The 68237-nt window shown below is 57.9% G+C and overlaps 3 protein-coding genes across 6 annotated transcripts; 2 read left to right on the top strand and 1 right to left on the bottom strand.

Moving 5' to 3' along the window:
- Positions 1–2499: 2499 nt before the first annotated feature.
- Positions 2500–28835, top strand: CACNA1H (calcium voltage-gated channel subunit alpha1 H). 2 transcript variants are annotated; one of them, XM_032606680.1, is made up of 32 exons: positions 2500–2608; positions 2714–2847; positions 3295–3392; positions 5530–5689; positions 6048–6366; positions 6495–6587; positions 7748–8525; positions 9687–10129; positions 12026–12177; positions 12943–13128; positions 13844–13961; positions 14257–14412; positions 14598–14688; positions 14846–15054; positions 16648–17058; positions 17547–17647; positions 17810–17933; positions 18012–18080; positions 18203–18387; positions 18656–18782; positions 18981–19106; positions 19335–19424; positions 19641–19833; positions 21613–21764; positions 22583–22692; positions 22893–23026; positions 23224–23294; positions 24788–24866; positions 25591–25712; positions 25804–26236; positions 26351–26508; positions 27112–28835. In XM_032606680.1, exons 1-32 carry the CDS (start codon positions 2516–2518, stop codon positions 28072–28074), a joined length of 6678 nt encoding a protein of 2225 aa, XP_032462571.1. In that variant the 5' UTR covers positions 2500–2515; the 3' UTR covers positions 28075–28835. The 2 variants fall into 2 exon arrangements, with proteins under 2 accessions (XP_032462571.1, XP_032462573.1); XM_032606682.1 differs by lacking the exons at positions 23224–23294; positions 25804–26236; positions 26351–26508; positions 27112–28835 and having other exon boundaries at positions 19641–19860; positions 25591–25713.
- Positions 28836–30834: 1999 nt separating this feature from the next.
- On the bottom strand, positions 30835–32165 carry LOC116740299 (tryptase-like). Its single transcript, XM_032605797.1, has 5 exons — positions 32121–32165; positions 31766–31953; positions 31389–31654; positions 31073–31236; positions 30835–30999 (listed from the first exon to the last, which is right to left on the bottom strand). Exons 1-5 carry the CDS (start codon positions 32163–32165, stop codon positions 30835–30837), a joined length of 828 nt encoding a protein of 275 aa, XP_032461688.1.
- Positions 32166–50887: 18722 nt separating this feature from the next.
- Positions 50888–52332, top strand: LOC116740244 (tryptase-like). 3 transcript variants are annotated; one of them, XM_032605670.1, is made up of 5 exons: positions 50888–50948; positions 51116–51287; positions 51399–51664; positions 51817–51980; positions 52053–52332. In XM_032605670.1, exons 1-5 carry the CDS (start codon positions 50888–50890, stop codon positions 52215–52217), a joined length of 828 nt encoding a protein of 275 aa, XP_032461561.1. In that variant the 3' UTR covers positions 52218–52332. The 3 variants fall into 3 exon arrangements, with proteins under 3 accessions (XP_032461561.1, XP_032461563.1, XP_032461562.1); XM_032605672.1 differs by having other exon boundaries at positions 51122–51287; XM_032605671.1 differs by having other exon boundaries at positions 50888–50932; positions 51100–51287.
- Positions 52333–68237: the final 15905 nt, after the last annotated feature.

Genomic DNA, 68237 nt, shown 5'->3' on the forward strand with positions numbered 1-68237 from the left:
CCATGCGCAGCTCCCAGGGGCTGCAGCCAGCGGGTCAGGACACGGGGAGAGCTGCGGTGCCCTAGGACTGGCTTCAGTGTGTGGCCTCAGCATCCCGTGACACAGCCTGGGACCCACGCCCGGTCCCCCCGGGCGAGCCACCAGAGCTCCCAGTCTGTGCAGGGCGGGCTGGACTGTGGCTGCCCCGTGGGCTGGCGCACAGTAGGTGCACTATGGGTGTTTGGAGCAGCTTTCAGCTGCAGCTCTCTCCTCCCCCCACCCCACCCACGGGGACCTTGCAGCACCCACAGGCCCCGACTGTGCACCGAGCTACCCTGCCAGCCCTTCTCGGCCAGCTCCCGTTGCGCTGTCACGGGCCTGCGGGGTTGGGCCCTCAGCGCTGTCTTAGCAGGACGCTGATTTCTGTTTTTCTGCAGCCAAATCACAGCAAAGGCACTTGTTACTGCTGAACCCATTAAGTGTAATTATGGTGCTCTCAGTGGGAACGGGTAATTATATTGGTGGCCCAGTGCCACACTGTGCAGTGTGCCAAGGGCCAGGGGCTTCAGAGCGGCAACTGTTGGCCCTGCCCTTGCGGGGAGGCAGAGGGAGAGGGGTCTGGGCGGGGCAGGCTGCCGGGCCCCACAAAGGAAGGACACACATGGCCTGGCCTTCCTCCTGCCCTGATCCTGGGGCCTGTACACCTGAATAAGCATGCAGGCCCTGAACCTCCCCAGGCCTTGTCCTTCCCTGACACAGTCACAGCACAGCCTCTGCCAGTTTGTGAGGTGCCCTTGGCATCAGAGCCCCTCACAGGTGGGGCCGCATGGACCCCTGGCCCAGTGTTCACATGTGGTGGAGCATGGAGTGGGCACTCATGGCGCTGGGACTGACCTTCATTTTGGGGAGCAGGGCCCTGCTGCTTTGGTCACCTTGTTGATCCATGAGATACGCATCCACCTACCCAGCTGGAGGAGCACAGGGGAAACGGAGGGGCACCAAGGCTCCAGGTCACACAGCCAGTATGTGCTGCAGCCAAGGAATCTGAGGGTGGATGCCCTGTCCCTGTCATCCTGCCTCAGTCCCCTCAGCGCCGGGCAGGCTGGTGGCTGCAGGGCAGGGTGGGGACTGCAGGACGGGGTGGTCCCCAAGTGGGTAGGTACAGGGTCTCAACACCAGGTTTCTCAGGCTGTCTACTGACACGCGGTGTTTTCCAAGTGCCGACTTCTCTCTCTTTAAAGGAAAGTCCCCCATCCACCCCACACCAGCCCAGAGAAGACCTCTGGGGGCCTCCTGCTCACACCCTCACTCTCTCCAGCCCAGGGCAGGACAGGCAGGCAGCCCCACAGAAAGCCCGCCTTGGAGGGTGGGGGTGGGTCCCGGTGGGAGGGGGTTCTTGACGTGGGGGTGGTGTGTGGGGTACAAGGAATGCCTCCAGGGCCCTCCCATCTGACGGGCACTTACCTGCATCCAGGAGTTTGGGTGAAGCCCCAGTCCCCCAGCCGGGGATCCCCCCACGCAGTCTATCCCCCATCGGGCAGCCCCTGGGTCACCTACCTGGGGTGTGGGTCCCTTCCTCATACATGACACGGCTGGCCCACCACAGGGCTCCCCGATCTCCTGATGAGCCAAAGGAAGCGAACATGGGGGTGCATCCCTGTCTGGAGACAGCCACTGAGGGCGTCATAGCCAGAGTAATGCCATGGCCTCTGTGGAGCCACGGTGCCACCTGGTGGCCACTCCTAGAATGGCTGAGCATTCTGGGATCCTGGGTGAGTTTTCATTCTGAGGGCCAGCGACCCCACAGGGTGGCCAGGTTCACACAGCACAAGGGGATGCAGCCCTGGCTGCTGGCCCGGCGCCCTGAAGTCCTGGCTGGATACTCTCCTGCCAAAGGGAAGAGTCTTCTGGACAGGACCCTTCACGGGCAGGCGGCTTCCACTCCCAGGACTAACTTGGGGCGGAGGGTGTCCTCACTCACCTGTCCTTCGTCCATGTCCCGGCCCCCTTCATCTGGGCACACAGTAGGGCTGTGGGTCCTCCGGGCCCAGGCACTGAGCTGGGCTCAAGTCCACATTGCTCATCGCCCATCGCTGTGGTCAGGGCATTCTCCTTCTGCTGGGGTCACGGAGCGTTTCATGCAGGGCCAGGGGGAGGGGTCTTCAGGGCTGCCTTCATGAGGTGTCTGTGGTATTTGGGGTCCCAGCTGGACAGTGCTGGTGAGACTGCTAATTTGAGAGGCTGATCTCAGTTTAGGGCATCACAGTTGGGGGAGTCTGGCAGGGGGGCAGTGGCTGGCCTCCCGCCTCCATCCATGGTCCTGCTGTACATGAGGGGTTGGCAGCAGTGTCCAGAGGCCGGTGTTGGGGGTCTGTCCCTCACTGCCCAGCTGATGGCCTGGGCACGGGGGCGCGGATTTTGAGGGACTGTCCCTGTGGCAGCTGTAGGGGGTGCTGGGGGCGGGTGCTGGGGCTCCCCCACCTGCCACATGGACCCTTAACTCGGCACCTGCCCCACGTGGTTCGAGCACGTCAGCATGCTGGTCATCATGCTCAACTGCGTGACCCTGGGCATGTTCCGCCCCTGCGAGGACGTCGAGTGCCGCTCGGAGCGCTGCAGCATCCTGGAGGTGGGCGGGGCAGGCGGGGCAGGGCAGGCAGGGCGGGACTGGCCACAGGTGACCTGGGCTGGGTGTGAGGGGTGCAGGCCCAGCTCTCAGGCCCCTCTCCTGCAGGCGTTTGACGACTTCATCTTTGCCTTCTTCGCGGTGGAGATGGTCATCAAGATGATCGCCCTTGGGCTGTTCGGGCAGAAGTGCTACCTGGGCGACACGTGGAACAGGCTGGACTTCTTCATCGTCATGGCGGGGTATGGCCCTGCCCCACCGCAGACCAGACCAGGGCGGCCCCTGTGCCTGGCCAGGCCTGGCTGGGAGCCCTGCCCCCCTCAGACCCCATGGCAGCCCCTGGGTCCCCCAGGAAGAGGGATGGGGAGGTGTACTTAGGGGGTGCTGGGTCTGGGGTGCCAGGGGCAGGACACTTGTCCCTACCAGCACCAGGGACAGCAGGACAGACACAGGGTGCATGGATTGGCCTGTGAGTGGTGAGGAGCCCCCAGTGGTAACCTAAGATTATGCTTCCCCTGTCCTGGAGCCCAGCCAGGCTGGGTGCCAGGTGTGGGAACCAGGCCTCTGGCATGTGCTCACCTGCCCTGGGCCTCCTGGCCTCAGCTGGCAGGGTGCCCTGGAGAGAACCGTGTGCCCGCTGGCCTGGCTCTCGGCCGCCTGAGCACCCGTCCCCTCTGCCCCACTCCTAGCATGATGGAGTACTCTCTGGATGGACACAACGTGAGCCTCTCGGCCATCCGGACAGTGCGTGTGCTGCGGCCCCTCCGTGCCATCAACCGTGTGCCCAGTAAGTGACCCTCACACCCGGGCCTGGGACAGGCGTGTCCTGCCAGCCCTGATGAGAGCTTTTGAGGACCCACTGGGGCACAAGACCAGTAGGCCACACTGCCTGTACGGCGTCTGGATGCTCTGGCCCCAGCCCAGACCCCAGTGCCGGGGTAGGAGAGGCTGGCCTCCTGCCACTCGCCATAGGAACCTGAGGATTTGCCACTGCTTTTCTGGGGAGGACAGAGCAGCCCTGGGCCGAGTTGGGGTGTGATGTGCAGTCAGACTGTGTGGGGCCCCGACTCCCCACAGTGCTGCTGAGTGACAGGGGCCATCCTGAACCTCAGATTCCTCATCTGCACAGCATTTGGGGTCGTGCCCGGGAGCTGTGCAGGACTTGGTTGCTCTCTTGTCTGTCCCACCCTGGTTCTCAGGTCTGAGTTCTGCCAAAGGGTCTGGTGCTCAGGGAAGGGTGGAGAAGCTTCCAGGGGGTCACGTGGCTGCTCGTTTGGAATGTGGTCTGTCCGGACCCAGGTCATCTACCCACATGGGGCTGTATGGGAGTTTCTATGTCTTCAGAGTCTTCAGGGATGTGATCGAATTCAGCTGTTAATTTTCCTGGGGTTGTGTGAGGGTGATGCCCGTGTGACTGTAAAGTGAGCATACACACACGTGCATGTGGATCTGTGTGTGCCGGGTAGGTGCGCACAGCTGCCTGGCCTGGGTCCTGGTGGCCTCAGCACCGAAGTCCGGGTGGTCACGGTGTGTCCTGCGGCCCCTCCAAGAAGTCATACACCCCCAGTGTGGGTCACTCCCTCCCCCTGGGGCTGTCAGCTCCACCAAAGGGCAGGTGGGTGAGGTTTATGCTGTGAGACCCCTGGGCCTTCCTTCTACTTGCCACCTGGCTATACCCTCAGGGATCAGACAGGGCTCAGATGCTATGTGATCCTGGGCAAGTACTGTACCTCTCTGAGCCTCGGTTTACCCAACTCTGAATGTGGCCCTCTTCAAGGATGGCTGTGGGTTGAGGTGAGGTGTCACGTGTGGTTCTTGGCTCTGTGCCCAGCACCATCAGGCACTCAGTCCGCTCACCTGGACCCCCTTTCAGTATGTGGAGTGATAATACAGCCCCTTTCACAACACAGATCTTCACTTTTCAGACCAAATGCCAGCAGCTTGGCCTCGCTCTGGGGACATGCCCTGGTCCCAAACAGGGTACCTCCCCAGACAGGACCATGTGCTCCTCGCAGTGAGCCCCCAGTGTCTCACTCTGGCTGCCTGGGGTCCACTCTGACGCTAGATCACATGTGGCCTTTTGAGCCAGTTGCTGTCTGGCCAGGGTGGTGCTCACTTTGTCCCTGATGAATCTTCCTCCTGGCCATTTCTGAAACTTAAGTGCTTCTCCCAGCTGTGATTCCCCCCTGTGACCCCAGGGGTCCCACCTCTGCCATCCAACAGCTCCAGGGTGCTCTCCACGAGGCCCCCTGGCCCAGGGCTCTGCCTGTACCCTTAGGTCAGCTCTTGCTTGTTTCTGGAAACAAGTCTTATCTTCACTGATGTCTGGGACGGGGGCAGGCCCGGGACCAAGGGGCGCATGGGGCTTGGCTGACCCACTCCCTCGAATAATCGGTGTACACGCAGCCCATTGCACCCAGGAGCAAGAGCTTCAAAACTGCCTCTCAAAAGCCGCTTCCTGCCCTGGGGTGCACATAGCCCCTGCTTCCCCTCCAGTGCAGGGCTCTGCTCAATGTGATTCTCACAGAGAATGGAAAGAAACGCTGGTTCCTGAACCCAGTATCTGCTGCAAGACCCCCAGGCTGCTGCTCGCATGCAGGAGCCTGGGGCCGCGGGACTCCTGGTCTGGTCACCCTGGGGGCCTGCCTGGCTGCAGTGTGTTCCCATATGGCATTCGCAAGGATCAGGGACCTCCCGCCCTGAGCCCCTCCAGGCCATGGCCTTGCTCCCCTCTGTGGTGTCTTACCGCAGATGTTTGTCCTTTGGGGCATGCTGGACTTGGGGGGGCCCAGCTCATGTCCCCCACAGAGGTGCTGATGTCCATCTGTGAATGGCAGAGGGCTCAGGGCTCCCAGGAGGGCCTGGCGCCTCAGGGATTCCCAGGAGGGCTCTGCTGCACTGACCGGCTGCCCTGCCACCTGCAGGCATGAGGATCCTGGTCACGCTGCTGCTGGACACGCTGCCCATGCTCGGGAACGTCCTCCTGCTCTGCTTCTTTGTCTTCTTCATCTTCGGCATCGTGGGTGTCCAGCTTTGGGCTGGCCTGCTGCGCAACCGCTGCTTCCTGGACAGCACCTTCGCCAGGTGCAGGGGCCCTGCCCACCCTGCAGGAGATGCTCCGAATCTGCTCTTCCCAGGGCCTGCCCCCAGAGGCTCCTCCTCTAGCAGGCTCCTCCCCCTCCAGGCCCCTCCCCTCCCCACCCAGAGGCTCCTCCCCTAACGGGCTCTTCCACCAACAGTCTCCTCATTTTCCAGGCTCATCCCCTAACAGGCTCCTCCCCTCCAGGCCCTGTTCCCAGGGACACACCCTTCCTGGAGCAGCACTAGCACTGGTGGGCCTGGGTCTGTCTCTGTTACTTTTGGTTTTTATGTGTGTTTCTACCTCTGTCTGACTGTGTCTGTTTGTCTGCTTCTCTCTGTCTCTCCATCTCTGTGCCTTCAGGAACAGCAACCTCAGCTTCCTGCGGCCATACTACCAGCCGGAGGAGGGTGAGGAAAACCCCTTCATCTGCTCCTCTCGCCGGGACAACGGCATGCAGAAGTGCTCACACATCCCCAGCCGCCGCGAGCTGCGCGTGGAGTGCACGCTGGGCTGGGAGGCCTATGGGCAGCCACAGGCCGAGGGTGTAGGTGGCACGGACCACCACACCTGCATCAACTGGAACCAGTACTACAATGTGTGCCGCTCGGGCGACTCCAACCCACACAACGGGGCCATCAGCTTCGACAACATCGGCTATGCCTGGATCGCCATCTTCCAGGTGGGCTCTGGGTCTCCCCTGCACTGGGCGCCCAGCATGCGGGGCCTGGGGGCTGGTACCAGGCAGGCGTGGAGGGCCCACCGCCCTCTCAGGGCTGTCCGTGTGTCCAGCCACCTGCCCCCCACCAGGTGATCACGCTGGAGGGCTGGGTGGACATCATGTACTACGTCATGGATGCCCATTCCTTCTACAACTTCATCTACTTCATCCTGCTCATCATTGTAAGTGCAGGGGCAGAGTGGGATGCACGGGGCGAGGGGTGGGGGGGGCGCCCCCGCTTTGCGACAGCCCTTTCTCAGATCCCAAGCTCCTCCTCTGTTAGCAGGCGTCGTCCTGTCCCCGGGGTCCAGCGAGATCCTGCTTGTGCCCCTGGTGCAGCGCCATCTTGGCCTTTGCTGGCCCTCTTGGGTCCCTGCACTTGACTGAGCTATAGGGCAGGGCGGGGGCAGCAGAGACCCAGGGCCGTCGTGTACAGGGCAGGTGGGTGGGGGCCCTTGGTGGAGTTGGGGGGAGACTCTGTCCAGCCCCAGGAGGAGGTGGGCAGGGTTGGGAGGACAGAGAAGCCTGTGTGTGTGGGGAGGGGAGAGAGACCTCAGACAGCCCTTCAGGCCCTCCCATGGCCAGGTCCTATCAGGAGGCTGCAGGAGAGTCAGGATCACCTGTTGGGGTCACAGTCCCCCCACAGTGTACATGGGCTCTCAGCACAGTTCTCCACAGTATAGGTGTTTCCCCCAGGCACGGCCCTCCACAGGGATTGTGGCCCCCAGGGGTGGCCCTCACTTGGTTCTCTCAGTGGCCCCTGGTGCCTGGGGCGGGGTTTGAAAAGACCAGCCGTGAATTAAACCAGGCACCTCTCGTGCCTTATCTCAGACCATAAACACAAACAGCAGAGTGTCACCCGGTGACCCTGCCACAGAGGACAGTGAAGCCGTGGGGGCTGAGGAAGACCTGACCCGGGCGGGAGGGAGTGGCTGGGGACAGAGCTGAAGGACGAGGGGACAAACCACACAGATGACGGGAAGGCGGGTCTCCCCACACGTCCTGCAACTGTCCACAAACAGGCAAGGAGCACCTACCCTGCACCACCCATCCCAAATGCTGGGGCTCAACATCGGATCAGCAAGGACCCTGCCCATCACAGGGTGCCCTGCCGCCGCCGGCTACCCGGGGGCCATATCCCGGGCCCCTCGAACGGACAGCGCACAGTGGGGCTCAGTATTTCTCTCATCAGGGGCTTGATTGTTGTGTAGAAACCACACCTGCTGTCCTGGTCTCCTGCCCTGCCCAGTCCGATGCCCAGGGCGGTGGGTCCCAGTGTCCCCGCTTCCCTGCCTCCCTGGGGCACTCGTCCGGTGAGCTCGCTGCCTCCCGCCCGCCACAGGTGGGTTCCTTCTTCATGATCAACCTGTGCCTAGTGGTGATCGCCACGCAGTTCTCGGAGACGAAGCAACGGGAGAGCCAGCTGATGCGGGAGCAGCGGGCCCGCTACCTGTCCAACGACAGCACGCTGGCCAGCTTCTCAGAGCCTGGCAGCTGCTATGAGGAGCTCCTCCGGTACGTGGGCCATGTGTGCCGCAAGCTGAAGCGCCGTGGCCTCCGCCTCTATGCCCGCTGGCAGAGCCGCTGGCGCAAGAAGGTGGACCCCAGCGGCGTGCCGCACGGCCAGGGCGCTGGGTGGCGGCCACGGCGGGCGGGAGGGCGCGCCACCTCCATCCACCATCTTGTGTACCACCACCACCACCACCACCACCACCACTACCACTTCAGCCATGGCAGCCCACGCCGGCCAGGCCCCGAGCCAGGCGGCGGTGACACCAGGCTGGTGCGGGCCGGAGCACCTCCCTCGCCCGGACATGGGCCCCCTGACGCTGAGTCAGTGCACAGCGTGTACCATGCAGACTGCCACGTGGAGGGGCCACAGGAGAGGGCCCGGGCGGCACATGCTGTGGCCACTGCCGCCGCCAGCCTCAAGCTGGCCACTGGGCTGGGCACCATGAACTACCCCACCATCCTGCCCTCGGCCGCAGGCAGTGGCAAAGGTGGCCCCGGGCCCAAGGGGAAGCGTCCTGGTGGACCCCTGGGAGCCGGGGGGCACAGCCCACTGAGCCTGAGCAGCCCCGACCCCTGCGAGAAGATCCAGCATCTGGTTGGGGAGCACGGTAAGGACCTCACCCTGTGGGGAGCAGTGGGGAGTGGGGGGATGGGCTCCTGGGACATCCCCGCCTGTGTGCGAACTCTCGTGAGCTCAGCCTTCCTCCCTTGGAGCCCTGGATGAAGGGAAGAAGGTGAGGGAGGTCCTGGGCACCTCAGATGGGAGAAGGTGCCCCCCCCACCTCCATCCATCCTGTAGCCCTGAGCGTTTGCCACGTGGAAATGAGAATTCTGAAGCTAGCAGAAAAAACCCTGGGGCTGTGCCCCGTTGCCCACGCCTGGCCCTGAGAGGAACCACCTGTCCATGGCCTGGTCATTTCTCAGGAGGAGTGGCCGGCCCCCTTTCTAGGTGGGGAGACTGAGGCTGAGGCAGAGGGAAGGGAAAGCCGAGGTCACAGAGCTCCCAAAGGCCGAGGAGAGAGGGGCCGGGGTGCCTCCCGGTATTCTCGGTCCTCCCACCTGAGGTGCCGGCCTCACCCACCTGGGACGGGCAGGACACTGTGACCCCAGACACTGGCGTCCCATGCAGACTGAGGCCCTCCCAGGTGGCATGCGCGGGCAGTAGCCCTCAGGGTGCCTGGAGTGGGTAGAGGTGTGTGTGTCCTCACACAGTGACCGGGGTGTGTCAGAATGCACATGCCTGTAGTCCTGCACTGCCCACTGGGGCAGGTTGGCCCCGCAGGGCTCCTGGCTGTGGGGAGTCTAAGCCGCCGCCGCCGGTGCAGTCACCTGCGCCCCAGAGACTCAGCCGGGCAGGCAGCACCGAGCGACAATGGCTCCTGCGCATCGTGACCTGGAATGTTCACAGTCACATCATCCGTTTAACGTGACTGCTGGAAAGCGGCTCACGTCATATTTCTGTGGATGGCGTGGCCCCCTGGTGGATGAGCCTCTCTGCCTCTTTTTATCCTTGAGTGAACAGAGAGTACCTGTGCAGGGCGTGGGCATGTGTGTCTGTGCATGTGCTCAGGCGTGTGCCTAGGTGTGTATGAATGTTCCCACATGTGCACATATACCCAGGTGTGAGTGCCCAGGCGTGTGCATGTGTACGATGTGCATGTCTACACAGACACCGTTCACCCCATGGCAGCCTGCTTGTGCATGTGGGTCCCAGGCGCCTGGTGTTGCAGCTGAGTGGCCTGAGGCTGCCCACATCCTTCTCCCTGCAGGACTGGGCCAGGCCCCCAGCCGTCTGTCAGGCCTGAGCGTGCCCTGCCCCCTGCCCAGCCCCCAGGCGGGCACGCTGACCTGTGAGCTGAGTAGCTGCCCGTACTGCACCAGCGCCCTGGAGGACCCCGAGCTGGAGTTCAGCGACTCAGACAGCGGAGACTCGGACAGCAACGGGGTCTACGAATTCACACGGGATGTGCGGCATGGAGACCGCCGTGACCCCATGCAGCCACCCCCAGCGGCGGACACGCCAGGCTCAGGAGGAACGCGGCGGAGGGCACAGCGGCGGGCGGTGGCAGGCGAGCAGGGAGGGCTGGGCCGCATCTGGGCCTCCTTTAGCGGCAAGCTGTGCCGCATCGTGGACAGCAAATACTTCAACCGCGGCATCATGGTAGCCATCCTCACCAACACGCTGAGCATGGGCATCGAGTACCATGAGCAGGTAGGCGGCCCGGTGCACCCTCCAGAGGTGAAGTGGGCCTGAATGGACAGCCCTCGGAGCGACCCCCGGGGAGCACGTTCCTCGTGTCTCCTTGAGACTTCAGTCTCTTACAGGGCCCCACAGAGGGGTTTCTGGGGGTTGGGGAACAGGGATGGCGTTAGAGCTGAATGTCAGCTGTTGTGGCAGTTTTTATCAGCCACTCAGCAAACGCTCGTGCTTCTCCTTGGCTGGGCCTCTGCTGAGGGGTGAATGGAGAAACTGTGGCTCCCGCCTGGAGGTCCTCCTGTCTGGGGTGGGGGTTTGAAATCACAATCCCAGAGGCAGCAGGGGGCTGAGGGCGCTCACCAGGCCACCCAGTGCTCTTCTCAGGATGGGACTCCCACAGCCCAGCTCTCACAGAGAGTGGCCCCCCCTTACATGAGCCAGAATGTGCCCACTGGAATGCCCCTGGGTGGCCCGGAGAGGCCAGTGGTATGGAATGGCCCCCAGAGGAGGAATTGTATGGGTGGTGCCTGGCCCCCCAGTAGCCCCTGCCTGGGACTGGGGCCTCACCAGGGAGGAGCAGCGGCTGGGTCCGGCAGGGAGAGGACGTCTACTCTGGGGACCGAGGCCAGTTCACTTTTTTTTTTTTTTTTTCTTTTTTGGCTGCATTGGGTCTTCATTGCTGCATGTGGGCTTTTTTCTCTGGTTGCAGCGATCAGGGGCTACTCTTCATTGTAGTGCACGGTCTTCTCGTTTCTGTGGCTTCTCTTGTTGTGGAGCACGGGCTCTAGGGACACGGGCTCCAGTAGTTGTGGCTCGTGGGCTCTAGAGTGCAGACTCAGTAATTGTGGCACACAGGCATAGTTGCTCCATGGCATGTGGGATCTTCCCGGACCAGGGCTTGAACCCATGTCCCCTGCATTGGCAGGCGGATTCTTAACCACTGCACCACGAGGGAAGCCCCGCGGCCAGTTCACTTTTTAATGACCAAGTTGCTTTCCTCGTTTTCCACCCTCTGGGCTTTTCAAGTCATTTAAGCTATGTTCTTTCATCCTAGAGCAATTCAGGGAAAATGCCAGCAGTGTTAGCCTCCAGCAGCCCCGGCAGGGAGGTTCTCTTTGTGAGGGTGAGAACTAGGCAGGGACAGCAGCAGGCTGGAGGGAATCCCTGGCAAGGAAGAGCCTCTGCACACACACGTGTATACATACACGCACGTGCACACACGCACATACGCAAGGTTTACCTGTGCAGATGTGGACATGTGTACAGATGTGTACACGTGGGAGGCCCTGTGCACATGCACGGCACATGCAGGTACATGCAAACTCACATGTGCACACAAACAGGCCACACACTGGCACACACACATACCAGCAATTACACTGGTGCAGGTGTGCACACACACAGGCGGGCCAGCACATCCCCAGTAAGAGAGGGACCTCTGGGGCCTTCTGCTGACAGGGAAGGGTGTGCAAGGCCACCAGGGATCAGGGCAGCTCTTGGGAGGCACCAACTGTGTGCCCTGCACCCAGTGCATCCACATGCCCACCCTGGAACCCTGAGGCAGATGCTCCAGCCCCTTTTCCCATGGCCTGTGCTTGTGGGGTCTGGGGAAGTCTGTGGACTGTTTCTCAGACATGCTGGTGGGAAGGTCAGGCAGGGCCTGGGGAGGGCCAGGGACAGTCAGGATAGGAGGGCCAGGCAGGTTGGGGTCCAGCTGGAGGGGACATCGCTGGGGTCCTTGTTTTCTCCTCCAGACAGCAGCCAGTTGGGCTCCTTCTGAGATGCTGCCACAGCCCCTTGGCCCCTTGATGCAGACTTACCTGCTCCTAGTTCAGTGGAGCAGTCCCCCACCCCTGCTGAGGGGCACTGGGAGCCGTGGGCGGGCCCTGATGACGTCTCTGCTGCCCGCAGCCTGACGAGCTGACCAACGCCCTGGAGATCAGCAACATCGTGTTCACGAGTATGTTTGCCCTGGAGATGCTGCTGAAGCTGCTGGCCTTTGGTCCGCTGGGCTACATCCGGAATCCCTACAACATCTTCGATGGCATCATCGTGGTCATCAGGTGGGTCCCCACCTCCTGGGAGCCCACAGGGGCCGGGGAGGCTCTGGCTTGCCAGTGTCAGGAGACAGCCCCCCCACACATAGCAGAGCCCTAGCCAGCAGGAGAGACCCTGCCAGCAGCATTTCATGGGATGGGATGTCTTGGGGCAGGATCCCCACCCCTCCCCACAAGCACTGTCGGGTACACACAGGTATGTCAGCTGCATCTCAGGTGGAAGTTTGTAGAACCTAGTGGAGCTGTTCCCTGCAGGAACAGAGTGGGCACTCAGTGGCCCTTCGGCCTCACAGCCGGACTCCACTTAGGGCTCAGAACCTTTGAGGAAGGCCAGCTTGCCTGAGGGGTGTCTGCTGCCGCAAAATCAACACAGAAATGAATTGGAGAATCTGGGGGAATTCCCTTCCCTCGGGAGTCAAGGGATCCCCCACCCTAACAAGAATAGACAGGCCAGACACAGCTTGAAAGGCAGAGGTCCGGGAAAGGCCCTCACTCGAGAAGCTTCTGACTGGGCAGCTTCTGGGGGTCGGGCAGCCGGCAGGACAGCAGCCGACTAGGAGGCTTCAGAGACGTCACCGCCATCCCTCAGCCCTGTCGATGCCTTCATGCAGCTGAACCTGCTCCCAGAGTGGGGTTGAGCGGAGGCCACGGTGGCTCCTGGGCTGGTGTTCCTGCTTCTGGGAAGAGGGTATCCCAGGGTATCCCAGGGTCAGGGTGGGCACAGGGGTGCGCGGCCAGAGAAGGCCCTCCTGAGCCTCGGCCTGCCCACAGCGTGTGGGAGATCGTCGGGCAGGCGGACGGCGGGCTGTCGGTGCTGCGCACCTTCCGGTTGCTGCGCGTGCTCAAGCTGGTGCGCTTCCTGCCCGCGCTGCGGCGCCAGCTGGTGGTGCTCATGAAGACCATGGATAACGTGGCCACTTTCTGCATGCTGCTCATGCTGTTCATCTTCATCTTCAGGTGGGCGCGCCCGGTGGGCGAGGCCTGGGGCGCTGAGCACATGCCTGCCCCCGAGGGAGGCCCCTCCCACCGCGCTGGCCCCGTGCTGTGGCTTTGGGGCCCGGGGTGCCAGGAGCTTCAAAGCGGCAGCAGAAACGCAGTCACTGGTTCCTTTCGACAGGACTGACTGGGCACCTTCTGTGCCAGGCACCGGCGTACTGGGCTGTGCTCCCACGGCTCATAGCTGAGTGGGGTGATGGGACCAGCCCCCAGATGGATGGATTGGGGATTGTGCCCTCCCCAAAAGCCAAGAATGAGGGAGGCAGAGAAGGGGCGGGGCAGCCAGGCTGGAGTTTCTTGCTTCAGCTGCTGTTTGCTGAGCCCTTGCCGTGGGCCAGCTTGGCCCGGGGCCTCAGGCCTTGGGGAGGGGGCTAGGGGCAGAGGGCAGCCCCAGGTAGGCTGGGTGAGACAGGCACCTCAGGTCCTGGCTGCTGCCTGAAGCCAGAGTGGCCTCTGGTTGTCCCTCCTACAGCTGGCCTTGGTCTTCCCCCCTATACAATGGAAACAGCTCGGCTGTGGGCACTTGGGAGACCCCTGCAAATCAGAAGGCTGGGGGTCTGGGGGGAGGTATAGAGGAACAGCTGCTGGGTGTGGAGGTGACCAGGCAGCACCCCGCATGTCCCCCGACTTGTGCCTCATCCCCCGCACTCACCACATCCCTGTCTGCCGCCCTTAGCATCCTCGGAATGCACCTGTTTGGCTGCAAATTCAGCCTGAAAACAGACACTGGAGACACGGTCCCTGACAGGAAGAACTTTGACTCCCTGCTGTGGGCCATCGTCACCGTGTTCCAGGTAAAGCCAGGTGGGGCCGTCCCCTCATGTACGTGGTAGTCCCTGGAGAGCCACAGCCCTGCTCAGAACAGCCCCAGAGCGGGCCGAGGCCTGTCCAAGGCCACAGTGAGTGACGAGCTGTGAACAGCAGCAGGGACATTGATTCTGGCCCCTGGGGTGGTGGACCTGGTCTCACTTGTCCAGAGCTCCTTCTGGTCCTAAGGGCCTGTCAGCATTTCTACAGCCAGACCCACCGTCCTGGCACCTCCTCGGCCCCATGTTGGGCCCACTCTGCCCCGCCACCCCTTTCCCCCAGATCCTCACCCAGGAGGACTGGAACGTTGTCCTCTACAACGGCATGGCCTCCACCTCTTCCTGGGCTGCCCTCTACTTCGTGGCCCTCATGACCTTTGGCAACTACGTGCTCTTCAACCTGCTGGTGGCCATCCTTGTGGAGGGCTTCCAGGCGGAGGTGAGGAGGGCTTCCAGGGGAGGCAGTGGGAACCAGGCACATTGGGCAGACCAACATGGAGAGAATTCCATCTTCCACCCGCTGGGCCCTTCTGTCCACACCTGCCCCCGTGCTGGCCTGGCCTTCCTGTAGGGGGGTTCCACCTGAGGGGAGCCTCACGTGTACTGTGTGCTCCTCGGGTACAGGGTGATGCCACCAGGTCCGACACAGATGAAGACAAGACCTCCACCCACTTGGAGGAGGACTTGGACAAGTTCAGAGACCTCAGGGCCACAGGTGCGCATGCGGGTGAGGGGGCGGGGCAGGGAAAGGATGGAGAGGGAGCTGCCTGCCAGTCCGGGCACAGCTGGGACTCCTGTGGGCGGGTCCTGGGCGGGCAGATTATCCTTCCTGGGAGCCCTGCAGGCTCAAGCGGCCTCCTCCCCCCACCCAGAGATGAAGATGTACTCGCTGGCGGTGACCCCCAACGGGCACTTGGAGGGCCAGGCCAGCCTACCCCCTCCCCTCATCATGCGCACAGCAGCCACACCCATGCCCACCCCCAAGAGCTCCCCACACCTGGATGCGGCCCCTGGCCTCCTGGACTCACGGCGTGGGAGCAGCAGCTCCGTGGACCCCCAACTGGGGGACCAGAAGTCTCTGGTAGGGATGGTCCCCCGCCCTGGCCTCAGGGCACCTTCAGGCTCCACCCACCCAGTTCCTTAGGCCTTCCCCAGAGATGAGTGAGGGTCCCGCACACACACACCCCCAGTCATACCCCTGGAATCCCTTGGCCCTGAGTGCTTTGTTTTCTATAAATGGAGCCAGAAGCTGCCATTTTTATGGGAGGAGTATGAACAGACGAGTAGACTGTCAGGCCGGAAGTTTATCTTCCAATTTGCAATGATAGATAAAAGCTGGCAAAGCGTACAGCATACAAGATGGGGAAAACGGAGAAGGATGGCAAAAAGGTGTAAAAAACTGTGGGACTTCCCTGGTGGCGCAGTGGTTAAGAATCCTCCTGCCGATGTAGGGGACACAGGTTGAAGCCTTGGTCCAGGAAGATCCCACGTGCCGCGGAGCAACTAAGCCCGTGTGCCCCAACTACTGAGCCTGCGCTCTAGAGCCTGCGAGCCACAACTACTGAGCCTGTACTCTGCAACAAGAGAAACCACCGCAATGAGAAGCCCGCGCACTGCAAGGAAGAGTAGTCCCCTCTCGCCGCAACTAGAGAAAGACTGCGTGCAGCAGTGAAGACCCAACCCAGCCAAAAATAAAAATACAAAAAAAAACTAAGGATGTGAAGCAGGTGACAGAAGCCGGGCGGAGAGTTCCGTGCATCACGACCAACAGCACCCTGTGGAGCTGGAGCCCACAGGGTGTTTCCAGACAAACCCAGAAAACACCACCCCCAGCAGACACAGCCAGAGCCGGCTTCTGGGCTTCTCAGAAGGGCCCGGGAGGGGTGGGCAGAACAGGACAAGCTAACCGTGGAGAGAAAGCACAGGGATATGAACCTGGAGGAAAGTCCAGGCAAACCATCAAGGCAGGACGATCATGTGTTGGTAACAGAAAAGGTGCAGGGCTGAGCCTTGGGTGGGCCGAGTGATCTAGCAACAAGATGCATCACAGCCAAACTGCTAGGACTCTCTGGGAGGAGGACAAGGGCTGTTGAGCAAGGATTCCAGCTCAGCTCCTGCTGGACCCCTGAGGTGAAAACGATGAAGGGCAAAGAGGGTAGGTGCAGCAAAGGTGAAGTCCCCGGACCACAGTCCAGTTTATCTCCTGGATAAGCAGCACCCGGCTTCTCTTTGTGAGTCCAGAGTCTGCCAACTAGAAACTGATGTGGGGCCCCTCCCCAGAGATCCAGTTCAGCTGCTCGGTGGCATCTGAGGATTCCTGGTCCGTGGCTGGTCCCAGGCCCGCTGATAACCATCGCCCACCCTCTGGTCCTCGAGCAGGCCCAGGAGGTCCACTCAGTGCTCTTGACGCTTGCTGGCTGTCTCTCCAGCTAGCTGTTGACCCACTGTGTGCCACAGGTGCCCCACTTAAGGTTCAGTGCCGCTAGTGTCTCTCCTTAGCAGGGCTATCTGCTCGTTAAAGGAGATGATCCATGTACAGATGTCACCCGTGGCTGTCAATGGTGATGCCATTGGATGCGAAAGGTCCCTGTGCCAGGTGCCCCTGAGGCCAGGATGTTTGGGGGTAACTTGGGGGGAGGCATCCGACCTGCTCACTCCTGCCCCCTCCCCGCAGTCCAGCCTCCGCAGCTCGCCCTGCACCCACTGGGGCCCCAACAGCGCCTGGAGCAGCCGGCGCTCCAGCTGGAACAGCCTGGGCCGCGCACCTAGCCTCAAGCGCAGGAGCCAGTGCGGGGAGCGTGAGTCGCTGCTATCCGGTGAGGGCAAGGGCAGCGGCAGCACAGACGAGGAGGCCGAGGACAGCAGGCCTGGTGTGGGAGCCTCTCCAGACACACGTGCCACACTGCTGCGGCGCACCGAGTCCCTGGACCACCGCAGCACGCTTGACCTGCGGCCCCTGCGGCCGGCTGCCCTGCTGCCCACCAAGCTCCACGACTGCAACGGGCTGGCCCTGCCCAGCGAGTTATTCCTGTGCATCGACAGCCACAAGGAGGACACGGCCGAGTTTGACGATGATGTGGAGGATGTGAGTGGGGGTGGGCCTCACGTCAGCCCCTCGCCTGCCCCTGTCGTGGGCTGGTTTCCCAGGTGGGGACTCGGGAGCAGCGTTCGCGGGAGGCCCTTGGGACGGGGGAGGGAAGCAGGACAAGCTGGGCAGGAGCTGATCCGGCTGGTGTGGCTTCAGCTGATCCACAGGGAGCTCTGGAGTGGGATTCGCCCCAGGGTCAGCCCCACCTCCAGCTGAGGGCTTGCTCTGAGCTGGAGTCGGTCAGCCAAGTAGAGCCCCACGGGAGGAGAGGGGAAGAGAGCAGAACCTTCTCAGCTAGGCACTTCTGCTGCCCTGGACAGTTTTGCTGGGAGGCCCACCTGGGCAGGGATCTGAGGATGGCCACTTACCGGCACCCCCCTGGACTCCCAGCTCCCAGCGTAGATCCCTCACCCAGTGCCCGGGTGGGTGGACAGGGCTGAGCCTGAAGGCAGGAGAGGCCCTGAGGACCCCCCCGCCCTCCCCAGAGCTGCTACTCCCGGCTGCAGAAAGTGCTGGAGCCCTACAAGCCCGAGTGCTGTCGGAGCCGCGAGCCCTGGGCCCTGTACCTCTTCTCCCCACAGAACAGGTATGGGGCACACCTGGGAGAAACCTGGGAAAGCTGATCCCTCCCTCTGGGCCCCTGCGTCCCTACCACGTGGTGAACGCTGTGCTCCTCCTCTGGGACCTTGGGGACGGGAAGCAAGGGCTTGGCCAGGGCTGTCCCTGAACCCCCACCCCCGGCCCCCAGGTTCCGCATCTCCTGCCAGAAGATCATTGCTCACAAGATGTTTGATCACGTCGTCCTGGTCTTCATCTTCCTCAACTGCATCACGATCGCCCTGGAGAGGCCCGACATTGACCCCGGCAGCACCGTGAGGCGCCCTCCTTGCCTGGGAGGGGTGGGGTCCCGCCGTTGCGGCTGGCCCCTCCCATCATCCTGTCCTCTGCAGGAGCGCGTCTTCCTCAGCATCTCCAACTACGTCTTCACGGCGATCTTCGTGGCCGAGATGATGGTGAAGGTACAGGGTGTCCAGGGGAGCCCAGGCATCTGTCCATCCGGCCTCACAGCCCTGCCCAGTGGCCCCACCCTGGCCCCATGTGGAGCACATATTTCCACCAGCCCCTCCTCTGCACCCACTAGGTGGTGGCCCTGGGCCTGGTCTCTGGTGAGCATGCCTACCTGCAGAGCAGCTGGAACATACTGGATGGGCTGCTGGTCCTGGTGTCCCTGGTTGACATCATCGTGGCCATGGCGTCGGCCGGTGGTGCCAAGATCCTGGGCATCCTGCGTGTGCTGCGCCTGCTGCGGACACTGCGGCCCCTGCGGTAGACTGGGCAGACTGGGCGGTGGGGCAGAGCCTGAATGGGGGATCGGAGCAGGGCTGGGGAAGGATGGGGTGGAGTTTGGGGAAGGGAAGGGTATGAATGGGCGGGGCTATGGCTGGTTGGGGTGGGGCCAGAGGGTGGGGCAGAGCTGGGGAGGGAAAGGGCCTGGGGCCGGCAGGGGGTGGGGTCTTTGCAGCGCTGGGCTTTCTGTCTGGTGGCAGCTCCCTTGGGTGGGCTCAACAGCACATTTCTTCTGCTCCTCTTGCAGGGTTATCAGCCGTGCCCCAGGCCTCAAACTGGTGGTGGAGACTCTGATATCGTCACTCAGGCCCATCGGAAACATTGTCCTCATCTGCTGTGCCTTCTTCATCATCTTCGGCATCCTAGGGGTGCAGGTGCGCGGCTCTGCTTGTCTGTGGGACGGTGGTCTGTGGTCAGCAGCAGCATAGCAGCCCCGGGAGGGCCAAGGCCCAGGCAGGCAGCGAGAGAGACGTTGCTCTCTGTCCGGCTGCTCTGGGAGGCCCCGTGGGGGTGGGTCTGGAGCGTGGGGGTGCAAGGCCTGGCCCTCTGGGTGACTGCCCCGCCCTGGTCAGCTCTTCAAGGGGAAGTTTTACTACTGCGAGGGCGCTGACACCAGGAACATCTCCACTAAAGCCGAGTGCTGGGCTGCACACTACCGCTGGGTGCGACGCAAGTACAACTTCGACAACCTGGGCCAGGTGGGCAGGGCTGGGGGGTGGGCTGGTGGTCGGGATGGGGGGGCAAGCCTGGCGGGGGTGACCTCACGTAACCTCGTCCTTATCTGTAAGGTGGGAGCGGCATGGCGGGTCTGCGAGTCGTGGGTGGGTCTGCTGTGCGTGGGGCTGTGGTAGGGGGTGTGGTCCTTTGGGGCGTCTCCCCAGCAGGAGGCCACATCCAGAAGTAACCACCTTGCTCTGGCCTCGCAGGCGCTGATGTCCCTGTTCGTGCTCTCATCCAAGGACGGCTGGGTGAACATCATGTACGACGGGCTGGACGCCGTGGGCATAGACCAGCAGGTGCAGTGGGCGGTGGGCAGCCCTGCTCCTCCAAGCAGACCTTTCTTCCCGTGTCCTTTGGTCATCTCAGGGAATGTCCCCCGAGAGGCCGCATTTGGTCTCTGAGAACTTCTGGAGAGTTCCACGTCGGGGGTCAGAGCTACCCTGCAGGCAGAGGCCGTGCCCGGGAGGGACGCCCTTGTGGGCAGGCACCCACGTGCCACTCCTGTGCCGCAGCCGGTGCCCAACCACAACCCCTGGATGCTGCTCTACTTCATCTCCTTCCTGCTCATCGTCAGCTTCTTTGTGCTCAACATGTTCGTGGGCGTCGTGGTGGAGAACTTCCACAAGTGCCGGCAGCACCAGGAGGCCGAGGAGGCGCGGCGGCGGGAAGAGAAGCGGCAGCGGCGCCTGGAGAGGAAACGCAGGAGTAAGGCGCTCCCGGTGGCGGTGGCGGGTCGGTACCTGCGCGTCACCCCAGCCTTTTCCACCTGCCTGAGGCCCCCCTTTCGCCTGTGGGAGGGTGGCTGGGGACCGAGGGACCAGGGGACCAGCCAAGGGGTGGCTCTGAGACCCGGCTGCTGCTGGCCTAAGCCCGGGTCTCCCTTGTGCTCGGCGCAGGGCTGTGCAGGCAGCACCCAGGCAGCAGCTTAGCAGCCTGGCCCCAGAGCTCCCTACCTGGCCCCAGTCCCCTTGCCCCACCCGCAACTCCGGCCTCACCGAGTGGCTCTGCACGCTTGCCCTTCTTGCCCTCAGAGAAGGATGGCTGCAGCAGGAGGTGGGGTCCCTTCCCAGGAGGTACAGGGGATGGATGAGGCCCCATTTCCCAGCCCCCACCACCGCAAGGGCAGGTTCACCCCATGAGTTTTCACGCCACAGTGGGGGGAGCAGGCAGAGCCATCCAGGACAGAGAGAGGGTCTTAGAAAACCCCACCCAGCTGGGGAGCAAAGAGGGCCTCTTCCAGGAGAGGCTGCTGAGCTGCCCGCCCACCCGGTGGAGTCTCCTAGCTCTGCCCACCGCGGCCAGCTTTGACCATCTCCTTGTCTTTCCAGGCACTTTCCCCAACCCAGGTACCTGCCCCCGCCCTGCATGCCTTAACCCCCACTTCTGCAGGCCACTGCACAGGGCTGCGGACTGGCCTGACCTCCATCCCTCTGCCACTGCCACAGGGAAGGGTGGACATCGCAGGCGGGTGCCAAGCCCACTGGGGTCCACCGCAGGGTGGGCACGGGACGGCTGGGGTGGGCGCCGGGCTCCAGCGGGAGGAAGGGTTGCTGGCTCGCCTGCCTGGTGTCCACACTGCTGCCTTTAAGCTCGTGTGTGTTCCTCCGCCCGGCCTGCATGCCTGACTGCTTCTCTGCTGCACTCTGGGAAGCCTGCCGGCCGGTGGCTACTCCATGTCCTCAGTGCTGGCCTGGCCCAACTGGTCACTGGCCCCTTTGGCTGCAAGAGCTGAGCCAAGCTTTCTAGTGACCGCATGCCAGACCAAGGAGCATGCGGGCCCCAGGGAGGGGTCGGTTCCCGTCGGCCCCTGCTCTACCTGGTCCCTGCCCACGGGCTTCTGTGGCCGAGGTGGGTCCCCTATGCAGTGGTGGCAGCTATGCGCTCACCCAGTGGGAGCTCAGTGGGTACCGATCTGCCCTGAAGAGTTAGAGCAGGTGGAGCATTTAGTGCAGACAGACCTGCTGGGAGATACACAACCTCCCCCCGCCACCCAGGTCATGGCCATCAACCTCAGATGTACCAGAGAGCGGGCAGTTGCCCACTGGCCTCCTGGAGCACACAGGGAGTGGAGGGACTCTGGGCCTGGGGGCCAGGAGGCAGCACATGCCCAGCCTGGAAGATGGGGGTGTGGTAGCCACTCTACCCTGCCCCCCAAGAAAGCTCCCATCTGCCCGCCCTTCATCACTGAGGTGTCTCTGAACCCTGATGCCAGCTCAGGAGAGTAGATCACACAGGCCCTGGCTTGGGAGCTCCCGGCAGGGCGGGGTTTGGGCAGGGCGCAGGTGGGGTCTCAGCTTCCAGGCCCACTTCTGGGGTCTGCCCTGGAGCTGGGGCCCTCTTGGTGGAGTAGGTCGGTGGGTGACCTGCCCCTGAGGCCCACGTCTGAGCCTGGGCCCTCCCCCAGCACCTCTACCCTCCAGCCCCTGGGAGGCAGCCCTCCCACCCCACCCCACCCACCCCCTCACCATGGCCCTCTTCCCACAGAGGCCCAGCGCCGGCCCTACTATGCGGACTACTCACCCACGCGTCGCTCCATCCACTCTCTGTGCACCAGCCACTATCTGGACCTCTTCATCACCTTCATCATCGGCGTCAACGTCATCACCATGTCCATGGAGCACTATAACCAGCCCAAGGTGGGGTTCGCTGCCTGGATACCCCACGCACCCTGCCTCCAGGCCTGCAGCAGGGAGGGCCGCGGGTGGGGTCCATTGCTCAGTGAGGTGGTGCTACACTAAGAACTGGGGGCCCCAGGTCTGCAGCAGTGCTTGAGCCCTCACCAGCGTTTATGGGGTACATGGATGTGTGGCTGGAACAAAGGGTCCTCCTTCCTTTAAAGCCAGTGGAAACTCCCAGGGCACATCTGCCCCAAGGGCCTCCCCAACCCCATGAGAAGTTCCATCCAAAATGCTGGCTAAGGGAGTGTCCCCGAGTCCAGCAGCTTCCCAGACTGTGGATTTCACAGTCCAGTAAAGGCCAGACTGAGAGAGGGAGATGTCCTCCGATCGCATCGCCACCATTTCATTAAAGATGGGAACGTCCCCTCCTCCTAGAACAGCAGAGAGCCTCTGACTCTTTGGCTGAAGCTGAGCCCATCCGGAGGGCTGGCCCCTGCCCTGGGCTGTGGGTGGCTCTGGTCCAGGCAAGGCCAGAAGTCTGGGCTCCGAGGGGCAGGTTCCCCCACCTGAGAGTTGTCCCCAGAATGCCGCGAGGGTAAATCCAGGCGGCCCTCCCCAGCCCAGCACAGACCTGCATCCAGTAATAGCTGAGACCTGTCGCGTATCTGAGGAGATGCCCAGGTCAGCAGAGGAGAGAGATGGAGCAGGGTGGACAGGGCACGGGTGCGGGGGCGGCGGCGGCGGCGGGGGGCGTCCAGTGCTGCAAGGGGGCAGGAGGATGGGTGGGAAGGGGCAGCCGGGCGGGGACACTCAGGAGCCTGACCCTCCATCCCCAGTCTCTGGACGAGGCCCTCAAGTACTGCAATTATGTGTTCACCATCGTCTTCGTCTTTGAGGCCCTGCTGAAGCTGGTGGCGTTTGGGTTCCGGAGGTTTTTCAAGGACAGGTGTGTGGAGCAGGGGCGGGAAAGAGGCGTGGCCTGAGGCCTGCAGAGGTGATGGTGCTGAGTAGAGGTGCAAGATGCCCTGTGGTGACACCAGGACATTTCCAGGGGACAGGGAGGGGACTCCTGGTGTTCTGAAGGGCTAGGGGTGCTGGGGAAGAAGCAGTGGCCAGCACTGAATCATGCCTGCCCGCCCGGCCCAGGTGGAACCAGCTGGACCTGGCCATCGTCCTGCTGTCCATCATGGGCATCACACTGGAGGAGATAGAGATGAACGCGGCGCTGCCCATCAACCCCACCATCATCCGCATCATGCGTGTGCTCCGCATCGCCCGCGGTAGGCCACCCGCCTGTCCCACCAGGGTCTCCGGGCTATCAGGAGGGCAGGTAGACAGGGCTCAGGTGTCCACCTACCCCGTGTCGTTCCTCAACCCACACTGGTGCGTTATGCTGGTGACGGGAAGTGGGGGGACGGGTGGTCCGGGTCTGGCCAGCCCCACCCCCTCCCCGCTGATGCTCGGCTCCCGGCCCTAGTGCTGAAGCTGCTCAAGATGGCCACGGGTATGCGGGCCCTGCTGGACACCGTGGTTCAGGCGCTGCCCCAGGTAGGTCGGCAGCTCGGGGGCTGGGCCTGGGTCTGGCTTCCCTGCTCCCAGGGTGGGCATCACAGACACCCCCAAGAGGACAGGCTGCAGGGAGGGCCTCACTCACTGTCAGTCGGCACTTGTTCACCTGGTCGCCCCGTCTCGTGGCAACTGCAGTTACCAACCCCCCTCCCTGCCGGGTGCAAGGAGTAACTGAGCTGCTGGGCTGTGCTGTGAGAGGGGTGTGCTGCCTGCCTTCCGGGCCTCAGTCTAGTCTCTCTGGGGAAGACCAATGACCAGTGCCCATATCCCCCAGTGCAATTCTGGACGCAATGGGATTTGGGCAGAGGGCAGAGCCTGTGGCAAAGGTGTGCTTGTCGAGTTTGGAGGACCACACCCAGGGCTCAGGTGTTGGCCACAGGCCTCTCTCCTCTGGAGCCAGTTCAGGCCCTGCGACCTCGCGTCCTGTGCCCAACAGCCACCACACTGATCCTTTGTGGTCTCTTGAGCTGAAAGTCTTATTTCCCCATCTGTGCAGTACTCAGTCCCTCTGCCAGTCCACCTGACCAGCCATCCATCCACATGTCCATCTGGCCGTGGATCTAGCCCTCTCAACTAGCCTTCCAGCTACCCAGCCACCCACACATCTGTCTATCCATTCACACAGCTGTCTGTCCACCCATCTACCAGGTGTCCAGCGTCCAGCCCTCCTGGCCAGCTGTCTGTCCACCAGCCCAGCATGTTTCTATCCACCCAGCTGCCTCCCCAGCTGCCCACTAACCCTCCAGCCCTCCATGCCCTCCACCTTCAGCCAGCCCCCACTGGTCCCCTTAGCAGCATTCCTCAGACCTGAGTTACACTCAGCTCTCCTTGGAGCCTGCCCAGTGTCTGTGGGAGTGACGGGAAGGGGTGGGGGGTGGAGGATGGGAAACCCGGGCCTGGCCACGCCCCAGTGCCATGCCTCTGGGGGCCGGAGCAGGTGCTGGAGAAGAGGGGGAGCAGCCACATCAGGGTGAGGGAGGCGTGTGAGGGTGCCCCTGCGCCGCCCCCCCACCCCATAGCCCAGAGTGAGCGTGAGCAGACGCTGGGAGGGTGGGCGGCAAGTTCACAGAAGAGCCTCGGGCAGGGGTCAGACCGGACCTCATTGTCTGCAGAGCTTCAGCCTTCACCTTGAGGTGGGGATCCTGAGGCTGGAGGCAGGCCCTGCACAGAGTCCACCAGAGCCCTCGGGAGGCCTCCCAGGTTCTGGGGAGCAGGGGAGCTGGAGGCAGCACCCTGGGTGCGGGGTGGGCATGAGGAGCCAAGCAGGGGCAGAGGCCAGCGGAGGGGCCTTGGGCACCAGGCAGGACAGGGAGCCCTGGGGGCCACAGGAGCTCCGAGGCCAAGAGGGATGGATTAAGAACAGGGCTCAAGGAGTCCCCAAGAACTTGATGCCCTGCTGGGCGGGTCTTGGGTAAAGGGGGTGGGGTGAGACTGAGGCCCCACTGACCTCATTCTGTTTCTCTCCTATGTAGGTAGGGAACCTCGGCCTGCTTTTCATGCTCCTGTTTTTTATCTATGCTGCCCTGGGAGTGGAGCTGTTTGGGAGGCTCGGTGAGTGCAGCCGCGCCGTGGCCCACACTCCAGACACGGGGTCCCAGAAGGCGCAGCATCACACATGAGCACACAGCCCGCGGATGGCTCCGGGTGCTGGCCAAGCTGAGGCCCTGGCCCCTGCTCCTGTCAGCCCTTCACTGTGAGGTGACTTGGCACATGCAAAAGTGCTGTGACAGACGCATGCCGTGCACACAGACACGCACATGTGTTCATACCCAGGCCAGGAGGACAGAGCTGCACGAGCGTGTGCACGTGCCCACACGCAGGTGTGACCTGAACTCCACCTGGTCCCCAGGGGACATGCTGCAGCAAGTCCTTAACTGTCACCAAGGATTTCCTCAGACCCCCAGGCGTGAGGCTCTGGCTAGTCCGGGCAGGGGTCCGTGGGGACCTTTCGTGGCAGCCCAGACCCTGTGGGAGCGCCCTTCCTTTTGGGTGTCACTGAAGGCTCAGTGGGTTCCAGGGTCTGCCCAGAGGGGACTCCTCAGACCCAGCAGCTAGTGCCCCACAACCTGGACCTGGGCCGCCTCATGCCCAGGGCAGCCCTGTTACTCCTCAGAATAGAAGCGGGGCATGCTGACGCAGAGCTGGGCCTGTGCTGAAGGCGTCCACCTGCCAGGGCCCCTGCACCCCAGAGGAGCGCGCCTTTCTCCCTATGGGAGGGCAGGGCCCGTGCGCGGACTGGCCCCGACAGGCGGGCTGACCAGGCCCCTCCCGGCAGAGTGCGGTGAGGACAACCCCTGCGAGGGCCTGAGCAGACACGCCACCTTCTCCAACTTTGGCATGGCTTTCCTCACACTGTTCCGCGTGTCCACGGGGGACAACTGGAACGGGATCATGAAGGTACCGGCCCACGCGGTGGGCGGGGCGGTGGGAGTCCACGAGAGGCCCCGCAGACAGAGGTGGGAGCCTGCCCGCCGCCCTCCACCCACAGGACACGCTGCGGGAGTGTGCCCGTGAGGACAGGCACTGCCTCAGCTACCTGCCGGCCATCTCGCCCATCTACTTCGTCACCTTCGTGCTGGTGGCCCAGTTCGTGCTGGTCAACGTGGTGGTGGCCGTGCTCATGAAGCACCTGGAGGAGAGCAACAAGGAGGCCCGCGAGGATGCCGAGCTGGACGCGGAGGTCGAGCTGGAGATGGCGCAGGGGCCCTCCGCCCGCCCCAGGCCCGTGGCCCCGCCGAGCCCGGGTGCCTCGCCGGACGCCCCCAACCTGCTGGTCGTGCGCAAGGTGTCTGTGTCCAGGATGCTCTCACTGCCCAACGACAGCTACATGTTCCGGCCCGTGGCACCCGCTGCAGCCGCTCATCCCCACCCGCTGCAGGAGGTGGAGATGGAGACCTACGCGGGCGCCTCGGGCACCTCGGGTACAGCCCCATGTGGAGACAGCCAGGACCTGGGCGGGCGGGGCCGGCCAGGGCCGGCAGGGGCAAGGGTGGGGCCAGCGGCGGATGCACATTTCAGGCACCTTCTTGCCCCAGGCCCAGTCACCGCCCACTTGCCGCCTGTGGAGTCCTGCCCATCCCTCCAGGTCCCGTCGGCTATGTCCTCCCCGGCCAGGGGCGGCGACACCCACCGTGCCCTGACCCCTCTGGGTGCAGCCCGCTCCCCTAGTCTCAGCCGGCTGCTCTGCACACAGGTAGGAGGAGACTTCCGGTCCTCAGCTGAGGCCTGGGGGCTCCGTGGGGGTTCCCTCCCCATTTGAAGGATGAGCGACAGGGACATTGGGGAAGTAGGCGCTGTGTCCCTGGAGCCTGTGATGATGGCACCTGGCCATGGGGACCCGTGTCCCCTCAGGCGGCAGCCTCGCCCTCCCTCAGGCCCCCCCAGCAACCTTTCCTGTGGGCCTGGATGTACCCACAGACCACTCTCACCTGAGACTTCGGCCCCTCTCCCTTCCTCCCTCCTTGAGGTGTCAAGCTGAGCTGGTGGTGCCAGTCAGGCAGTGGTTGCAGCCTGGCTCTGTGCCCCATCGGGTCTCCAGAGGCCCATGGCAGATTCTGCCCATGGAAGCTTGGGCTCCAGCCTTCTGCTCCTCACGGCCCCTCCCCAGCATGACCAGTGTTGGTGGGGGCCCCTACACTAGGGCTGGGGGACAGTGCTTCCACACCAGTGTCTCGCAGCCCCATCTCACCCTGGCCCATAGCCTTGGGGGTCACGAGGTCATCCTGGCCTGTGGTGGGGGGAGGGGTCCCTGTTGCCTGGGCTCTGGCTGGTCTCATATGACTCCATGTCTTTGCAGGAGGTAGTCTGCACAGAGTCCCTAGAAGGGCAGGTCGATAGTCCCAGGGACAGCAGCCCGGGCTGGGGAGAGCCTGGTGGGAAGACCCCTGTGAGGCAGGCGCCCCCGCGGCCCCCCAGCATCCGCATCCGCAAGCACACTTTGGGACAGAACTACGTCTCCAGCCGGCCACCGGCCCTGGGTGCAGAGGAGGCCGAGGCCCCAGACCCAGATGATGAGGAGGTCAGCCACATCACCAGCTCTGCCCACAGCCCCTCGGCCTCACCTGCTGCCCGTGGGGTGGTGGGCGGTGAGCCAGACCTGCACAGGCTCTACAGTGTCAATGCCCAGGGCTTCCTGGACCAGCCAGGCTGGGCGGACGAGCAAAGGCGGCCCTCCGTGGAGCAGGGCTGTGGGGACAGCCGCCCAGAGGCCGAGGAGGTGAAGACCCGGGCCCTGGAGGCCGAGCTGGCCCTGGGGGCACGCAGGAAGAAGAAGATGAGCCCCCCCTGCATCTCCATAGAGCCCCCCACGGAGGACGAGGGTGCGGCCCGGGCCCCTGCAGCGGAGGGCGGTAGCACCACCCTGCGGCGGAGAACCCCATCCTGCGAGGCTGTGCCCCACAGGGACCCCCTGGAGCCCACAGACAGTGCAGGGTTGGACACTGCTGCCAAGGGGGAACGGCGGGTCCAGGTCCCCTGCCGCACGGAACACCTGACCATCCCGAACTTTGCCTTTGAGCCGCTGGATGTGGGGGGCCCCAGGGGGGACCTGTTCTTGGATGGTAGCCATGGTGTCGCCCCAGAGCCCAGACCTTCCTCCTCAGGCATCACGGCACCTCCCGAACCCCAGCAGACGGAGCCTCCAGTGGCCTCGGGAGACACCCCAGAGGAGGGGTGGGGGCTGCACCTCACAGTCCCTGAGAGCCCACCGAAGAAAGGGTCCACCCCAGTCCTGGGTGACAGTGTGGACAAGCCCGTGTAGCTCGGGGTGCAGTGCCCACAGGCTTTGGCACTGGGGTTGGGGTGCACCCAGCAGGGTGGTGGCCCAGGCAGGGTTACGCGTGGACCAAGGGTCCGGCCCCACTGAAGGCAAAGGTGCCAGAAGGATGTCAGCCCAGGGAGAAGGAGGCAGATGCTATTGTGGGCAAAGTGGAGCAGGGGGAACCCACAGCCCGAAGCCTCAGTTAAAGTTTGGGATTTCCGAGTTTGCTGCCATGGTCCCAGGACGTGCCAGTAGCCTGGTCAGCAGTCCCATAACGAGAGCTATGTCCAAGGGACAAGGACCAGAGAACACCAAAAGTAGAAAGGCAGAGGCCACCTAGCAGAGCCCCATTCTCACATCTGCTTATTTTTATACATGCTTAGGGCCGTTTATGCCCTCCAGCTTCATCCCCAAGGCCACCGTGGTCACGCTTCACGTTGCTCACAGTTTGAGTTCTCATCCATTTGTCTCCACTGCTCATTGCTGTCTCATCCCCCCTCCAATACCCACTGCCCACCGCTCTGTCCCCCTCAGGATTCTGGAGAATGCCCTTGAATCCGGTCTCTGGGAAACAGCTGGTCACCAGGGAGTGGGGACCATGCAATAAGACCCTCACTGCCCGTGGGGCTTGGGCCGAGAGTTTCAGCTGATGCCCCCTTGTTTCATTTTGTTTCTGTTATAAATTCAGGTTAAACATTTGCAATAATCCGATGCAGAAAACTCGGCTTCTCAAGCCAAGGGGAGGGGAGGGGGGCAAAGCAGAGTGGAATAAATATTAACTTATTTAAGAAATGCGTTGGATTTCCACTGTCAGAATCGGTCCCTCACGTGGGTAGGTGGCAAGCCCATGGCCTTGGTGAGGGCCAACCTGGGTGATGCCTCCACCACCAGCAGCGGCATGGGGCTCCACAAAGCCCTCCTGCAGGCTCCCCCCCCACCCCCACTTGGGCAGATTGCAGATAGAAAGCCCTCCTTCCCTGGAAAAGTAGAGCTCATCTTGGCAGCCAGAACCATGTGATATCATTCACACACTGGAGAAACAAGGTCTGATCCAATTAGGAATAAGTTTCTGCCAGGGCTTCCAGCAGGAATGGGTGCTGTGGGAGCAGGGGCCAGGTCCCCGTGGGAGTGCTTCCCAGCTGGGCAGTCACCTGGGGTTGCAGGGGCCACCCCCCTCTCTGCTGTCTCCCTACCTGGAGGCTCTGACCCTAGACCTGCCCCATGCCCTGCTGGCTTCTCGGCCACAGCCCTAGTGCACAGACCCCCACCCCCCCCACCCCTTCCCCGTGAGAGCAGGTACAGAAGGGGGCCGGGTCAGGATAGAACTTGTGATCCTCCACAAGTTCACAGACCGTGGCTGTGAACACAGTGGGGGGCTGTGCCCAACGCAGAGCTGGCTTCAGGTTAGGGTCCAAGCCCTTCTCTCCATGCAGCAAAGCAGGAGCCCAGCGACACTGGGACGGCAGGCTTCCTGACGCTCTTCAGCCGCCTCTGGGCTGGCCTAGGTGGTGGGAGGTGCCATCCAGGGCTCTACCTGGCTGAGGCCGGGACCTATTTGCTCTGACACGGGTGGGCAGTGAGTCCCCAGCATAGGACCCAGGGCTGCAGCCAGCCCCTCCCCCACTCCCCACCTGCCCAGCCCCTCCCCCACTCCCCACCTGCTCAGCCCCTCACAGGAGGTGCCAGGGCTCCCTCTGGTAGAGGCTTCTGGAACTGCAGGGCTTCCCAGAGTGGGCGGCCCTGGTGTGGGCTTGGGGGCGGGGCACAGCTGGACCTGGAGTGATGGGGTCTGCAGACTCTCCTGCATGTGACCTTGGCCTCAGTTCCCACAGGGAGAATATGCTGACCTGGGCCGGACCCAGGGCTGCGGCAGTGGTTCTTCCCCCCAGGCCCAGCCTCTGGCCTGCAATCTCCCTGCTAGAGAGGGGTCATAGGTCAAGGGTTAGAGGACAGGAGGATGGGACAGTTGACTTGTTTCTGTGTAGAAACAAGGATGTGGAGCACAGCCCCTATCCAGTTCACCACACTGCCTGCAGTCAAGACCTGGCCCCTGGCCAACTAGAGGCCCTCCAGGTCATCCTGGAGGCAGAGGGAGTCGGGGAGTCCCCATCCTCAGCCTCGCATGCCGGGGATTGCCTGCCAGCCCTCCCCGGGGGCCATCCCCTGGGCTGGGTAGTCCTGGTTGTTGGTCTTGGGATGGGTGGGGTGGCGCTAGAGGAGGGGACAGGCTGCAAAAGCGAAATGGAGGGACCTGGCTGAGGGGGGTGATTCTCCGGCCCTTGACCCCATTGCTGGGTACCTGGTACCCCAAGAATCATCTAAATGGCCCGTGTTTCTTTATCTGTCCCGAAACCACGATGCCACTCACCAAAAAGAGACACAAGCCAGTGTGCAGAGAAGTCAGCCCTGGGCACAAGGAGCAGGGTGAGGGCCATCCCCACAGCAAGGCAGGTGCTCAGGGCCCAGGGACCCACAGAGAGGGTGGCTGAACCTGGCTGGGCCCTGGACCCTTCCCTCTCCGTCAGCGACACCCACAGCCAGAAACACAGCGACGACCACGTCTGCTTTCCATGATCTTTAATGAGCGTTAGTGCCCACTGCCCGCTCCCTGGGCTCGGGGCAGGAGCGTCAACAGGGGGTGCTCAGGGCAGGGGGCCAGGGAAGGTGGGGAAGGATGCCGCCTCAGCAGGAAGCAGCGGTGTGGGGACAGGAGGGGACTGGCTTCTCCGCTGACCCAGGTGGCAACCCTGGGGACCGGGCTCAGGCCTCCTCGGGGACGTACTGGTGGATCCAGTCCAAGTAGTGGGTGATGCGGGTGTAGATGCCTGGCCGGTTGGGCTGAGCACAGCCGTCGCCCCAGCTGACCACACCCGCCTGCAGCCAGGTGCCATTCACCTTGCAGACCAGGGGCCCTCCGGAGTCGCCCTGGGGAGGGGAGGGGTCAGCGGTGGCTGTGAGGCCTGGGCGGCTGGGGGCTGCAGGGGGACGCGAGACCCACCTGGCAGGAGTCCCTCTTGCTATTCCCGGCACAGAGCATGTCGTCCCGGACGATCGGGATGTTGTCCCCTGTGTACAGGCCAGTGTGGTATTTCATGTCACAGATGCTGTTTTCCACGACGGGGACCTTCACCTGCTTCAGGGGAAATGGCGGTGGCAGGGGTTCTGGGGGTGAGAGGAGAGGAAGGATGCTGCATCAGGAGAGTGTGGGATCACCGCCCTGAGCCGGCCGGCTGGGACCCTGTTCCCCAGAGGAAACCCCAGGTGGTGGAGCCGTGATGTGCCCAAGTCCCCCTCCAGCGGTCCCTGACACTCACGTCCACTATTCAAGTTGCCCCAGCCTGTCACCCAGCACCGAGTCCCCGGGCGAAAGGTCTCCGAGGCAGGGGGCAGGGTGACCGGATGGACGTGGCTGGAGATGTTCACGGGGTCCCCAAGCTCCAGCAGGGCGATGTCCGCCCCGTTCTGAGCTATGTAGTAGTTGGGGTGGGGGATGACCCTGCTGATGGGCAACAGCTCGTCCTGGTAATAGAGGTGCTGCTCCCGCAGCTGCACCCTGAGGACTGCGGGGTCTTGGACTTGCCTGGGGAGAGAGAGGGCCACCTACTCAGGGGCTGAGCCACCTCCGGGACACCCAGGAGCGTGAGTAGAGCCCCAGGCCCACCCCTACCCGCCAGGCCCTGTGGAGACTCACGGTCCGACGCAGTGGGCCGCGGTCAGCACCCACCAGGGGTGGATCAGGGATCCCCCGCAGATGTGTTTCCAGTACTGGGTGCTGAATCTCAGGCTCACCTGCCAGGGCCACTTGCTCCCAGAGGCCTCCCGTCCCCCTACGATGCCTGCTCGCTGCAGGGCCTGGTCTGAGGCTGGGGCAGGAAGTGCCTTCAGGACACGACACGACCCAGCCATCGGGCTCAGCCCTTCCCTGTGCCAGCACCACCCTGGGCTTCTCTGAACCCACCCACCCATCCCTGGGCTTGTGGGGGGTGGGGTGAGTGGACAGAGACAGAACGGGCCCAGGGTCAGGACTCACCAGCGGCCGCATGGACCAGGCTCACCAGGAGGGGCAGCGCCAGCACCGGCAGATGGAGCATCTGGAAGGAGCGCGGAGGGGCAGCTGGAGCTTGGCTGGGGGTCTGTGGGGTGTGGGTTCTGTGGGGTGGGGTGTCTGTGGGGTGCGGGGTCTGCAGGGTGTGGGGTCTGCAGGGTATGGGGTGCAGGTTGTGGGGTGTAGGTGGAGTCGGGGGCCCCGGTGATCAGGGGCTCTGTCCAGGCCAGGGGGTCTGGAACCTCAGTGCTCTGGATCTGAGGCTCAGCCATCCTGCTCCACGGTGACACCCAGGTGTCGGGCTCCCACTGGGGGTTCTCACCTTGGCGTGTCCAGCTGCTTTTGCCCAGCCCTCTCTCCCTGCCTCTTATCCTCACAGAGCAGGACAGGGTCAGGGGAGGGATGCTGGTCATCCAATCCAGAGGGAGGAAGTGGATGACTCAGACCCAGTGCCCGAGTCCCTCTGGCCAGGAAGGGGCCCTGCAACCCCCGCCCCAGATGGCAGACCCGATTCCTCTGCGAAGTCGGACAACAGTCATCTCTGGGTGTTATCCGAACAGTTAACTCTGCCATCAGTGGAACCTTTTTATCTGGTGATCTGAGTGCCATCAGCAGAGGGACAGGCAGAGGGAAGTAAAGAGGAGATGACAGGAGAGGCCAGTACCAGTCTTCCCTGGACACTCCCCCACCAGACCCAGCACCACTGTCCCTGTCCGTCCATCGACCCCACTTCCTTACTCTCCCCTGGGCCTGCTCGTCACCCAGGGCCTCCAGCCCACCTCCTCACCCTATGGCATCCTGGACCCCCGGCTCCGCCACCCAAGTGGCTCCTCCTGTGCCCTAAGGGAGCCTTGCCCTGTCCCCACCCAGGACACCAACCTGGCTCTGGGGCCTGCCTGTCCCTGGCTATAGCAGAATCCGTCCCAGGTGACCAAGTGCTCAGCCCTGCCCCCTCCAGATTTTGTGTCAGCTGTTTGCCCTGTAACCTCGGGTCTCTAATGGGATCAAGAAAGTATGTTGATTTGCAGTTTGTCTGGGGTGTGAGCAATGCTCTGTCTGGCTGTGGACATCTCTGAGTCTCTGAGTTGTGTATGATATTAGGTCAGACCCAGGCTCTGATTTTCCCATCAAGGTGTCTAGCTGTTTTAACACATTTTTGAAAAAACCATCCTTTTACCCACTGAATTACCTTGTTATCTTTCTCACAAATCACCTGGCCTTGTGTACGTCTATTTCAGGCTTTCTCCAGTTCCGCGCATTTTAACTAGAGCGCACTGTTGAGATTAGTTTGCTGAGAATTTCTGTTCGCCACAAATGGGTGTTGAACTTTGTAAAATTCTTTCTCTGCATCTAAGGAAGCAATAATACTTTTGTTGTTTTAGTTTGTTAATATGGTGAGTTACCTTGATTGATTTTCACATGTTAAACTAACCTTATATTCCTGCAATGAATTGTACTTGGCCATGATCTGTCATTCTTTTTATATTCTTAAGAACTCAATTTGCTAAAATTGTATTAAGTATTTTGGTGTCTCTTTATAGGACAGATGCTGGTCTGTGGTTTTCTTTTCTTATAATGTCTCTGGTTTTCTTATCAAAACTCCTCTTGGTCATGATGTATTATCTCCCTTGTATTTCTCTGCATTCAATTTGCTAATATTTTGTTTAATTCTTGTATCTATGTTGATAAGGGATATTGGTCTGTAGTTTCCTTTCTATAACGTCTTTGTCTAATTTTGGTAGACAGAGTAGTCCTGACCTTATCAAATCATTTGGGAAACGTTTCTTCCTCTTCTATTTTCTGGAATAAATTATGTAGGTTTGATGTTATTTCTGCCTTAAATGTTTGGTAGATTTACCAGTGAAACCACCTGGGTTTGAAGTTTTGTTTGGGCAGTTGGGAGGGGGGGGCTAGAAATTCAATTTTAAAAATAGACATAGGACTACTGAGTGTATCTATTTCTTCTTAAGTGTTTTTGTGGTAGTTTGTATCTCTCAAGGACTTAGTTCAATTCAAATTTCTGGGTACGGATTATTGACAATGTTTATTATTGGCTGGACATGTCGCAGGTCTGCAATGACGCCCCTCTTTCCTTCCGGGCGTTGGGGTTTGTGTCTTCTCTCTGTTTTTCTAGTATAGTCTGGATGACGTTTAATCCACTTTGCTTCTTTTCAAAGAGCCAGCTCTTGGGCTCTTGGGTTCTTCTTTGTCACTTCCCAGAGAGCAAGCCCCGTGCTGTCTCTCTCTTGCCTTGGATTTCAGGTTGGTTGCTTGCCCTGCAGCCCCAGTTCCTGAGGCTTCAAGAAAAGCTGTGAGCTTGCAGTTTGTCTGACTTTTTGTTTTCTTTTAATGGTGAGAGTGATGCTCTTTTGAGTGTCTGAGGTCCCCAGGCAGAAGCCAGCACATGAATTCATTCTCTGCATGCGCAGCCCCCGTCTAGTCTTTTTTTTTTAATAAGTTTATTTATTGTTGGCTGTGTTGGGTCTTCATTGCTGCATGTGGGCTTTCTCTAGTTGCGACGAGAGGGGGCTACTCTTCATTGCCGTGTGCGAGCTTCTCATTGCAGTGGCTTCTCTTGTTGTGGAGCACGGGCTCTAGGTGTGTGGGTTTCAGTAGTTGTGGCACATGGGCTCAGTAGTTGTGGCTCGCAGCCTCTAGAGCACAGGCTCAGTAGTTGTGGCACACGGGCTTAGTTGTTCTGTGGCATGTGGGATCTTCCCGGACCAGGACTCAAACCTGTGTCCCCTGCATTGGCAGGCAGATTCTTAACCACTGCACCACCAGGGAAGTCCCCCCTGTCTAGTCTTGAAGGCAAGCTCCGGCCACACCAGGATCCCAGGCCTAGGCTCTAAATCTACTCCCTGCCCCCCCCCACACTGGCTGCGTCTCCTGCAGCATCCTCTCATCTGGGTCGGAACACGCCCACTGACAGCCATGGCTGCACAGTTTGGTGGGAGAACGTGAGGGCCTCGGAGTGACCAGGCAAGCACGCTGATGCTCCCGCTGCTGGCAGGCCTTCGAGGGTGACCACAGGGCAGGGGGAGGGGCACCTGGCCCTCTCCAGACCCCTCCTGCCCTCCTTCTTGGCCCTGTGCCCTCACAGACCCCAACCAAACTCAGGCCCCAGGGCTCTGCTGTCTCAGGATCCACCTCTGTGCAGATGGCCCTTGATGGATCTGATCACCAGAACCCTGCCCAGCCAGATGGAGGAGGATCAGTCACTGCAGGGGGTGGTGGCAGGAGAAAGAGCCTGGGGTGCTGAGGGCTGGAGACAAAGGTCCCTGCAGATGGGCTCCCGGAATGTTGGGACAAAGAGTAGGGAGGGCCAGGGCCCATCGGGCAAGGTGGGTGCTGAGGGCCCCCGGGTTCCCCATCCTGAGTGAGCCCTTGCAGCTCTTCTATGGCTGGAAGAGGCTGCTGTTGCCCTGGAGGATCCCAGGGTCACTTAGTAGAGACCGAGTCACAGCAGGATGAAGCCTGGGGGAGGGAGAAGGAGAGGGTCATGGCACAGCCCCAGCCCCAGCCCCCCTCCCGGCGTCCAGGCTGCTCCCCCCCAGGATGGGCAGATGGTGGCCTCCTGGAGGAAGCTCCTAACTGGAGCAAGATCTGAGGCAAGCAGCATCCCCGCTTTGTGGGTTCTCTACGTCGGGGGCACCCTGGGCCTTGGAAAGGGGCGGCAGGGCTGGGAGGCGCTTCTACCCCAGAGAGGGGCCAAGCTGAACCAGCATCCTCCCTAGGGGATGGCACCTGGGTGCTCAGGGCCCTGCACTCCGGGCCCCCGGGCTTATGGGCTGCAGGAGACCCCCCCAGGCCAGGAGGGCATCGCTGGGACCAGGATGCCCCTCCCTGTGCCTCCGCCTGCTTGCCTTCAAATGGGGACAGAAACAGCACCATGTCACAGAGACCATGTCCAGGGGACCACACAACAGTGCCAGGATGGCCTCATTGGCCCGTGGGCTGTGCTACCACCTGGGGCCCCACACTCAGAAGGCCTCGTGCCCACTCACTGCTCTGCTGTCACCATTTTGGGATCTGGAATCATTTTAACAAGGGGCCCTGCATTTTCAGTTTGTGCTACCACCTCCCCCACCCCACCCAGATTACACCATGGGTGCCTGTGGCGCTTCTTCCAGGCAGCAGGCCTGAGCCCTGCAGGTGGGAAGCCCTGCGGGGAGTGTGGTGTGCTCCTTTCCCATGGCCTCTGGAAGGACTTACCAAACTTTGTCGTGTACCGACACGTTTATTACCCTATGGTTCTGGAGGTCACGTGTCTGACATGGGTCTTCTGGGCTAAAGTCAAGTGTCAGCAGCTTGTGCTCTTCCTGGCGGCTCCAGGGGAGAATGTGTTTCCTCACTTTTGCAGCCTCTGGAGGCACTGCGTTCCTGGGCTCCTGGCTCCTCTGCCATCTTCAAAGCCACGTGGTGCAGCTCTCTGACACTGCGGCCTTCTTCCTGGCTCCTCTGACCACAGCTGGGGAAGAGTCTGTGATTTTTAAGGACTCACATGATGACATTGGGCCCATCAGGTAACCCAGGGTAACCTCCCATCTCATCACCAGAAGCACATCTGCGAAGCCCTGTAAACTGGCAGGATCACAGGTTCTGGGCATTAGTATGAGGACATCTTGGAGGGGCCATCCTTTTGCCCCCCACATATGTGATGGGGTGCAGGTGGGGAGTGGGGTCCCCAGTGCTGGAGTGAATTGAGCCGGGACAGGTGAGGGCCCTGAAGTGGGACCCAGGGATGGCACTGGGGGTCCCAGAGTCAGAGGACCTGGGTCTTTCCAGACCTGCCCCCACCCTCCACACAGGGTGACCCCAGGCCTCCTGGGCCCTAGGAGGGGCAGCCTGGGCTCTGATTCCTCCCTCCCCCACCCCGTGCTTGGCTGATAGGGACAGGTCCCCTCCCTCAAGGCCACCCTCCCAGGTGTGTGGTCCTCACAGGCTCAGCGCAGGCCCCGTACACAGAAGTGGTGTCATCCTTATGTGTATTTGTCACCGGGTCAAACGTGGAGCATGCGCTTTTTAGCCGCGGCTCCAGGCCTGGTGCTGGCGGGAAGCAGACAAGTCTGTGCCCCCCTCCCCCACCCTGTGGATCATCAGGCAGTTCTCCACCCTACCCCGTGATTCTGTTTCCCCCCACCTAAGAGGGGGTGGCTTACCTAGAAGATCTCAGAGGGACCCACAAGCGTGTGCTTAGGAGCCAGGCTGGGAGCTGGGAAAGTCCTGGCCCCTCCCAGAGGCCCTAATCAGCTCTGTTATCAGGCCCTGGCCCACAGAGGACGGTTAGGAAGGGCAGCTGGGCAGCTGGTGCTGTGCCTGACTGATCTGTGATGGAGACCACAGGACCTGGGGACAGGTGGGGGGACAGGGACACTGGGCAGGGGGGCGAGCTGGCACAGAGACTCCAGTCACAGGGCCTGAGCTATCTCCACTGGGCTCAGTCTGGGCCTCAAACTGTATTCTGTATTTCTTTTTTTTTTTAATGTGATTTTTTAGAACAAGTTTAGATTTATAGAAAAATTTCAAAGTTAGTGTAGATGCACCCGTGTACTCCTCATCCAAGCTCCTCTCTTGTTTTGTTTTTGTTTTATTTGGTTTTGCTGGGTCTTAGCTGCAGCAGGCAGGCTCTTTAGTTGCAGCTCAAGGGCTCCTTAGTTATGGCATGCGAACTCTTAGTTGTGGCATGCCTGTGGGATCTAGTAGTTCCCTGACCAAGGATCGAAACCAGGCCCCCTGGGAGCGCGGAGTCTTAACCGCTGGACCACCAGGGAAGTCCCTTCCTCTCTTGTTAACATCTTCCATTGGTATGAGTCATTTGTTATAATGATGAACCAATATGATGCCTTATATTAACTAAAGTCCATAGTTTATTCACATTTCCTTACTTTTCCCCTAGTGTCCTCTGTCTGTCCCAGACCCCCATCCGGGCCCCACGTGACATTTAATTGTCTCGTCTCCCTGGGCCCCTCTGGGCTGGGACAGAGTCTCCAGGCTCATTTGGTGTATTTCCTGCCTCAGTCCCAGAATCGGTGCCAGCATCATTTCTCCGAGGAGACCAGTTCCCTTTACTGCAGGACTTAGAGACCCAGATCCGGGCACAGGATGTGCTCGTTGCTCTTGGGGTGTCATTGCCCTCAGGCCCCCACGGCTGACAGAGCCAGGCTGTGTGTATACCGACTGGTGTGTATCCTCGTAGCCGTGGTACCTTTATATGCATCCACCTGCATCTACGTGAAGCTACACTCGGCTTCAGACTCACGTCTCCACCTTGGATGCACCAGCACAGGGGTCACTCCAGCCTCCACCCCTGCTGACTTGGAACCCCCCACCCAGGCGAGAAGCTGGCTCCCTCGGGTCCCCATCCCGTCCCTCAGCTGCTCACGTCCAGCCTGGACGGCACCCCATGGGAACTGACTTCATCAACAGAGTGCATGCCCTGTGCGGCCCCTTAGCCCTTAGTCTCACGGTCCCACTCAGTCCTAGGGTGACCCAGGCGGCACCTGGTGCCCAGGGAGGTGGTTCCACACACTCGTGAACGGTGGGTTGTCCTGCCTCGTCTGCACTTGGGTAGCAGGACTGCACCTCAGGATGTTCATCTCGCACCTGCGGGGGGACTTCTTGCTGTTTCCTGTCGGGGGCATGAACATGGAGCTGCTGTGAACGGTGCTGTTCAAGTCTTTTTGTGGAGGTCTCAGCTCTCTTTGAATGTTTCCCTGAACAAGAGGATTCCAGGCCCCTCCCGTCACTTCTCCAGGGAGCCCAGCGCCTCGGGGGCAAATGGTGCTTAGAAACCGAACCTTGTGATGGGTGACGCTGAGGCTCTTGGGGTTTCCCAGGATATAGCTAGGGAATGCACACACGGGCTGACACGTGAGCACACACGGGCTCCTACACCTCACATCCACAGTTCAGTATCTATATTGAAACCACCAGCTCTCCCCAGTCCCAGTTCCACACTGCGGGGTTTACTGCAATCCCCTCACCTACCGGCAGCCCTCTCTGGCAGGTGAAACCCGGTTCCAGTCCCTAATCCCTCAACTTGTTTGGGTAGTGCTCACGTGTCACCATCTCCCACCCGTTACCCTCTCCCGAGCACAAGCCTTTTCACTCAGCAGCACCCTCGCCTCTTCTCTGCAGCGTGACCCCCTCTCGGGCGAGCACAACTCCCACCCAAATCTGCCCAGCCCAGGCTTTGGACTGCACGGCTCAGAGGAAGGTGGGGGAGACTGTGGGCAGAGCCCGTGACTTTCCAGCATTTCAGAGGGTGTGTGGCAGCGTCTCCTTCCATCTGCACTTTCCCGATGAGTGAGCAGGTGTTTCTTGGTCGTGGTTCATCTTTGAGGAAGTATCTACACAAGCTGTTGCCCATTTAAATCATGTTGGGCGTTGTCTCAGAGGGTTGTAAGAGTTCTCTTCCCTCCCTCCTTTCTTTCTAAATCTGGATACAAGTCCTTTATCAGATACGTGCATTACAGATATTTTTCTCCAGTTAGGGGATTGTACTTTCATTTTCTTAACAGTGTCACTCTAAGTGTAAGTTTTAAATTTTGGCAAAGTCCCATTTACCAATTTTTTGTTTCTTTCAGTGGTTTTTGAGTCCCCTCTGCCTTCCTTCAGGTCATGAGGATTTTCTGCTATGGTTTCTTCTGGGTGTTTTACAGTTTTAATTTCTACATTTAAGTGTAAGATCCATTTGGAATGAATTACAAGTCGAGCATCAAGTCTCTTGTCTTCTCCCACACAGGTGACACAGTTGTTCCAGAAACATTTGTTAAGAAGGCCACACTTACCCTCTCTTGAAAACAAGTGACCATGTACGTGTGGGTCTTTTTCTGGGCTACTGTTCTATTGATCTGTACATTACCCTCCATTAATACCACGCTCCCATGGTTATTGCATCTTTGTAGTAAGTCACCAAGGGCTCAGTGTGCAATCCATGCTGTGAGTCGGTGCCTGGGGTCCCATGTGTGGACTTGTATCTGGGTGACTCCACAGCACAGGGCTGCTGCCCCCATTTCCCTACAGCCTGTCCCCTACCCCAGAGCCTCCCCCACTGTCCCGCAGAGACCACCAGCCAGGAATACTCGGCCCAGGGGGCAGCCCTAATTGGCCAGACATGCTGTGTCCCCACGGCCTGGGGGGGCATGCCAGGCGAGCCCAGGCGTGCGAGGCAGAGGATGGGGACTCCCTGACTCCCTGGCATCCTGGTCCTAACCCCACCCTGCCCCCAGGACAACCTGAAGGACCTTTGGTCGGCCAGTACCTGACTGCAGGTGGTGTGGTGAACTGAGTGAGGGCTTTGGCCACCCTAACTGACCCACATCCCAGGCTCTGCTGCCCTCCCGCCCTCTGACCCTTGACCCATGACCCTTCCTGGCAGGGAGGGCACAGACCACAGGCTGGGCCTGGAGGAAGAACCACTGCAGCAGCCCTGGGTCCGGCCCAGCTCATCATCCTCTCCCCGTGGGAACTGAGGCCAAGGTCACACGTAGAAGAGTCTGCAGACCCCAGAACTCCAGGTCCAGCTGTCCACCTCCCACGCCCACGCGCAGTGCCGCCTGCTCCTCGGAGGTCCCAGGCCAGGGCCGCAGCTGCAGTCGGACCTCCACTCTGCGACCGCGACCCAGTGGGCAGGTAAGGGGTGGCCGGGCGTCGAGTCCCTCCTGTCCCAGCATCTGTCCAGCCCTGCCCGGCAGGTGCTACGGGGCCTCTGCTTTTCAAGCCAGGCGCTCCCTCTGGTGGACACGCGGGAAACTGCAGGACTCCGGACGGAGCTGAGCTCGCGGCAGAAATAAATCCACTTTACTTGTGGGTGACACGATCACATACATAGAAAAACAAAAATCTTCTGCAAACACCAGAATAAATGAATTCAGCGAGGCTGTGAGGCACAAAATCAATATGCAAAAATTACTGTATTTCTAAATATCATCCACCAGTAATTGGAAAATAAAAAACACAAAACAATTTCCTATAGAATTTTTAAAAAAAAACAAAACCCACTAATGATACATTTAAAGAAAGGTGTGCAAAGTCAATACAACAAAAAGTACAAAACGTCACCGAGAGACATTTTAAGAGCCCTAAAGAGAGATGTGTCATGTTTCTGGATTGTTAAGATATCAATTATATCCATTTTGATTTATAGCCTCATGCAATCCAAATCAATATGCCAGCAGCCCTACCTCTTGCAGAGATTGACAGTCTGATTCTAAAGTTAATATGAAAATGGAAAGGACCTGGGATAGCCAGGAAAATTTAGAGGAAAAAGACAAAGATGGCTCACTCATCCTCTCCAACATCAAGACATACTCTAGAGCTGTAATAACCAAGACCATGCATTGGGGAAGGATGCACACAAAGATAAAAGGAACAGAACAGAGTAGATATAGATCCCAGAACTGCAGGACCACTTGATTAACGACCATGATGTCACTGATATTGAATGGGGAACGGGTGGCCTTTTCAATCAATGGTGCTGGGCTGATAAGATAAGCGTGTGGGAAGAAGTGAAACTGGGGCCCCATTTACATCAGACACAAAACTTAATTCACGATGGGTTTATGTGAAACGGGGGTGTTGACACAATGAGGCTTCTATACAAAACAGGAGAGTATCTTCAGTACCATGGAGTTCTTCTCACCCACAGAACGGAGTCAGTTCCACATGCACACAACCACCTGGGTGGAACTCAGCATCATTCCGCTGAGCAGAGGACATCCACATGGCACATGTGACACTTCCATGTGCAGGGTTAGAATCAGCAAAACTAACCTACAGTGACAAAAATCATGACAGCGGCTGCCTCTGAGGGTGGAGGAGGGTCTTGACTAGAAGGAGACGTGAGGAAACCTTCCAGGTGATATGTCTTGTTTTGGGTGGTGGTCACACAGGTGTTACAATCGTCACACTTCATTGAACTGGAGTCTCACAGTCTGTGAATTCTGTTGTATATTAGCGTTATCTCAGAAAAATATACATCTATAGACTTCCGGTTTCTGCTCTGACACATAAAGAGCTTGGAAGTCATGATTTTCATCCTCACAACAAGGAAGTGAAGAGCAAACTGAAGGCCAAGTGAAGTCCCATGGGAGAATCCAGGTCACAGGGCAAACCTCTGTCCCCACACTGGACAGGCAGATGATTACAGAGAAGCTCCCACTGAGCAGAAGCTTCAGAGCCTGAGAACACGTGCAGAGTGGCTGCTGGACACTGAGCCTGGGAGCTTGGGCGTTAAAACTTCCTTGGGCACCAGTCCTGGGCGTGCTTGCACTTTGGTGAGAGTTTCCTGCAGGAGCTGCACCAGGCTCTCAGAGAGAAGATCCAAGAAAAAAAGCCTTCAGGTTTCAAGCAGGGAGAGGGGAAATAATCAACTAGAAATGCACCCAGAGCTTTCTGTTGTCTGTGACAGAAGCCTGCCCTCAAGGAAAACCACTTCACCAGACCTGGGGAAGGACAGGTAGGCCACTCAGTCCCCTCCAGCCTTCCTGTAAGCCCACTAAAAAACTGAGACTTACCCATGGGATTATTGAACCTTTCCCCCACCCAATCAACAGGGCTCCAGCATAATAACACTGGATCACAACTGAGAGGGCTGTGGACATAAGCTCTATTTAAGGAGGAGCTTCTAGGGAAACCAAAGGCAACAGAAGAGAAAGGACCAGGACACCAGAGGAATTTGAAGCCTCACAAACAGTCAACACACTCCAACTCCAGCCAGGTAAACACAAATCCTCACACTAAAGACCTATTTGTCTCGGCTCCTATTAGCCAGTACACTGTAGCCAGTTTCCACCAAAAAAATCACAAGGCATGCTAAAAGCAAGGAAAACAGTCTGAAAAGATAAAGCAAGTAATAAAACCAGACTCAGATAAGGCAGAGATTGGCAACTATCAGACTGAGAACTTAAAATAACTATGATAATATGCTAAGGGCTCTAATGGAAAGAGTGAACACTATGCAAGAACAGATGGGTAATGTAATCAGAGAGATGAAAACTCTAAGGAAGAACCAAAAGGAAATGCTAGAAATTAAGAACACTGTAACAGAAATGAAGAACTTCCAGTCAATATCTTACTGGAGTCCTCAATGATGTGATAAGAAAAGGAAACAAAAGGTGTACAGATTGGGAAGAAGACATAAAATTTTCTCTGTTTGAAGATGCCATGATTGTCCATTTAGAAAAATCCCAAAGAATAGACAACAAACAAATTCCTAGAACTAATATGGTATTGTAACAAGGTTGCAGGGTAGGTTAATATTACAGAGTCAGTTGTTATATTTTATATATTTCTATATACCAGAAGTGAAGAATTGGAATTTGAAATTAAAAACACAATGCCATTTACATTAACACTTCCCAAAATTAAGTACTTAGGAATACTCTAACAAAGTATGTACAAGATCTATATGAGGAAAACAACACAGTTCTGATGAAAGAAATCAGGCGTCTAAATAAATGGAGAGATATCCATGTTCATGGATAGGAAGACAGTGTTATTAAGATGCCGAACATTCCCAGCTTGATCATAGGTCCAGCACAATCCCAATCCAAATCCCAACAAGCTATTTTGTGAATGTTAACAGACTGATTCTAAAGTTTACGTGGAGGCTTCCCTGGTGGCGCAGTGGTTAAGAATCCGCCTGCCAATGCAGGGGGCATGGGTTCGAGCCCTGGTCCGGGAAGATCTCACATGCCGTGGAGCAACTAAGCCTGTGCGCCACAACTACTGAGCCTGTGCTCTAGAGCCAGTGAGCCACAACTACTGAAGCCTGCACGCCTAGAGCCCATGCTCCTCAACAAGAGAAACCACCGCAATGAGAAGCCCATGCACCGCAACAAAGAGTAGCCCCCACTCGCCGTAACTAGAGAAAACCCACATGCAGCAATGAAGACCCGGTGCAGCCAAAAATAAAATAAGTTAAATAAATAAATAATTTTTTTAAAAAGTTTAAAAATATAAATAAAGTTTACGTGGAAAAGCAAAAGACACGAAATAGCCAACATGATATTGAAGAAAAAGAACACAGTTAAAGGACGGACACTACCCAACTTCAAGACTTACTATAAAGCTATGATAATATTGATGAGAGAATAGACAAATAGGTCAATGGAATAGGATAGAGAGCCCCAAAATAGACTCATATAGAACAGTCATCTGATCTTTGACAAAGGAGCAAAGGCAATTCAATGGAGAAAAGACAAGCTTTTCAACAAATGGTGCTCAACATTGCTCGTCCACATGCAAAAAATGAATCTTAACACTGACCTTCCACAAAAATTAATTCAAAATGGATCATAGACCTAAATGTGAAATGAAAAAATATAAAACTTCTAGAAGATAACATAGGAGAAAAATCTAGATGACCTCGGGTTTGGTGATGAGTTTTAAGATGCAATACCAAAGGCAAGATCCATGAAGGAAAAAAATGGATAAGTTGGACTTCATAAAAATTATAAACTTCTGCTCTGTAAGAGACACAATTATAAGAATGAAAAGACAAGCCACAGAATGGGAGAAAATCTTTGCGAAACATGAGTCACGTAAAGGACTGTTATCCAAATACACAAAGAATTCTTAAAACTCAACAATAACAAAGCAGGCAATCCAAATACAAAAATAGGCAAAAAACCTAACCAGACACTTCACCAAAGGAGATATAGAGATGGCAAATGAGCACATGAAAAGATGCTCAACATCATACGTCATTAAGAAACTGCAAATTAGAGCAACAATGAGCTACCACTACACACCTATTAGGATGGCTAAAAATCAAAAACACTGACAACACCAAACGCTGGCGAGGATGTGAAGCAACAGGAACTCTTGTTCATTACTGGTGGGAATGCAAAATGGAACAGCTACTCTGGAAGACAGTTTAGCAGTTTCTCACCCTACGATCCAGCAATCACGCTCCTAGGTATTCATTTTCGCAAGGGAGTTGAAAACTTATGTCCACACAAAAACCTGCACACAGATGTTTATAGCAGGTTTATTCATAATTGCCAAAAACTGGAAGCAAGCAAAGGGTCTTCAGTAGGTGAATGGATAAGCAAATTGTGGACCATCTCGACAGTGGAATATTCGGTGATAAAAAGAAATGCGGGGGATGGTGGTGGTGGTGGGATGAATTGGGAGATTGGGATTGACATATATTGACTAATAAGAACCTGCTGTATAAAAAATAAAATAAAATTCAAAAATAAAAAAGAAATGCACTATCAAGCCATGAAAAGACCTTAAATGTATACTGCTTAGTGAATGGAGCCCATCTGAAAAGACTGCATACATATGATTCCAACTCTAAGACATTCTGGAAAAGGCAAAACTATGGAGACAATAAAAAGATCAGGGGTTGCAAAGGGTTCAGGAGAGAAAGATGAATCGGGGGAGCACAGATGGTTTTTTAGTGCAGTGAAACGCTTCTGTATGATACTGTAATGGTGGACACATGTCATTATGCATTTGTCAAAACCCATAAAATATACAACACCAAGAGCGAACCCTAATGTCTACTGTGGATGTTAGTTAATAATAATGTATCAATACTGACTCATCAGGACTGACTTCCCTGGTGGTCCAGTGGGTAAGACTCTGTGCTCCCAATGCAGGGGGCCCAAGTTTCCCTGGTCGGGAGCTAGATCCCACAAGCCACAGCTAAGAGTTCGCATGCCACAACTAAAGACCCCGCATGCCGTAAGTAAGACCTGGCACAGCCTAAATAAGTAAATAAAATAAATATTTAAAAAATACCAACTCATCAATGATAACAATATACCTCACTAACACAAGATGTTCATGATGGGAAAATTGTGGGGGCGGGTGTATCGGAACTCTGTACTCTCTGCTCAACTGTCTGTAAACCTAAAACTGCTCTAAAAAATAAAATTTTAGTTACTTTTAAATGATTATACAACTTCACATACAACTTCGCTTCATAACAATAGGCTTTAAATGTCTGCAGATCTTTTGTGTTACTGTGGTCACATACTTTACCTCCAAGTACGCTATAAACCACACGGTACACTGTTTCAGTTGTTGCTTTAAAATAGTAACTTTTATCCTTTAAATGTTTTTTAAATGAGAAAAAAAAATGTCTTCTTATTCAGGCATTTCCATTTCCAGAGCTTGTCTTACTTTGTCCAGCTGTAGAGTTTTCCTCAGCTATCACATCCTATTGTCTCCAGAACATCCTTTTACATTTCTCGAAGTGCAGGTACACTGGCAATAGAGTCTCTCGGCCATTGTTTGACTGAAAAACTTTGTTTCACATTCCTTTTTTGAACGATATTTACTCTGGTTAAATAACTCAATGTACATAGTCTCTTTTTCTCTTTTCTTTTTTTCTTTACTGATTTAACGATGACTCCCCCTCAGATTTTTTTTTTTTTTTTTGGCTACTTTGGGTCTTCGTTGCTGCTCACAGGCTTTCTCTAGTTGCGACGAGTGGGGCCTACTCTTCGTTGCAGTGTGTGGGCTTCTCATTGCAGTGGCTTCTTTTGCTGCAGAGCACGTGGGCTCAGTAGTTGTGGCTTGTGGGCTCTAGAATGCAGGCTTAGTAGTTGTGGTGCACAGGCTTAGTTGCTCTGCATCATGTGGGATCTTCCCAGACCAGGGATCAAACCCGTGTCCCCTGCATTGACAGGCGGATTCTTAACCACTGCGCCACCGGGGAATTCCCCTGTCTTTGTTTCTGTGTACTGTGTTTTTCCTCCTGGGGATGTTTTTAATCTTCTCTCTCTCTCACTGGCTTTCAGCAATACACGGCGTGCTTTGGCATGTTTTTCTTTAGGTTTATTCTATTTGGGATTCATTGAGATGGTTAGATCTCTGGTTATAGTTTCATCAAATATGGAAAGTTCAGGGCCATTAATTCCCCAAATATCATTTTAGTTTATTCCTCCTCCTCTCCTTCTGGGGCCCCAGATAATTTATGAGAAACTGTTCAATACTCCCAGGTGATTCTGTTAATTTTTTCCTGGCTTTTTCTCTCTGTGTTTCATTTTGGACGGTTTCTATTAGTATGTCTTCAATTTTACTGTTCTTTTCCTCTGTGTGTAATCCGTCAGTAACTCCATCTAGGATGTATTGTTTTCAATGTAGAGATTTTATCGTTTGTGTCTAGATGTTTCATTCAGGTCTTTTTACAGCTTCCATTTTTCTCATCACACTCACGTTTCCTCTACCTGAACATACTTGTACCAGCTTTTTCAGCATCCCTGCCTGTGAACTCCATCATTTCTGGATCTGTTTAGAGTGACTGACTTTTTTTCTGGTTATAGGTCATCTTTTCATAAAATTTCTTTTCATGCCTGGTAATTTTTAAAAACTTATTTTTTTAAATTGTGTCAAAATACGTATAACATAAACTTGACCATCTTAACCATTTTTCAGTGTACAGTTCAGTAAAGTACATTCACATTGTGGTAAACCAATCTCCAGAACTCTTTTCATCTTGTAAAACTGAAACTCCATCCCCACTAAACAACCCCCCTCCCCCTTCCCAAGCCCTGGCACCCAACTTTCTACTTTCTGTCTCTATGAATTTGACATCTCTAAGGACCTCATGCAAGGAGAGTCATACAGAATTCATCTTTTTGTGACCGTGCCTAGTAGTGTTTGATTGGACGCCAGACCTTGTGCACGCTCTATGGTTGGTGGCTGGATTTTGCTATGTTACTTCAAACGTTTGGGGCTGTGTTCCTGAATGCCATTAAGTCATTTGGAATCTGCCAGATCCTTCTGAGGCTTGCTCATCAACTTTGTCAGGGTGGGTCTGGAGAAGCGGTCACTCTTGTGCTAACTTCACTCCACTGCTAAGTTGATGGGACTTGGCCAGAGCCAGGTATCACGAGGTTTCTCCAATCAGCTGGGGGACCATGAGACGTTCCCAGGCCTGTGTGAGCACCCAGAATCCTCTGCCTGCTCCCCTCAGATGGTTCTTGTCCCTGACCTCGTTCCTGGTGTTGACACTTTCCTCTCAAGCACTGGCAGGGCCCCAGGGGACCCCTCCGGGGGCCTCTGGAACTCACTGTGTGCAGGTGTCTCCTCCCTGGCTCGCGACCTCACGAGTTCTGGCCGCCTGGGGCTCCCCACCCCCTCACAGCTGCCTCCAGGTGCGCTGTGGTCACTGTGGCTCTCGCCTCACCCTTTGCCCTTCTCTCAGGGGCGGTCCCACGCTGCCCCTTGCCCAATGTCTGAAACCGCTATTTCATGTACTTTCCCCAGCGTCTAGCTGCCTACAGTGGGGGTGTTGCACATGCCCCCTGTAACCCCATCTTGGCCAGAAGCAGGTATCCTGGGTGGAGGATCCTTACTGACCTCACTGGGCTAGATTCGGAAAGATGGAGACGGCCTGGAGCACACGTTACACTCACACGGAATGAGCTCCCCTCCCAACACAGCAGAGCCTCTTCATCTCTTCTCTTCACGAGAACAGCGCTTGGAGCATGCCTGGTGGAGACCCTGAGGGTCCTGCACTGGCTGTGTCCTCTGTCCTTCTGTTCACACTGTCCCAGATATTACAGGGACCCTGAACTCCAGGTAGTTTGGAGAATATGGACCAACAGTCCAGGGACAGGAGCATCTCTCTCTCTCTGAGATGGCTGGTAGGGTGGCTGTGCCTGTCCTGGAAGATGAGTGCCATGGGACACAGGCCATGTCCTCGGTGGATAGGTCTTTCCTTTACTCAGCTGTCACCAGGGCTGCAGAAGACAGTCCCCCCACACACACACATGCCCCCAACTCTGATCTCCTCCATGCTCCCCCTGTCACCCCCCAGAGCCCACCCCTGGGGAGGCCCACCCCCCAGGTCCCTCCTCCCCAGGGCAGCAGCCCACCCACCAAGGGTGGCCCAGCCCCACTTTCCTCTGGGTACCCCTGTCCCTGGCTGGCTGAGGCTCTCTGGGCATCTCCCAGGCTCCTCCCTGGGAGTCCTCCCCCTGACCCTTCTCACTTCAGGTCCCACCTCAGGCCAGTGGCTTGCGACGCCTGGGGAAGCAGGACCCCCGTGTCTGGCCCCAAAGACCACAGCCTCAGCCAGAGACCTCCCCATGGGCTACCTGGGAGCTGAATGCACCCATGGCCTTCACTCGTCACTCACTCATTCCACAGTTAGAAATCCACAGTAAGGTCATGAGATCACTTGTTTTAAGGCCCTTGACGACACCACTTGTCAACAGCATCTCTTCCCAAGCCCGTGCGACACGTGGGACACAACCTTGCAACACAGGGAACTGCGTCTCAGAAACCTTGCAAACGTGACCCCAAGATGATCGCTCAGTTTATATTGCATTTTCGTTATTAACTAGGTGAAATCTTTTTAATGTGCACATGGTCATTTACATTTCTTCAATGAATTGTTTATTTATTTGGTTATTACTGATTTTATATGAGGGACTTAAACTTTTTGTTATTACTGGGTTGCAAGAGTGAGGAGGTGGTCCTTGTGTACTAAGGATACTCACCTGAGAGGGTCTTCAGGGGGACCCATGTGGGATCTGTTAACTCCTTCCCATCACCTAGCGCCCTCCCACCCCCTTCGGTCTGGCCAGGTGTTGGTCCAATGTTAGCCAGTCAGAGCAATCACATCCTCGAGCTGCTGATTGGTCTGCTTCCCAGGGCTGAGCCAATCAGAGCCTTCCTTGGAGGTGCGGCCCTCTGTGCTCCCTAAGCCCCGCCAAGTCCCCTGGCGGGCCCTGGGCACCAGCGTGTCACCTGTTGTCCCTGCCTCCTCCACCGTGGTCTCCTAGGGTCCCATCTCCATCAACCTGGTGCATGGGACCCGGATGCAGCACCTGGAGGCGCTGGGACCAGTTTGTTGAGAGAATAAGTGAGCACCGTCTGCTAGAGGGAGGCCTGAGGTGGGGGGGTCTCCAGGCCTCCCTCTAGCAAGATGCTGTCCCCCGAGAAATCCAGTTGAATACACCCCTAGGGTGTTCAAGGGAGCCAGCCAGAGACAGAGCCAGGGCGAGGCTCCCCCAGGGCATAGAAGGGGCCACCCGGGTGGATGTGTGTGGGTGGGGGAAGCAGGGTCCAGGAGGCCGTGAGGTGGGGCAGTGGGCTGCAAGCCCAGGGTGACCAGCAGGCTCAGGGGAGAGTAAGGAGGTGGGGCGGATGGACGGACAAGTACAGTGGTCGCTTGGCACTGCAGGACCGGGGACAGGGGTGCTGGGTCTGGTGGGAGAGTACTGGCCTCTCCGGTCATCTCCTCTTTACTTCCCTCTGCCTGTCCCTCTGCTGATGGCACTCAGATCACCAGATAAAAAGGTTCCACTGATGGCAGAGTTAACTGTTCGGATAACACCCAGAGATGACTGTTGTCCGACTTCGCAGAGGAATCGGGTCTGCCATCTGGGGCGGCGGCTGCAGGGCCCCTTCCTGGCCAGGGGGACTCGGGCACTGGGTCTGAGTCATCCACTTCCTCCCTCTGGATTGGATGACCAGCATCCCTCCCCTGACCCTGTCCTGCTCTGTGAGGATAAGAGGCAGGGAGAGAGGGCTGGGCAAAAGCAGCTGGACACGCCAAGGTGAGAACCCCCAGTGGGAGCCCCACACCTGGGTGTCACCGTGGAGCAGGATGGCTGAGCCTCAGATCCGGAGCACTGAGGCCCCAGACCCCCTGGCCTGGACAGAGCCCCTGATCACCGGGGCCCCCGACTCCCCACAACCTGCACCCCATACCCTGCAGACCCCACACCCTGCAGACCCCGCACCCCACAGACCCCCAGCCAAGCTCCAGCTGCCCCTCCGCGCTCCTTCCAGATGCTCCATCTGCCGGTGCTGGCGCTGCCCCTCCTGGTGAGCCTGGTCCATGCGGCCGCTGGTGAGTCCTGACCCTGGGCCCGTTCTGTCTCTGTCCACTCACCCCACCCCCCACAAGCCCAGGGATGGGTGGGTGGGTTCAGAGAAGCCCAGGGTGGTGCTGGCACAGGGAAGGGCTGAGCCCGATGGCCGGGTCGTGTCGTGTCCTGAAGGTACTTCCTGCCCCAGCCTCAGACCAGGCCCTGCAGCGAGCAGGCATCGTAGGGGGACGGGAGGCCCCTGGGAGCAAGTGGCCCTGGCAGGTGAGCCTGAGATTCAGCACCCAGTACTGGAAACACATCTGCGGGGGATCCCTGATCCACCCCTGGTGGGTGCTGACCGCGGCCCACTGCGTCGGACCGTGAGTCTCCACAGGGCCTGGCGGGTAGGGGTGGGCCTGGGGCTCTACTCACGCTCCTGGGTGTCCCGGAGGTGGCTCAGCCCCTGAGTAGGTGGCCCTCTCTCTCCCCAGGCAAGTCCAAGACCCCGCAGTCCTCAGGGTGCAGCTGCGGGAGCAGCACCTCTATTACCAGGACGAGCTGTTGCCCATCAGCAGGGTCATCCCCCACCCCAACTACTACATAGCTCAGAACGGGGCGGACATCGCCCTGCTGGAGCTTGGGGACCCCGTGAACATCTCCAGCCACGTCCATCCGGTCACCCTGCCCCCTGCCTCGGAGACCTTTCGCCCGGGGACTCGGTGCTGGGTGACAGGCTGGGGCAACTTGAATAGTGGACGTGAGTGTCAGGGACCGCTGGAGGGGGACTTGGGCACATCACGGCTCCACCACCTGGGGTTTCCTCTGGGGAACAGGGTCCCAGCCGGCCGGCTCAGGGCGGTGATCCCACACTCTCCTGATGCAGCATCCTTCCTCTCCTCTCACCCCCAGAACCCCTGCCACCGCCATTTCCCCTGAAGCAGGTGAAGGTCCCCGTCGTGGAAAACAGCATCTGTGACATGAAATACCACACTGGCCTGTACACAGGGGACAACATCCCGATCGTCCGGGACGACATGCTCTGTGCCGGGAATAGCAAGAGGGACTCCTGCCAGGTGGGTCTCGCGTCCCCTGCAGCCCCCAGCCGCCCAGGCCTCACAGCCACCGCTGACCCCTCCCCTCCCCAGGGCGACTCCGGAGGGCCCCTGGTCTGCAAGGTGAATGGCACCTGGCTGCAGGCGGGTGTGGTCAGCTGGGGCGACGGCTGTGCTCAGCCCAACCGGCCAGGCATCTACACCCGCATCACCCACTACTTGGACTGGATCCACCAGTACGTCCCCGAGGAGGCCTGAGCCCGGTCCCCAGGGTTGCCACCTGGGTCAGCGGAGAAGCCAGTCCCCTCCTGTCCCCACACCGCTGCTTCCTGCTGAGGCGGCATCCTTCCCCACCTTCCCTGGCCCCCTGCCCTGAGCACCCCCTGTTGACGCTCCTGCCCCGAGCCCAGGGAGCGGGCAGTGGGCACTAACGCTCATTAAAGATCATGGAAAGCAGACGTGGTCGTCGCTGTGTTTCTGGCTGTGGGTGTCGCTGAGGGAGAGGGAAGGGTCCAGGGCCCAGCCAGGTTCAGCCACCCTCTCTGTGGGTCCCTGGGCCCTGAGCACCTGCCTTGCTGTGGGGATGGCCCCGCCCTGCCCCTTGCACCCAGGCCCACTTCTCTGCATGCTGGCTTGTATAGAGCACACATCTCCTGAAGGGAAGAGTCGTCCCCTGCTATTGTCAGATCTCAGTCCACAGAGGACTGCACCCCCCACGATTGTCTCATTTCATCTCACAGTCACGCCTGTTTCCCCTATCTCCCATCTGTCTTTTATTGGGAATGTGTTCCTGCTTATGAACAAGGCTGCTTTTTCGATCTGCATTCTAGCACTGTCTCCTTATTGGTGATTGTGTTCTGGAGTAAATTCCCAGAGAACCCCCGGGGGCATTGCTACATCATTTCCAGAAAGGCTGTTCCCCTGTCTCCTCCTACCCGTGCACATCACAGCACTCCCCTCATAACTGCCAATGACAGAGATTCTTTGCTTGATCAAACATTAGTCAGGCTCCTGAACCTTCTCCTGGGCCCAACTGTGCCCTTCCTGGTTATACCCCATTTTACCAAGAACCCTGCTGAGTCAGTTTAGCAAGAACCGCTGCCCTTGGTACCCAATCTCCCTTGATATCTGATCAAAACCCCTCTCTCCCCGCCCTAGGTTTCATCTCCCTGGGATGTGTCAGTAGAAGCCTCTTTAGGGTGGTTTAAACAGAATTCCCCCAGACCTTCTGTCTCCTCTTAGAAATTCTCTGACCACCAACCCCTTGCTCCTTGGCTACAATCCCCACTTGTCCCTGCTTTCTTCGGAATGGCGCCCAGTTCTGTACTGGGGTCTCTTTTCCCCTGTTGCTCTGGTTTTCTTTGAATCCAACACCGTGACACAACGTGAAACACACTGGATACAAATATGAGACGTAATATATCATGTCAAACTGTAATAATGTAAACATGATACAAGACACATAGTGTAATACATGTAATACACATAATCAAATAAATGTATCATACACTACATTGTGGGCAAAAAGGCATAATCCATATTCAACATTTGAAATTCTTGTAATGAGTCGCATCCTTTTGCTGTTTCATTTTGCAGATTGCATTTATCTCATTCCTGGGGTGGGGGGAGGTGAACACTCCCTGTGTTTGTCTAACAGATCATTTCCACCAGCAGCTCTGCTTCTCCTTGTTAGTGAGGCTCTTGGAGTCCTCGGTTTGTTTTCGTCATTTTAAGGTATTCAATGAAATGACTGCATTAACACTTTGTCTTCCACAGTTGCTGAAAATTGTTTTGCTGGCTTTGCAAAGTTGGAGGTGTTTGTGTTTACAGATTGAATATTTGAATTGTTGCACACACAGGCACAGATACACTCATGCACACGTGTGTGCACTCACACACACAGACATACTTTGATGCTAATCCTCTAGAACCGATTTCCATGTCAGGTGAGGCTCCAGAACCACTGAGACAAGAGCTTCCTTTGTGTTTCCAAGTCCTTCCCCAGCCCCACCGGCCTCTGTCCCTGCATCCCTGCCGAGACTTGGGGACCGAGGGGCACTGAGGGTCCACCCAGCAGAGCCCTGGGGACCAGGGCCCTGGCTCTACACAGGCTCTCCCCCAACTTCCGACTCTGACTTGAAGCTACGTAATGGAGGAGGGGCCGAGGCTACTCATTATTCCTCTTAGTCTTGAATCATTTTTAATTACAAACGTGGAGCATGCCCACTGTAAACCCTTGAAGGATACATACATGTTACGAAGAAACCTCCTTCCCCTGTCCCACCAGAGATCATTCCTATCTGTTGTTGGGGTGATGACTTCCAAAATTTTCTTAAGCCTGTACAACATGGCCTTGGGCTGGATGGAGTGTGGAGGGAGGGGTATTTCAGGGGATCAGGTAGGTGGGAGGATAAGAATTGGGCGCTGGAGTCCCAGAGCTGCAGACCTGAGATGCTGCAGGCCGGGGGTGGGGCAGGGGAACAGGGCAGGGCATGAGCTTACACCCGGGGGGTCCCTGTATCCCTGAAAACCAGACCCAGATACTGACTACAGGTAAGAGTGAGCACGGCTCAATCTGGAAGGGTCAGGGCTCGGGCCGGAGGACAGTCTGAGTGGGTGAGCTGTTGGTGCCAGGGGTGGGAGCCAGGAGGAGGGTCCAGTCCTAGATATGGGACTGTCCAGGTGTCCTCGCAACATGTGGGCCCACATGACCCAGTAACGCTGGGCGACAGGGCCCCTCACCCCGTCCTGGGCCACGAGGGCATCCCCAGGGCCGGGGAGGGAGCACTTTGGGCAGGACACACTCCTCCCATGCCCCATGCCTCAGTTTGCCCTCCTGTCAAGTGGGAACAGAAACAGCACCGTGTCACAAAGACATCAAGGGGACATCGAAGGGATGAAATTCTGAGTTTCCTTCTCAACAGCAGGCTGGAACCCTGGGGGTGTTAAGGGCCCTGCAGGGAGCCATGTGATGGGGTGCAGGTAGGGAGAGAGGTCCCCAGTGCTGGAGTGAGTTGAGCCAGGACAGGTGGGGGCCCTGAAGTGGGATCCGGGGATGGCACTGGGGTTCCCAGAGTCAGAGGACCTGGGTCTTTCCAGACCTGCCTCCGCCCTCCATACAGGGTGAGCCCAGGCCTCCTGGGCCCTAGGAGGGGCAGACTAGGCTCCGATTCCTCCCTCCCCGACCCCGTGCCTGGCTGATGGGGACAGCCTCCCAGGTGTGCAGTCCTCAAAGGCTCAGTACAGGCCCCACACACAGAGGTGGTGTCACTGTCATCCTTATTTGTCCTTATTTGTCACCAGGTCAAACGTGGAGCACACATGTCCAAGCCGTGGCTCCGGGCCTGGTGCTGGTGGGAAGAAGACAAGTCTGTGCCCCCCTCCCCCACCCTGTGGATCATCAGGCAGCTCTCTACCCGCCCCTGTGCCTCTGTTTCCCCCCACCTAAGAGGGGGTGGCTGACCTAGAAGGTCTCAGAGGGACCCACAAGGGTCCCGGTGCTTAGGAGCTGGGTTGGGAGCTGGGGCAGGAAGGAGGGAGGGGCAGGAAAGTCCCAGCCCCTCCCAGGGGCCCTAATCAGCTCTGTTATCAGGCCCTGGCAGGACAGAGGACAGTTAGGAAGGGCAGCTGGGCAGCTGGTGCTGTGCCTGGCTGATGGAGACCACGGGACCTGGGGACAGGTGGGGGGAAAGAGACAATCGGGGGAGGGGGTGAGCTGGCACAGAGACTCCAGTCACAGGGCCTGAGCTGTCTCCACTGGGCTCAGTCTGGACCTTGAACTGGGACCCTCCTGAGAAACCCCAAAGACCAGGGTTGAGGAGAGGAGACAGTATGCTCAGCAGGAACCAGGGAGGGCTTCCTGGAGGGGGTGGCATTGACTCCAATCCCTGCCCAGGTGGGGAGAAAAGGCTTTGCAGCCAGGCCGCGTGGGGTCTGACCTGGCCCTGCTGTAGTCTGTGTGCCCCTGAGTCGGCCACTTGCTACCAAGCCACAGTGTCCACATAGGGACAAATGCAGGTGACAGGCCCTCCCTGCCGGGTGTACAGAAGGAACAGGTGGAGCCTGCCAGTACAGCCTGGCCTTCAGCTCCTCCTCTATCCTTCCTCCCCCATCCCGGGACTTCCCTGCTCCCTCTCCAGTTTCTGTGTGGGGAGGAGACTGGTTGCAAAGGGACAGGAGGGAATGTTTGGGATGGTGGGAATGTAGTAAACTTGATGGTGGTGGTGGTTACAGGGCTGTATACTTTTGTCCAAGTCTTTGAACTGTAGACTTAAAATTGGCAACTTTTAAATAAGTGGTTTTTTTGCTTGGTTGTTTCTTTTTTTTTTTTGGCCACATTGCAGCTTGTGGGATCTTAGTACCCCAACCAGGGATCGAACCCGTGCCCCCTGTAGTGGAACCATGGAGTCCTAGCCGCTGGACCTCCAGGGAAGTCCCAATAAGTGTGTTTTTAAATGATACCATAATAAAGCTGAATTTTTTAAAAAAGTTTGAACCATGGAAGTCTTTTTCCAAAGGTATTTGTCTTGAGATATGTGAGCACAAACCCATATTTGTCCCGGAAAAACAGTAACTTAGCATGGACTGAGCTGTGGGCACACAGACTTTCAGCTGATGAATATCTACAAAGCAGCCCCTGGGATGTGGTCATTTTCTAGCTGTGAGACCTCAGGCCAGTCAGCAAATCTTCCTGACCCTCAGCTGATTTCATTTATAAAAGGGAACTGACGTCGTTCCTTGGGGTCGTGGTGGATGAAGCATGTCACATGTGGGTCTGGAGCGGTGGGCGGCCCTGGGGCTCACGGGTCCCTTCCTCCTTCCTAATTTCTGGCCCTTGGGAACTCTGGCCCCGCTCAGAAGAAATCTTACAAGGTGCCTAACCCACGCCACTGCTGCGTCTTGCTTGCTCCTCAGCCTCTCCCAGTGCCCCCACCACCCCACTACCAGCCCCTCTCATCACCCCCTCCCTTCCAACCCTCACTCAGCTCACAACAGCAATTTGCTACCGAGTAGGATGTGGCTGAGGTGCTGGGAGACGCCTCACGCACCCAGAAGTCTCCACGAGGTGCGTGCACCGTCATCAGGAGAGGCGTCCTGAGCCACAGCCCCAGGGTGCCTCAGTCAGCGGAGAGCCTGACTCCAGGGCTGGGAAAGGAGACCCCGGGTCCCAGAGGGTGCTGGACCTGGACAAAAGGGAATGCCTGCGGCTAGCTCAGCCCCTCTCCCAGTGGTTGGGGGCATTGGTGATGTGAGGGAATGCAGGTCTCCCGCCTCCAGCCAGGGCTGTGTGTACAGGTGCCTATGCACTTGTGTCTGAGCATCTCTCTCTCACGTAGGCTACCCTCCCCCCCGCGGATGAATCCCAGGACTTGGAGTTGACACCAAGAGCCCAGGGAGGAGGATCTGGGGGCTCAGGTTAGAGATGCCCAGGAGCTGAGTTAGAGCATCTATCCCAGACCATCCTTGTATTAATGAGGAGTCTGGGGACCAGGGGGGATGTACTTTCCTGAGGCCATACAGCAGACAGCGGGAGCCAGGGGTTCTCAGGATCCATGCAGCCCCTCACCCAAGTGTCCCCTAAGAGCAGCCTCTTTCTCACACCCAATCAGCACACACGTGCACTGGGCCTTTCTCCGTACAACGCCAAGGTCAGTCTAGCTGGACAGCATCGGGAATCCAGACGCTCCACCACAGTTTTTAGGTTTGGTGGGGGTGTCCCAGCAGGCTTTCAACAATGACCCTGGATTCTTCCAGGGAGGAGAGAGGCCTTCCCAGGCTGGGACAGGCTACAGCAGCCGGGCCTGCCCTCCACACAGGAGGCAGGGCAGCCGGGGGGCGCTGAGACGCGGACAGGAGGCAGGGGGGGGCCTCGCGGTTCCACCAGGGACTCCAAGGCCCCAAGACCCCACCGCAGTCCCCTTTCGGCCTTGTCTGGACCCAGGAGCTGGGGCGCTGCCTGCTCGACCCCCAGACTGAGGAAGGTCCCCTCGGACCCTCTTCCTAGCCAGTGCCCAGTCCGGGTATAGGCAAGAAGCGGGGCTGAGACCCCCTTCCCAGCCAGGCCCGCGGGATTAGGCCAAGTCCTGGGGACCGAGCGCGCACAGGGACCCAATCAGGGCCGCCCTCCCTCCTTTGCCAGGGGCCACAGGGAGGGCCGGGCGCGCAGACGCAGACCGCTGAGCTCTCTGCTCTCTCTGTAGGACGCCGGCAGAGCCTCTGACTTCAGGTGTGTGGCACAGGCAACTGGGCGGCTGCAGGTGAGGTTGGGAACTGGGGGTGCGGGAGGCACAGCACAGGGTGGGGGTGGGGCGGCGCTCACGTTCTGTGCCTGGAAGGGCTGAGCAGGTGACTTTTGGTGAAAAGTCCCGGTAAAGTCCCGGGATGGCGGAGCTACTGAGCAAGGTGGGGCAGGCCTGCTTCTCTACCCTCCCGGCTGCGCCCGCCCTGGAAGCTCCGCGCTCGCCCCGCAGTGTCCCGTGCCCCAAAGAGCGAGGCTCGTGGAGAGACGCCAAAAGAATGGGAAAAAGTCATTTCCTGCTTTTTTTTTTTTTTTTTTTTTTTTTTGGCGGTACGCGGGCCTCTCACCGTTGTGGCCTCTCCCGTTGCGGAGCACAGGCTCCAGATGCGCAGGCTCAGCGGCCATGGCTCACGGGCCCACCCGCTCCGCGGCACGTGGAATCCTCCCGGACCGGGGCATGAACCCGAGTCGTCCCGTGCATCGGCAGGCGGACCCTCAACCACTGCGCCACCAGGGAAGCCCCATTTCCTGCTTTTTAAACAAGAGACCCTGCCAATTACACAGCCTACCCCACCTAGGGCGAGCACCAGGCCTCTGCTTTGAGAGCTGGCACCGTCCACAGCCTGCCCCCCTCTCCCCACCATACACACACACCCCACCCCAGACCACGGGCACACAGAGCACCCCTGGAGAGTCTCTGCTGAGGATAAGTGGTCCTGCAGCACCCCCCTGCCCCATGACAGTTCAAATGAACAGGCCGGAGAAACAGGTTACCAAGCATTTAGTGTTGGTGGGTGGGAGGCGGGTGGGTGCCGGCAGCCCCCAGGGACCCCCCAGCTTGTGCTTCCATCCTGGCCCAGCTCTTTGCCTTAAACAGGTGCAAGTCAAACCGCTGTCATGCCTTGGCCATCTTTTGTCCGCTGGCCACATGGGGGTCAGGGTGGGGGTTGGGAGAGGCAGGGACAGCGAGGCAGAGTGGGGAAGAGTCACGCAGAAACGGGCAACTTGGGAGAGACGATGCAAGAATGGCAGGCCGAGCCCTGGGGAGGGGTCAGCCCCTGTGCAGGTGCCCTGGCAGGAACACTTGGTGCTGGATCAAGGGCTGGTAGGCAGAGACCCTGGCATACACCCCCGGGAGGCTGGGCTCAGCGCAGCCCCTGAAGGAGCTCACCACTGCCACCTGCACCCAGCGCTTGTCCTGGAGCTGGCAGACCAGGGAGCCTCCGGAGTCACCCTGAAAGAAGCAAGAATAGCAGACAAGTCCAGTGGGGCTCAGGTCTACGCTGCAGGGGGTGCGAGCTCTCAGACTGAGGCTGAAGTCGGGGAGCACAGGGACCGAGACGGCTGGATGCTGGGGCGGGGAGTTGGGGGACGCACAGGGCAAGCTCTTTGAGGCTCCAGGTAGCCCGGCAGGATCTCTGTCCTTGATCTGGCCCTCCTAGCAGCCCTGCATATCAGCTCTATCTGCCTCTTTTTTGTTTTTAAGAGCTGAGGCCTCTGAGGCTCAGAGAGGTCAAACAACTCGCTGAAGGTCACACAGCTAGTATACAGCATCGCTGAAATTCAATCACTTTATTATTATTCTGAAGCCTGGATGCGTCCTCCGATGCATGCTGCCTCCCTTACTAGTCACGTGGCCTTGTTGAGCCTGGACTCCTCTGTGTCTTTGCAGCACCTGCTCACCTCCCTGTGACAGCCAGAGCCCGAATTTTCTGGCTTTTTATTGTCAGAATGACTCTGGACCCATTCTTGTAAAAAGTATTCATCGAGCTCTGACTCCAAGCCAGACACTGTTCTACCTCGGGGATGAGACAAAGCCCCCAAACTCATGGAGCAAGATTGTAATATGTCCCCCCTGGCCCAAGTCCAGGACCCAGCCTGCCTCTTGGGGTCACGTAGGGTAAGAGGGGACCTGGGGAGCCTGGCTAAGCACTGGGGAGGTGCATCACAGATCCTCTGTGAATGGGCCTCTGCTTCCTCACCCCACTGTACTTAAGGGGAAACAGGCCCAGAGGGAGCCAGTGACTCCCCAGGCCCCACGGAGGGTCGGGCCAGGAGCACTGGCCAGGGGTCCGACTTCGCAGAAGCCCTTCTGGCCCTGGAAATAGCCAGCACACAGCATCTCCTTGGCAATGGGCTCTGGGCGGTAGAACCTGTGGCACCCTGCAGGCTGATGATGCACACATCCACCTCCTGCAGCCGGTGGGGGCTCCAGCAGAGCCACTGAGGGCAGAGTGGGCGTCAGGGTGGGAGAAGGGGTCCTCGGGGACCACAGGTGGGGTGCGCAACCATGCCTGCTCTCTGGGGATGGCTAGGAGCAGCGGCTGGATGCGCCCCCTCCCCGGGCAGCCAGCTGCACGTCGTGTGGGCGGTGAGGTGGATGCCTGACCCGAGGTGAGTGGTGGTGCAAGATGAGGGCTGGGCCAGGCCCTTGGGGACAGGGTCGGGCAGAGAAGCTGCGGGTGACTCACTGCCTCCTCGCAGTGCGTTCTGCTCCACCTTGGGGCAGCTCCTTCCAGCCCCAGCCCCTTGCCTCTCACCCACCATTCTGCCTCAGGTCCCCCCAGCCAGTCACCCAGCAGAGGGTGCCCAGCAGGAAGTAGGAGCCTGGCGAGGCCAGAGGGACCGATCTGATGGTGCAGGAGAAGGGCACGGGGCATGCCAGCTTCACCAGGGCCACGTCGCTGCCCTGCAGCACGTTCCCGTTGAAGGAGGGGTGCCGGACGATGCTGATGACGGCTGTGGAGACGGAGTCTTGGGGATTGGTGTACAGGACAGACTCTCCCAGCTGGATGGTCAGGTCCTGCAGATTCACGGAGCTACGCGGGAAGCAGGAGGAGACGTGATGGGCCATGAGGACAGAGAGTATGGTGGTGTCGGCCCCACCCAGACTGGCTCCTGGGGGGAGAGGACCATGCACCTGGGAGCTTTGTTCAGTCCCGTAGACCCTCTCTGCTCAGCCCTGGCCCACTGGGTCGGATCTAGGCTTGGGGGACACAGGGCTGGCCGCGTCTGGATGGGGAGAAAGACTCCAGTGTAAACATCCAGCCATGTGTTAAGACGATTCATCCTTTGTCCAGAGCCCTCTGTGAGGCGGGGCCTGTGCTGCTGGGGGACAGAATGGACTGGGCCCCACTCTTCCCAGGCTAGATAGACAGCGAGGCAGGTGGTGCCCAGATGGTAGAGGGTGAGACCAGCAGTGGGCGGCAGGTGGGTTCTATGCCGGCAGGTGGGCAGGGCGGCCAGGGGAACACAGTGGTTCCACAGGAAGTTGGGGAGGCATGTTCTCTGCAGGGGGTGGGGTGGCGGAGGGAGGCGGATGACCCCCTCCCAGCATTTGAGGACAGCTGAGCTGAGCCCTCAGGCAGGTAGGAAGTTGACCTGAGATGGGGACAGAAAGGGGTCCCCTGAAGAGAGGAGTGTGCAAAAGCTCCATGAGGCAGGGGATTCTTGATCAAAGCATCTTCTGAATTCCCACCAGAAAGCTGGTCTCTGCCCGAAGCCCTGTGCTTATTCAAGAGTGTCCTTGCCTTCCTGACACTGAGCGAGGTTTAAGTCACCCTGCAGGACTGTTCCTATTCCGAATGTCCCTTCTCAGGGTGTTGGGCTCACTGGGGCTGCAGAGGGACCCACACTGCCTGGGTTCACATCCTGTATCTGCCGCCTGCTTATTATAGGGCCTCAGGCTCTGTGCCTCAGTTTCCCCATCTGGAAAATAGGGGTTTTAGTACCTACCTCAGGAGGTTGTCACGAGCAAAAAGTGATCCATGTAGTGTGCTTGGAACCATGCCTGCCTGCGGGAAGCCCCCAGGGACTGTTGATCATTATTCCTGGGACTTAATTCTACCAGGAACGTTCCAGCAAGGGTTCCAGCACCAACAGAAAGTGAAAGGTTTATTTACCCCCAGATTACACTTGGGACCAGCCAGTTAGGTATTAATTATTGCACCCGTTAAAGTTAAGCTGACACCTTGGTTCAGCCTCGAGAGGGACTATCTTTGATTTTGAATTATCTCCGTGTGGAATTCAGCCTTGAGTTGCTTTAGGTTGGCTTTGTTTTGGTTTTGGTTTTCAAATACTGTCAAAGAGCATTTTGCTCTTTAAATGTTTTCTGCTTTCATGTACACCCATGTTCTTCGCAGCGTTACTCACAATAGTCAAAGGTGGAAACAACCCAAGTGTCCATCAGTGGATGAATGGATCAATAAAATGTGGTCCATCCATACAGTGAAATATTATTCAGGCTTAAAAAGGAAGGAAATTCTGACACCTGCCACAACATAGATAAGCCTTGAGAACATTATGCCAAGTGAAATAAGCCAGATACAAAAGGACCATTCTGTACGATACCACTTCTGTGTGGTCCTTACAGGAGTCAGATTCATAGAGACAGAAAGTGGAAGGCTGGGACTTCCCTGGTGGTGCAGTGGTTAAGAATCCACCTGCCAATGCAGGGGACACGGGTTCAACCCCTGGTCCGGGAGGATCCCACATGCCGTGGAGCAACTAAGCTCATGCGCCACAACTACTGAGCCCACGTGCCACAACTACTGAAGCCCGCACGCCTAGAGCCTGTGCTCCGCAACAAGAGAAGCCACTGCAATGAGAAGCCCACACACCGCAACGAAGAGTAGCCCCCACTTGCCGCAACTAGAGAAAGCCTGTGCGCGGCACCGAAGACCCAATGCAGCCAAAAATAAATAAATTAATTAATTAATTTAAAAAAGAAAGTGTAAGGATGGTCGCCAGGGGCTGGGGGAGGGGGATGGGCAGTTAGTATTTAATGGAACAGAATTGCAGTTTTACAAGATGAAAAGAGTGCTGGAGAGGATGGTGGGGATGGTTGTCCAACAACATGAATGTATTTATTACCACTGAACTGGACACTTAGAAATGGCTGAGGTGGTAAATTTTATGTTATATGTATTGAACCACAATTTTAAAAATAGGAAAAAAGTGCCTACTTCCAAGTTCTGTCAAATAATTAAAATATGTTTTCTTTCACAGTTTGAAGAAAATGCCAGTGTCTGAGGCAAATTGCTGAAGGAAAGCTGGATGCTGGAGTAACCCCAGCCTGTGGGCATCTGAGTCACCTGCGGGGGGCTGCAAAGGGCAGTGAGTCCTGGGAGTGGTCGGGGGCCGGCACTGTCTTCCCCTCTAGCTGCCTGGGGCCTCTCAGCGAGTGGGAAGCAGGACTCACTTGGAGAAGAAGTGGGCGGCGGTCAGCACCCACCGGTGGCTGACGAGGCTGCCTCCGCAGACATGCTGTCCCTGCTCTCTCAGGCTTACCTGTCAGGGCCACTGCCAGGGGGATGCCACCATGCCCCCAATGATGCGGACCTCTGGGACAAAGCCGATCACTGGTGGAGAGATGGGTGGAAATGGCCCGAGGGTCACGGGTCAGCCCAGCAAGCCCCCCAGGTGGCCCCCCTATGAGAACAAGGCCCAGGGGTGGGGCCCAAGGGTTGGCTCCCCTCCCACCTTCACCTCTAGATTCTGTCTAGATTCTGAACCCCAAACAGCTGCCCCATGGAACTTTCCACAGTGATGGACATGCTTGGTACCTGAAATGTGCTTGTGTGGCTAAATTTTTAATTTAATGTTAATTAATTTAGATGCAAATGGTCCCTGTGGGTGGTGGATGGCTTCCAGGTTGGAGACCTGGGGAGGCCTCAGTCCCCTTGCTGGGATGAGAGGCAGGGTCCCCTGGCTGTCGTTCTGAGGTTTAGTGAGAGAAGGCCCGGGAAAGCTCGAGCACGTGGGGGGTTAGAAAGTCTTGGTCCGAGTTCTGGGTCTCAGTTTGCCCCTGAGCTGTGCACAGATGAGCTGCCTTTGGGGAAGGACTTTGAAAGTTGTAAAAGGCACAGGACTGTGCGGATTCTCACACAGACCCGCAGGACGCAGGGAGCAGGTTACGGTGCTTCAAGAACCGGTTGGTTTGGATGCGATCCCACACCTGTCTCTTGGGGAACAGAGCTGGGCAGAAAAAGTCAGGACAATTTGAGGGCCCAGGATGGACCTCAGAGCGAGGGGGACACAGGTGACTGGCCCCTGCCTCCCGGCCAGAGAATACCCAACACGGAGGGACCACAGACTGCCCAGGGGGCCGGGACCTGGGTTCTAGGGCAGCCGGACGCCCTGCCTTGGGACTCACCCCTTTCTCCCAGGAAGGGAAACACGAGGAGCGCCAGAGGCAGCCGCATCTACAGGTGGAGGAAGGTGGAGGATGCTGAGCCCCAGCATGGGGGTGAGGGGGGGCAAGAGAGGCCTCCCAAGCTTTCCCCACAGCCATGGCCACGGCTGGGACGTGCTGCTGCCAGGGCTGGGGCACCTTTGCTCGCGTCCCCCCGCTGGAAAGACCAGGGATGCTGGAGAACCTGGCTCAGAGACGGCTTTGGCCCGGGGACCTGCCCGTGGGGGCCACAGCACCCCAGTCCCAGAAAGGACCACAAGAGAAGGTCTTCCCTCCTGCCCTCCAGGGACCCCCTCACCTGGAGGGACGTCTGCCGAGGGCCCAGTGGGGACTCCAGGTTCTCCTTGTGCCCTGGCGCCATCTGACACAGGGTTTGGGGCTTGGGGATCTGGTTCTCCACGTGCCAGCAGCCTGCGGCCAGGGTGATCAGCTGATCCCGGATGAGGCCAGGGCATTCTTCACTCCTTTCCTGCCCAGCCCGGCATCGCCTTCCCCACCCCTACCCCATGGGTCCTGTGCAGGCTGAGAGCACTGTCTGGTGGGCCCCACCGGCCCCACCCAGGGCTGGCTGTGCCCCTGCCCAGCAGGGGGGTAAATCTCTCCTGGTCTGGGCTTACCTCCCATCAGGCCTGAGCCCTGTCCCCCCTGCAGGAGCGACCACAGGGTCCCCTGAGCATGAGTCACTGCCTGGGCCCTCTGGGCTTCCTCCTCTGGAAACTCTGGCCTCCAGTCTGTGGCCGTGAGCCCCAGGGTGATGGCTTTTCCTCAACCCTGCCCCTCACGTCCAAGCCCCTCAGAAGTAGCACTTCCTGAGGCCTGGGCTACGGCTGGAGAGGCTCCCAGCCCAGCTCTGTCCCCTCATCCTACCCTCCCCGGGGAAGAGGGCCTGGTCCATCGCTGGCCACCCGGACCCCAGCTCCAGGCTCAGGGACAGAGCTGCCTGAGGGAGGGACCTCACCTGGGGATCACTTTTCAGGGAACCAGGTGGGAATTCAGGGGAGAATCCCAGGCCTTGCGTGACGTTAAGTGTCTGCCTGGTCCAGGTGCTGAGGAAACCAGAGGAGGAGGGACGGGAGTTCCGGGAGCACCTGGCCCAGGAGCTGTGTCCCTGTTGACTCTGACAAGTGCCTGCGACACTGCAGCCGCCCTTATCTCTGGGCCCCTCAGCCAGTCACTCCCCTGCCTGCACCTGCCCTTGTGGCCCTTCAGCCTCGTTGGTGGAGGAGTGGTCGGAGGTGCTTAGAGCAGAGGCCCCAGGCTGAGGCCTGCGGACTCAGTGCCTGCGGACTTGCTGCCAGATCCAGGCCACAGGGCCCCAGAACGAGGCAGGAGGCACCGGAACAGGCTGTGAGCCCAGTGCCCGCAGGTGCCCGGTGGGACCTGTCACAGGTACAGCTGGACAAAGCCTGGAAATGCAAACAGGGTACTACCCATCCTGGAGGCATTTGGGGAGGAGACCCGGCAGCTGGGGGAGACCGCCCCACTGGATGTTTCCTGTTTGAGTCGGTTCTTGGAATCATGTAAGATAGAGCAGCTGTGTCATGGCTACAGTCTGGTTATCATGTAGTTAACGTTTTCTTTTCCAGCCTTGCCACACAGCTTGCAGGATCTTAGCTCTTCGATCAGGGATTGAACCTGGGCCCCTGCAGTGGAAGCACAGAGTTCTAACCACTGGACCACCAGGGAATTCCTGCAGGTAGCTTTTTTTTTTATTTGGTGGGAATTTCAGTATCTACAAAACAGCTCAAAGAATATAGCTCAGAATATTATCTGTGGCCCTTGAGAAGACACTAAAAGTCCTTGAGTTTGTTCAATGGCTAAACCATTATTTTTTTGTCTTGCTTGACTGTTTTCCTTTGTTTCTGCATTTTTCTCATTTCTCTGATTAAATGTATTCTTTGGCTAAAGTTTTCCTCCAGACAAGAGGCAGGCGGAGGCATGGGGAGAGGGAGTGGCCTGTGCAGGGAAGGCCCCAGAGGGTCCTGTGCCATTACAACAGTGCTGTAACTCGGGGTTCCCAGAAGCTGGGGGACGGACGCCACCTCCCTGGATGTTCACATCTTAAGGAGAGACTCCCAGGTCCTTGAGAAACACTCTCCAGGGTCACAGAGCTGACAAGAGACCTGTCTAGTCTTCAGAAGGGTTAGCAGGCATTTCAAAGAGAGGAGGGTGTTTACCCATCTTCTAAGTAAATGATCTGAGGAAAGGGAGGGGGGATCTCTCCCCTTATTTTCTTTTTTTAAAAATTTATTTATTTTATTTATTTATTTTTGGCTGTGTTGGATCTTTGTTGCTGTGTACGGCTTTTTCTAGTTGTGCCAAGCGGGGGCTACTCTTGGCTGCGGTGCACAGGCTTCTCATTGCGGTGGCTTCTTTTATCGCAGAGCATGGGCTTTAGGTTCGCAGGCTTCAGTAGTTGTGGCATTCGGGCTCAGTAGTTGTGGTTCGTGGGCTTAGTCCCTCTGCGGCATGTGAGATTTTCCCAGAGGAGGGATCAAACCCGTGTCCCCTGCATTGGCAGGCAGATTCTTAACCACTGCGCAACCAGGGAAGCCCTCTCCCCTTATTTTCTTTTTAATTTAATTAATTAATTACTTAACTTTTGGCTGCCTTGGGTCTTTGCTGCTGCGCGTGGGCTTTCTCTAGTTGCGGCGAGTGGGGGCTACTCTTCATTGTGGTGCACGGGTTTCTCATTGCAGTGGCTTCTCTTGTTGTGGAGCATGGGCTCTAGAGCGCAGGCTCAGTAGTTGCGGCGCACGGGCTTAGTTGCTCTGCGGCATGTGGGATCTTCCCGGACCAGGGCTCGAACCCATGTCCCCTGCATTGGCAGGAGGATTCTTAACCACTGTGCCACCAGGGAAGTCCTCCCCTTATTTTCAACAGGGGAATTAAGCCTTTTATTTTAATCTTATTTGTCCTTAGAACACACACACACTCACAACTATTGGGTGCTTTCTGTGAAGAATTCCACAGGGATTCCTGTGTGTCCACAGTGTCCACCAGGAGCTGAGGAAATCTTGTCTTGCTGTGATGACTCTTTACGTTGTTGTTTTGGGCTTTTTTAATTGGAGTAGAGTTGATTTACAATGTTGTGTTAGTTTCAGGTGTACAGCACAGTGATCCAGTTACATATATGTATGTATTCTTTTTCATGTTCTTTCCATTATAGGTTATTAAAAGATATTGAATCTGGTTCCCTGTGCTCTACAGTGGATCCTTGTTGGTTGTCTATTTTATATATGGTAGTGTGTGTCTGTTAATCCCAAACTCCTAATTTATCCCTTCTCCTCCCCTTTCCCCTTTGGTCACCATAAGTTTGTTTTCTAAGTCTGTTTCTGTTTTTTAAATAAGTTCATTTGTATCATATTTTAGATTTCACATATAAGTGATATAGGAAATTTGTCTTTCTCCCACTTACTTCACTTCGTATGATCATCTTAGTATGATAACCATGTTGCTGCAAATGGCATTATTTCATTCTTTTTTATGACTGAGTAGTATTCTATTGTATATATAGCACGTCTTCTTTATCCATTCATCTGCCAATGGACATTTAGGTACAATTCCATGTCTTGGCAATTGTAAATAGTGCTGCTATGAACATTGGGGTGCATGTATCTTTTCCAATTATAGTTTTGTCTGTATGCATGCCCAGGAGTGGGATTGCTGGATCATATGGCAACTCTATTTTTAGGTTTTTAAGGAAACTCCATACTGTTCTCCACAGTGGCTGCACCAATTTACATTCCCACCAACAGGGTGGCAGGGTTCCCTTTTCTCCACACCCTCTCCTGTGTTTGTCGTTTGTAGACTTTGTGGTGATGGCCATCTGACAGGACGTCTCCGC

This window comes from Phocoena sinus, chromosome 15 (genome assembly GCF_008692025.1).
Source record: "Phocoena sinus isolate mPhoSin1 chromosome 15, mPhoSin1.pri, whole genome shotgun sequence".
Classification (NCBI taxonomy): Eukaryota; Metazoa; Chordata; class Mammalia; order Artiodactyla; family Phocoenidae; genus Phocoena; species Phocoena sinus.

Coding starts and splice junctions, on each gene's coding strand:
- LOC116740244 (XM_032605670.1), top strand. CDS start 50,888: ATGCTCCATCTGCCGGTGCTGGCGCTGCCCCTCCTGGTGAGCCTGGTC. Junction 51,665..51,816: donor GGGCAACTTGAATAGTGGAC/GTGAGTGTCAGG, acceptor TCTCACCCCCAG/AACCCCTGCCACCGCCATTT. Junction 51,981..52,052: donor GCAAGAGGGACTCCTGCCAG/GTGGGTCTCGCG, acceptor TCCCCTCCCCAG/GGCGACTCCGGAGGGCCCCT.
- CACNA1H (XM_032606680.1), top strand. CDS start 2,516: ATGCTGGTCATCATGCTCAACTGCGTGACCCTGGGCATGTTCCGCCCC. Junction 12,178..12,942: donor GGCATCATCGTGGTCATCAG/GTGGGTCCCCAC, acceptor GCCTGCCCACAG/CGTGTGGGAGATCGTCGGGC. Junction 22,693..22,892: donor CGGAGGTTTTTCAAGGACAG/GTGTGTGGAGCA, acceptor CGCCCGGCCCAG/GTGGAACCAGCTGGACCTGG.
- LOC116740299 (XM_032605797.1), bottom strand. CDS start 32,165: ATGCTCCATCTGCCGGTGCTGGCGCTGCCCCTCCTGGTGAGCCTG. Junction 31,954..32,120: donor TGCCCCTCCTGGTGAGCCTG/GTCCATGCGGCC, acceptor CGTGTCCTGAAG/GCACTTCCTGCCCCAGCCTC. Junction 31,237..31,388: donor GGGCAACTTGAATAGTGGAC/GTGAGTGTCAGG, acceptor TCTCACCCCCAG/AACCCCTGCCACCGCCATTT.